The following is a 57,539-nucleotide window of genomic DNA, read 5'->3' as shown; positions in this document are numbered from 1 at the left end:
TGATAAAGCATACAAGTGCTTGCAGTAGGGTTGCCAAGCAAAATCTAAGATGGCCAGTTCAACTGGGTTTGAGAAAAATATTTCAGATAAACAATGACAATGATATATATATATATATACACTGAAATTATTCATTGCTTATCAGAACTCAAATTTAACTTTGTTTTTATTGGCTAAATCTAGCAAACCTAATTTGGTGTCAGGTGTGAGGTTTAAACCCTGTTCCATCACCTGCAGCTATATTAATTACCCTGAGCAAAATTCTTAACCTCTCTTATCTGTAAAATGGGCATAAAGCCATTCATCTCACAGACTGATTGTGAGACTTAGGTAAGATAAGTCCTGCCCATCACCTTGCCCAGTCCCTGATATACAGCAAGATTTCAAGAAAAGCATCTTCCACAACAGCTATTACGTCAACTCCCACTACTAATCTAGGCATTATCTTCCTGCAAAACCTACCTCTGTGTTGTTTTTATGTGGGGTAACAGTCACACCATAGAGTTGTCAGACCATGGATTTTCTGCAATTATTGGTAAGCATCCTTTTCTTCATGGGAACCCAGGATGTCCCGCAAACATAGATCAGAGACCTAAACACTTCGTGAGATGGAGACACAAAGCTTGGGAATTCACATAAAATGTAAGCTCTCCAGCCAAAGCTGATCATAAGAGCTGCTCCTTTCCCAAGCCCTGGTGACATGTGGGTACCACTTTCTTGAGTATCAAGGCTTCCTTGAGTGGCCCAAGGAGGATGTATCAGGAGAGGGACTAAGTGGTCCCCAACACACAAACTGTCCAGAGAGAGGAGGGGAGCCAAGTCATCCTAGGAATGGAAATGGGGGCAACAGCCTATCTTTAAGGGACATGGAAGCTGTTTTGTGAGTGTAGAGGGAAGGTGTTTGAGCAGGTGGAGGAAGAAAATATGCCACACACTGCAGCTTAACTCACCCTGGCAGACAGACTATTTAACAGCACATTCTGGTTAAACTAATGTCCTTGAAATGCTCTGGGCGATTGCAGGAAAGGAGGTGTGCTTCACAAGACTCGGCTGCTTCAGCGATGATTTCCCATGGGCAGGAATTGCAGAAAGACCCCTCAAAGTTCTGCCCTGGGCTCCAAAAGATGTCAACACCCGCCTCCTCCTGTACACTAATGAGAACCCAGATAACTTTCAAGTAAGAGCGACCATCGTTTTTCAGAACTAAGTTCTGTTTTATGTGCTAAAGATCCTGAACTTGAAGTCTTCAAAAGGGAACAAATCAAGCAGTGGCAGTTGTATCTTTGGAAATGTTGAAGCAATGAGCTTAAGTATTATTTAAGATAATTTATTTATAAAAGGTCCATTAACTTGATATTCTTACCTTACCTTTATGGTACCATTCAACAAATATTATGTTGTGTATATAGACATAATGTATACACATATGTATTTATAGTATCTCCTGGTATTATATATAATTTCCCAACATACTGTATATGTATATGTAATATAACATATTTGACACACAGACCTTCAACTGTGTGGATACAAGGCCAATATTATAGTAGTTGTACTATCCGAGATTGAACAAAAACAATGTGATTTCTAGGATGTGGTGACAGTAATGACTGGAATACCTTGGCTGTGATAGAAGAATCTATTCACAAGGACCCTGAGTCACACAGCTTTCCTGGCCTGTCCCCTCTCCACATATAAACTGTTCTATTGGATACTGTAGGAAACTTGTCATGACATACTTCTCTCCCCCAAATAGGAACTCATTGCTGATCCATCAACTATCTCAGCCTCCAACTTCAAAACTGATAGAAAAACCCGCTTCATTATTCATGGATTCATAGACAAGGGAGAAGAAAGCTGGCTGTCTGACATGTGCAAGGTGAGACTTGGTAATCTCTTGGGGAAAGTTGTTCCTGGAAAAGTAATTAACAATGAAGAAGGTACAGGCTCCATTCACACAGGACATGATACTTGGGATCATCTAACTCTGCAGGGCTTGGAGTTCCCAGGGAGGCCAGGAGGTTGCAAGATATGGAAGGGTCCTGAAACAGGTATTTGGTGGCTCTGAGTAGTGATTATTTAATAACCAATGCAGAGATAGCTCAAAAGTTTGACAACAGATGTTGCTATGTTGATGAAATGTTAGTTGCATTTTGGCTCTCATTTTTTCCCTTACCTGGTTATTTCCACATAAAGAGCTAACGCAACTCATTTTGCCCAATCTAAGTATTTTTTTGTGATTTTTTTCACTTGTTATTCTCTGGTGGCCTATGGCAGCATTAGCTAGGAACAACAATGTAGGGTTTCATTTCCAGCTTATGCTGTTTCAACATTAGTGACCTATTTTTTTTTTATTTGCCTTTGGCTTTGTGCCCTGTGATACTCAAGAGTTAAAAGGCATAAAATCAAGCAGAACAAATTTTTCCAGTAACTGGTAGTGCTTGAGGAAACTTATCATGAATTCATTTATCCATTAAGCCTCTAGGGCCAGCTGCGGCACAAGGCGTGGTCATCAGAATTCTCAAGAAAAAAAAAAAAAAGGTTGTCCTAAACCTGTATCATTTCAGACCTGCTTATGTTCAATCCAAGGCTGAACTGACTCTGTATATCATCCACAGATCTTGAAGACAGCTTAAATGAGTTTAGAAGGAATTAGTAAGACCATAACATGTCCTTTAAAAAATCAGTGATGGAGATCAGAATAGTAGTAAATTTTTATATAAAATTTCTAATTAAAGTAAGTTTTTCTTAGTTCAAAAAGAAGGTAGGTTTTAGATATATATACACAATTTAATTCTGGGCCCCCCAAAGCACATGTGTTTTTCTTGCACTGGATTTGGTTTTAACAATACCGTTGGAGAAGTGATTAAACTAGAAAGTTAAAGGTCCTGGATTCTAATTCTGACTCTACACTTAGCGAACCATGACATTAGCAAATTGTTTCCCCTCTCTATGTTTCTCTGTATAAAATGAAAGAGTTAAGATGATTTCTAAGCTTACTTCATTTTCCTTCAATTAAAAAAAAAAAGACACTCAAATGGGCAAAATTCCTGAAAGATTTAATGTTCATGAAGTTACATTCTATACTGATCCTCAATAGATACCTTATAAGATAAACTTTTATGACTTTCGTATGATGTACAATAAAACATGTTCATCAGAAACTTTAATTAGTGTTTCCATCATGGAAAAGCTTCCTCCTTTACCTTCAAAATATTTATTTAAGGGGTGGTGACATAGTTTTACATTTACTCAGTTATGAATCATTCAGTAAACAGGTATTGAACACCAACCACGTGCCAGAAGCTACTGGAGATGCTTCAGGCAGAGTTGTGAACAAGGCTGGTGGGGTGCGGGGACATTCCTGTGAGACAGGACAGTCCTGTGACATTAGCACAATCCTTGGACCACATTATCTACATTTCCCCTGAAACAAGCGTCTAAGCATCTATTATAGTAGAAATCTCAAGTATCCCGTGTTCTCTGCGGTCACGCCTTCATTTTGTATCAACATCAGACTAGAATGATTACTCGTGGCTGCTACTTTGGAGAGATTGTTTGGGTCTAGGAAGACGTGTTTCCTAGTCATCCAGTGTTCGTAATGAGTCAAGACCTGGAATGACCTGCCTGTATTGTTTCTTCCACCAGAACATGTTCCAGGTGGAAAGTGTGAACTGCATCTGCGTGGACTGGAAAAGTGGGTCCCGAACCGCCTACACCCAGGCCTCACAGAACATCCGAGTTGTAGGGGCAGAAGTGGCTTATTTTATTGACACTCTTCAGGTAAAGACTGGGATTTCATAAAGCCTATGCACTCTACTCTCTAAATTCTCTCCCCCACCCATCAAGATAAAACATTGCAGGGCTAATCATTGATAAAGACATTTCTCTGCTGAGATTTGGCTTTCCCCTTGTTTGAAAAGGAAAATTAAAAAAAAAAAAAACAGTTAATATGAAGCTATTATAGACCAATTTTTTTATCAAGAAAGTACTTTTTTTCTTTAAGGTGCCATACCTCAAGCAACTGGGTAGGGTGCTTCCACTGAATTCCCCCAATATTTCTCTTAAGTTTTCCAGTTATTAAACAAAGCTAATATGATAACATCGTTCAATAAACAAATATATTTTTGCTTTTACTTTTAAGAGAAGTACAATGATAATGAGCTAACCTGATTTGGGTAAAAATACAGAAAATATTAAACTTGAATGGACTAGAGTCATTGCTTCCATTATTTCTGGCTCCCCCAAAGATTTGCTTCCTCTTCTCTGATAGCAATTCTTTACATCCTTTGTGGGCTCTCCCAACAAAATAAAACAACAAAAAAGAAACTACCTCCATAGGCTTAAATATAGTGCATTTCTGTTGTCTATTATAATTGTGAAAAAAACCCATCAAAACCAATTGCTTTTAGGAGGGGACTATGTTTTCTTAACACATTTTCAGATGTTCCCCTGTGTGCCCATCTGGAATTTTGCAATGTTGAAAATATTCTGAAGATATCTCTTCTCTAACAGTCATCATTTGGGTACTCACCTTCCAATGTCCACATCATCGGCCATAGCCTGGGCTCCCACGCTGCTGGAGAGGCAGGACGGAGGACCAATGGGACCGTTGGACGGATCACAGGTAGGTTAAAACAGTAAAAGTTGCAAAAATGAACCAACTGTCAGAAACCTGGTATCTAAGGTAGCCTTTACCTGAGGAGACAGGTGTTCACACTTTTCTAATTGGACCACCGGATCTCAAATTAAATCAATGCCTTCTGAGGCCTCATGGAGTATTTTGTCATCACTGATCTTCAACCTACAACATTTTTCTCTCATACAAATGTTGCATGGGACCAAAATGTGAATTCAGGACATCTGGATGCCATCTTATTCATACCTGTTTCCCTTTGTCCATTCACATAGGACAGGCTTCAGAAGTAGATGAAATCATAAAAAATAAGATAAATAAGAAATGGAATTAAATTCAAAGAGGTGTGATTACTTCTATTCTGCTCAATAGCAATCAATAACTAGCAAACCAGAACCCTGGCCTTGGAGGTGTGGACAGCAGGTGGTGACTGTCCTGAACTGGCCACCTGCATGCTGCTGTTTAGATTAGAAACTATTCTTTTACAAGTCTCTGTTGGTTGCATTTAGTCAATGGGATAAATTAGACAGCAAGTCCTGAAATAATCTTGTGACTTTTTTGTTTTTAAAATATATTTATTTATTTATTTATTTTTAAATTATTTTATATATTTTTACGCCATTCTTCATTTTTATGCAAAGGATTAAAAAACTAGACATAAGCCCTGAAACCTTTAAATATATAGAAGAAAATAAAGGTGAAACACTAAATGACCACACCTCAGTAATATCTTCAAAGACACATCCCCAAAAGCAAACAGAGTAAAGGAAAAGATCAACAGTTGGGATGACATCAAGTTAAAGAGCTTCTGTACAGCAAAGAGACACTAACCAAAACAGACACCCTATTGATGAGGAGAAAATTTTAGGGCACAATACTAATGATTATGGACTAATCCCAAAGATCTACCAAGAGCTGATAACACCTAACAAAAACAAACAACCTAGTCAAAAAATGGGCAGAAGAGCTAAAAAGTCAGTTCTCCAAAGAGGAAATGCAAGTCCTGTTGATTTTTAGAAATATTTTTCCATATCTGAGGGGATACTCCCTTTCTCTCCCTGTCTCCAATCTCCTAATTCTTTCCATATTTTGAATAAGTTAGTTACGTTTGGATTGCTTTCAGAAGGCGTACTGTTAATTTTCTAGCAGGAATATACTTTCCCCTCAATTGTTAGTGTTTCAGAGAACCTGTTCAGTCAGCCCTGTGTGGAGTGTGGCCCCAGGACCAGGACCCCTCACCTAAGTTTACAATCTTGTACCTCAACAGCTGTTAGGAGCCCAGCATCTCCCCGAGTCTGGCTCTTTCCTTGTAACTGCTGCTAGTGAGCAGGATTGTTTAGGTAACTAAGCATCCGTTTGGAGCCCAAATCTATAGTGTGAGGAAAATTCATTTTAAAGCAAATAGTAAATTAAACACTGATGTCCCAGAGGTGAGAGGGGCAAGAACAAGCATATCTCCTTGACTCATGCCACGGCTGTCACTCAGTAACTGACAGAGAAGGGGAATGCACAGATGCTTACACGCTGTGTGCCCTTTACTCCAGGCCTGGATCCAGCTGAGCCTTGCTTTGAGGGTACCCCTGAGTTAGTCCGCCTGGACCCCAGCGACGCCCAGTTTGTGGATGTAATTCACACAGACGCTGCCCCCATCATCCCCAACTTGGGTGAGTGCTTCCGTCTTTCTCCTAAAGCGTTTAAGTCCATTCGCTAGTGTTTTCATTCTACACAGGACCCTCACCTCTCTCGTATGTTAACATTTCTCAGGGTTTGGAATGAGCCAGACTGCAGGCCACCTGGATTTCTTTCCAAATGGTGGGTTGGAAATGCCTGGATGTAAGAAGAACATCCTCTCTCAGATTGTGGACATCAATGGGATCTGGGAAGGTAAAGCCATTGTATGCATGAAGAGCTTTTGTGGAGGGACAGTTTGTGCTTTGTTTTGCTAAATTTGCTAAATACGTAGGTATCAGGTATCATCTACATAAAGGACTTTTGATTGAATCCCTGGGAGATAGGGAGAAGTGGGCTCTGAGATGGCAGGGAAACAATGTTTTCTAGTCAGTCAACTTCCCCAGTATCAATTTGGGAAAGCATTGTTCAGTTATACTTACATCCCGACAGACCCACCTCTTCTTTCTGAAGCTACCTTTCCACTTGATTCAGCAATGGTGCCGCTACCATCATCTAAACAGGAGCTAACTTCTGTCTGTATCGTAAATCATAAATATGCTTCCTACCTGATTTTGATTTGGACTGCCATGAGTTAGTAGCACTAATGAGAGAAAACAATTCATTAAGTACATTCGATTATGACATTAATTTGGAAAAATAAAATCACATCATGTGTGATTTCAAAGGGACGCGTGACTTTGTGGCCTGTAATCACTTAAGAAGCTACAAGTATTATGCTGACAGCATCCTCCACCCTGATGGCTTTGCTGGATATGCCTGTGCCTCTTACAGTGTTTTCAATGCAGTAAGTAACTTCCACTTGAACTAAAGATTGCTTTTCATACCTGCTGGGGTTCACTGCACCTGACGTGCGTTCAGTGAGTATCATTCTCTAACTACCACACTGGATGCTTTAGGTCATGTGTGGTTATTTTGATACTGATAAGGCATTGTGGGGGATGCTCAGACATTGCTAGAAGTTAGCTCACATGTGAGTCAGAACTGTGTCAGGGAATGGAAACAAATCTTATTTGAGGTCTTTGGGAAATGTAGGAAGACCTGAGTTGGAAAATATCCAAAAATTGTACAGGCGGGGTTGCCTCATATGAGGTAAATTAGTAACATTCTCTGATGGGGAGGGAAAAGGAGGCTGCCTGCACACTGCACTGGTTAGTGCGGACACAGGACTGACCTCTTCGAAGGTGATACCGGAAGTGCCTATCAGCTTTTCCAGAAGGCTTGTTGCTCTTTCTAGACTCTGCCTCTGGGTGTCAGGACGCTTGTTTGTTGAGTTGCTCTAGGCAATTGTGAATCCAAAACCCCCAGTGGCCAGATGTGGGTGCACTGGGTACACTCCCCACTCCCCACGGCCTCCATTTTGCACATTGCATTTATCGATTGTAATTCCATGATTACACAACCATTTCTACATACTATTACAAGAGTCTCAGCTTTGTAGATTCCTCAGCCTTTGGACTTCTCACCCTCCCTGCCTCTTTCCCCCCTCCCCCTTAGCTTGTCTCCAAGCTGGTATTGGGCAAGGTGAGTGTGGTGATGGTGGTTGATGTGTGTGTGGAGCAGAAGGGGGGATTTGCGGGTTCGCCTCATAGATATCAACCCCACTGGCATCTGCAGTGGGTTCTGAGCGTGTCGGCACTTAGAACTCCAGCAATAAGCGCGTGTGTCTAGGCCACGCTTCCTAACTGGCCTAGGTACCCCTCAGCTTTGGCTGGATGCAGACCCTGAGTCTGCTGGTCCCCATATGGCCCCTGACCCAAGAAGTCCACCTCTGCCTGGACTGTGGGGCAGTCTTGCCCCTGGATGGTAGGAACTGTGGGCTTTGTCCTTCCTGTTCTGCTCCTCCCTCTCCTTCTCTTTCCCACAATCCCTTGACCCAGAGAAAAAGAGGACATTTTTCTCTATCTGTCTTCTTCAAACCCCAACTTCATGGTTGACCCTTAGTGCCAGCTGGGGCATTTTCTCTCCACATGGGCAGAATTCTGAGATCTGAATCCTTCCAGTGGTGATATGCTAAGTGGGAGCTAAAGGGATTAAGAAAAATCTGAACTTTGACCCTTCCTAATGGTTCATGTTTTGCATATCAGAAGCTGATTACCACCTCATCTTTTGTAGTCTTTCTGAAATAAATTTTAACTACCCCTTGACAGATAGGTGTTTGGGGGTAACTATAGCAATTTAGAAAGGTAAAAAAAAAGAGATTAATTAATATATAGAGTGAGATATGGTTATATAAGCACATATCTTATATACATATAAGATATATATATAAATTATATATATAATCTTTTAATTTTTTTTTGTACTGTACTATTTAACAGTGAAATTACTGGTTAATTAATGTAATGATAAAGTACCTTTTTGACCTCTGCTGAGACTCTATCTATTAAAGTACTTTTTGATCATCAGAACAGAATTGGCTTTTGTTAGGCCTATCTGATTCACAGCAACACATACAGAAGTTGCTCCGCAGTCATAAGAACATCCTCCTTCATTATTTTTTTACTTTCTCCAGAACAAGTGCTTCCCCTGTCCAAATGGAGGCTGCCCCCAGATGGGTCATTACGCTGACAGATTCCCTGGGAGAACAAATGAGATTGGCCGGAAATTTTATCTGAACACTGGTGATAGCAAGAGTTTCGCCCGTAAGTCTCTATTTTATTTGCATTAATACTGTTTATTTTATCATGTCCAGTGAAGTGAAAATGTGTTCCGTGTAACTCCTTGCCCTTTAGGAATTTGGCAACTAAACTATTAGTGATACAAGAATGAACCCTTTGCATTCCACACTGGCACTGAGCTCGAAAGCTCCAGGCAGCTTCTGTTTCCGTCTTCTTATTCAGTAAAAATTCTCATTGCTCAAAATTCTGAAATTTTGTCCAAGTAGAAAAGTAATCCAGGATCGAGGTAGCAGAAGTTGTGGGAATGGGAAGGCTCTGACAGATTTAAGAAGCACTACTTAGGATTGTGGACGCTGTGGGCCAGCAGAAGTAGAGGCTGCAGGGAGGGTGAGCTATGAGGTTACACACCCTGTTCCCCTGGGTAACAAAGGAAGAAACTTCTAGGTGGGAGTGAGTAGAGTTAGCTGCCTGCGAGAACTAGAGCCCATTTTTTTCCTCTCCCAAACTCAGCCCAAATTAGCTCTAAAGGGCAAAAACTGGTGGTTCACTATTGACCAGTATCATAAACTGGTTACCATAAACTGGTTAGCACTTTTCCAATGGCCATGGAAATTTGAATTATAGGATTTTAAAAATAAAGAGAGGATTTAGACAAAAGGTGATAGTATTCAAGTAGGGTGACATCAGCAATGTCACACTGTACTATTTTGCTAATTTTTAACATTCAAAAGTAAATTGCTAGGTTAAAATTTCAAACAATAAATGACTTAATCCCTTGGCTCCAAGTCTATTGACTTTGACAGGAGTCTTGCTCTTCTCCTCCCCCAATGTCTGTCCTCTGAGCATTTGGATAAAGGAATATCTCTGACTGTTTGGTTAGAAGAAGCACAAATACCATCTATAAATTATCCAAAATTCAGCAGTAATGGATGCCATGTTAACCTGTTTTCAGTGCCTCGTCTCTGTGAGCTGACATTTTGTAAATACCTCCCCCTTGCAGGCTGGAGATACAAGGTGACTTTCACGCTATCTGGAAAGAAGGTCACTGGGCATGTGCTGGTGTCTTTGTTTGGAAGTGAAGGGAACTCTAAGCAGTATGAAATTTTCAAGTGAGTAAAATATTACCCTAACTTTCTTTTATAAAACTTGTTACTTGGCCACCCTGGAAGACTAGAGGTTAAGTCCCAGTACCCTCATGTCACAGTATGAGTTCACAGGGCGTGACCCACATGGTGCAGCAGACACCTCCTATCTTCTGCTCCTCCCCTCAGCAGGGGATTTCAGTCAGTCGGCCTGTTCTGCAACCCTCTCTGTCTCTGGTGAATCCTCTCATCGCCCATACATGCTTCTGGCCTACACTCCAGTTCTTCTACCCAAAAATTTAAAAAATAAAATCAGAGAATAATAAAATAATAAATTTTAAAAAACTGATTATTTCTAGAATGTATGTTATGATCATAGAGTTTCTTCACCACCACATGGAAGTACAGTACTTTCCTTTTCTCATTAAAAAGGAAAGATTGTTTCACCCTTGTACCCTAATACATTTCAGAATTCAGAATTTTTTCCTATACTATCTTCCAAGAAAGCCACTCTTGTTCACTTTGATGCATACCGTCTGATTTATAATCAGCAAATAATTATCCTGCCCATTAAACAACAGAGGAAGGATGATATAGTAATACCTAATGCTTATTAAATTGTGGTAGGTTTATGACTAAAATAAGTTTGAAGTTTTATTAAAATAAGGATAACATTAAAGTAGTAGGAGTTATTGATGACAAACGAACTACCTACCACTGAGTTAGCAAAGATATTTGTACTTGTTTAGCACAGTAGAATGACAAATGTACTATCAATCAACTTACTTTAGATACAGTAGAAGCTGGATTAGAAGCATGCATGTACATATCTACATGTATATTTCTGTGTGTTCAGGTATGATTCTATCAACTTTTCATCCTCCAGGGGCACTCTCCGTCCAGGCAATACTCATTCCAGTGAATTTGACTCAGACATAGATGTTGGAGATGTGCAAAAAGTTAAATTTATCTGGTACAACAAAGTTATCAACCCAACTCTACCCAGAGTGGGAGCATCCAAGATCACAGTGGAAAGAAATGATGGGAAATTGTAAGTAATAGAAGTCCAGAGAAGTCTGAAGTATTGAGTCACATTTATAATTCTATTCCCAGTGAAAGTCTACTTTAAATTGAATCTCCCACTGTGGTTCTCCTACACCCCAGTCACAGCTGCTTCTAATACTTTGTTTCTTTAGGAGAAAGTATATAGCTTTAGGAAAACAACTTTGATAGATTTGTAGATGAATGTTGTGTTACCTGATACAAGTCAAGATGAAAATCTGACTTCATAACCCTAAATTAAAAAAAAAAAGGATTCTGTTTAGCAGCTATGCTTTGTGCTATGTTTGTGTTTAATATGTCTATTTGCTCTAAATTCTTGGGTTCACCAACTTGTGACTTAAATTGCCAGGAAAACATTTAACTCAAGGAATAGAACTAGTCTCTTCTGTATCATTGACTTTAATGAAGTCAACTTTTCATTCTAGCCAATACTAAAGTACATGTCAGCCAAAGGATATTGATGTTGATGAACTACCAGGAAAAGTAGCTGAGATAATAATCATAACAACACCAATATTAGCTTAAGAGTTTTGTATAAATGCCAAATTCTGTCATCAAGTCATTGAGTCGTCATTAAAGCCCAATGAGGGGACTTTTGATTCTAGAAAAAGTGTAGTAACAGAAGTCATATTTATTTTCCCAGCTGAACAAAATATAGGCAAAATATGTGAGACAACAGTTTTCAAGAACCTGAACACCAGGCGACAAAGGGAAGTGAGCTCTAAGAGAAAAGAGATAAATAAAGTGGAGCCTGGAAGTTGCTCTGGCTTACTGCTTTGAGATTTTCCAAAGTGTCTTAGAAGTAGGAGATATTCAGATAAAGCCCAATGAACTTCTTGAATTAAGAAACCAGTGCTAAGAATCCAGAAAATTCAATTGCTGGATTAAAATAAGAATGCCCAGCCAAAATAGCAGTAGGACCTCAGGGTTTTTACTCTGGCTGATTTTACTTCACTTGGCTGATTCTACTTCCTTGGTATCACTGGTGGACAACATGCCACATTTAGTAAGTGTTCTTATGATGTAACAGACTTGCTCTCCCTGTCCTTTGGGTAGCAAATGACACTTCATCTTTCTGCCATGCATAGCCATGAAATAAAATTGGACAGCGGAATCCAGTATTTTTTAGATAAGAGGTTGTCCCTTAGCCAACTTCTGGGTTGGGGGTTCCAGGTTCGGACTGAAAACTGGGTGCTAGTCCACCTCACCAGCCATGCTCCAGAAGAGCTGACTCTGTGTTGTCTTCTCTCTACAGGTTCAACTTCTGTAGCCTGGAAACTGTGAGGGAGGATGTTCTGCTCACCCTCACCCCATGCTAGGAGCTGTTGATGTGAAGTCATTGATTCTTCAAGCTAATAAACTTAAGCTTTGAAGCAATAGATCCTCTGTTGTCATGTCCAATATTTCCAATAAATCTTTTGAATAAGGTGATCAAAATCCAAAACCTGGAATTGCCTTAAGAACCCCAAATTATTGAAGAATCCACAAATGTTGGATTTTTCTACATATCATGTAGCATTTGAGCAGATGGGTATTATTTATTTGATAGGGGCAGCCTGCCCATTGCAATCATTACTATTACAATTTATTACCATCACAATTTAGTCAGATCACTAAAGCAGACTGAAAGGTCCAAAATGAGGTCCCTCCAGGTGACGAGGCTCTACATTTCTTCAGCTCTACCACCCATCCTCTCTAAGACAAGATTAGAGGCTACTCTTCTACATTGCCACTGCACCCAGGACTTTTACCATCTCAGCACCGACTTGTTATAAGTACTGTTTGCTTGTCTTTAGATAACATTTGTAAACTCTGTCAGGGATTGCATGACTTCTGTTACTGACACAGGCCAGGCTTGGAGTAAAAGACCAAATAAATATTTCCTGAATGACCATCTCACTATTGGGGGAAAAATGAATGAATCCACTAGAGCCAGTATTTAAAAATAGACCATATGAAATCAATAAAATCCTAAAAAATAAAGAAACATCTGTACTATGTCTTAAAAGGTGGAAAGGGATTTGCCAGGAGGACATGGCGAGAGGGCACTCCAGAGAGAGAATAACATAGACAAAGGAGAGAGGTGTGAAACTTTTCATTCCATGGTTCACCAAAGTATATCACATTGTTGTTCCAAGAATCACTCTCATTAATACCTAGTTAATACAGCAATTAAGATGCTTTCACTTGCATCCATGAAAATCCCTAACTCAAACTGGCTTAAACAACAAGGAAATGTACTGGCTCATGTGATTGGAAAGCCCTGAGTGGAGGAGGCTTCAGGTTTATTAGCCCAGCATCCAATAACCTCTTTGGTCTGTCATGTACAGTGATGCCTTTATGCCAAGGCTGGCTCCCTCCTGACTGAAGGATGGCCATTTACGGCCATTGGGAAGTAGGTTTTCAAGACGAAAACACATCTTTGGAATAAATTAAGAACTCACTTGGAAACAACCCTATATTCCCCCTGAAGTCTCAAGATTGTTCTTTGATGAGATGCCAAGCTATCTGTCTACTCTGAACTGGAAATTGGAGGAGGAAAGGAGACTGCTGATTGGCTGGAGGGAAGCAGCTATGAGCTCTTCTACCTGGATCTGTGAACATGGCACACGATAACCGGCAACCTCATTCTTTACCTTTGTGACATTCAGGACAAGAGAACCAGCTGGTGGAAATAAAGTCTTCATTTCAAAAGAGCCCCAGAGTTATTTGCCTTTGAATCTTGTCTTCAGTCCCTTAAGCTGTCAGGATTTAGTTCTTTCAACATATTTCATATTGTACCTACAATATATTGTAGCTGTTGTCTACAAGCCTCATTTAGAAATCCTTCCTCTGGGTATAAAATTAATTCATTGACCTAAGAGGCTTCAAAGGAAAGCAGCTTAGATTCAGGCCTTCCTAGGAGTTTAATCTGATTAATTCCCCCAAGGCATTTTTTAAAAGATTTATTTATTTAGGTACACAAGAACTGGGTATGGGTTAAAGGTGCAGGGATGAGAGGATTCACCAGAGACAGAGTGGGGAGCAGAACAGGCAGACTGAAATACACTGCTGAGGGAAGCAGCAGGGAGACAGGAGAGGTCTGCTGCGCCCTGTGGAGCACCTCCCTGGCCAGGGATCAAACTGCTGTCTGCTGCAGTGTCTGCTGCAGTGTCTGCAGACAGCTTCATAGTTTTGTGACTTACCCCGTTGCACCACCAGGGAGGGCCTCCCCAAGGCATGTAATGGCTATCGAGGATAGTGATACACAAAGGGTTTCCTCACTGTTTTAGGGAAGAATCATGTTGTATGTTCAGGAATGGTGACCTGAGTGCAAAGGTAGCAACTGCCTCTCAATCCCAGTTCAGGCCTGACTGAACTGAATTCCTGTCTCTAGCTACTGCTGTGTAACAAACCATCACCACACTGAGGGCTTTCAACAGAAGGCATAGTCGGTGTTCACACATCTCCAGGTTGGTGGGGTGCTGCTTCTGATCGTAGCACAGACTCTCCTGTGTCTGTGACTGGAACAGGTTGTGCCCATAGAATGACTATTCGTATCTGGGTCTCTCAGATCCTTGGGGTTGGCTGACTCTGAGGTGGTCCAAGGTGTTGCTACCATCACAGGTAATGACCCAACGAAGTCACAGTCCACTTGGTGGGGACACAGTTTTCAGTCGTTGATGAACAATACTGCAAGATCACATTGCCAAGGGTCTGAACTGGGGGTCAGGGTGACCATTGTCACAATCCACGCATCACTAGATGTGTGTGGCATCTGCAGGGAAGCCTGAGGTTCAGGGAAACAGGATGACTGTCAGAGGGTTTTCACAGCCATGGGTCAGCCTCCGGCTCTAGTCACTGGCCTCACAACTGTCATCAGAAACAAGGGCACCTTTGGGTTGATTCATTTTTTACTTTTGTAGAACATCAAGTGCTCCTTGTCAATGCATTTAAACCACCAATGCTGGTGAGCTCCGAGTGGTTTCTTCTTAAGACAGCACCATGGTGCTGATCAGATTCCCCGGTGCCCTCTTTATCCACCCTTAGAGTACCACGAACCTCTTCTGCATCAGCACTGCACTAGCCAAGGACAGCATGGAGGCCTTTGACTCCCTAGCACCAGTCACGCATGCAGACAGCAGAGCCCAACGACTGGCTCAGGTCTGGCAGTTTAGGGGGAAATATATTTTCCATCATCTCATGGTCTGTGTAAGAGTCTCCCTTATTCTGTGTAGTTGCCACTCAATAAACCTCGTTGGAAACCTGCCCGGAGTAACTGAAGATTCAACAACTCCTGTATCCCTCTGTCTAGACGGCACTCAAATCCCAACTCATGGCTCAACAGCTGGGTGACCTAATAGCCAATTTCCTCGCCTCAGTGTCCACACCTGTAGAGGGAAGCAAACCGTGTACCCTCTGCAGATGTCACCAGGCTCCCACCAAGAGACAACTCGCGGCACCTGCCTAGCCGGAAGCCTCCAGCTGCTGTTCATGGTCACTTCGCAGCTGTACTTTCCATTTCTTAACAGGAATGCCCTTCACTTCTACCGAGTGTTTGGTGATTCTCGAGGTGTGTCAACATTGACATTGAGGCATGTTTACCTGGGAGGGGTGGAATGGTGCCCCATGTGAAGGCTTATCTGCCTGTTGTGTGAACTGGCCAGGCTTCTCACAGATGCATGTCCGGGGTGACTTGTGACAGAGTCTTCCAAGACAGGTGTGCACACTGTGGAAGGCACGGGCATCCGGTGACGTGCTTTTCAGGGGTCCCAAACCCAGCTGCTCAAAATTACAGTGTGGTGAGAAAATAACTGCTGTGTTTTAAAATAATTACTTTTGGGGTTGGTTCATTAGATAACAATAGAGAACTGGAACAGGTGGCTAATGGGGGCAGTGATCAGTGGCTATTTGGGGGGCTGCCGAATGTCTCCTCAGCTCATGGTAAGTGTTACCTTGTCATCTAGGTAGATGAGATAGAGATAGAGATGAGGGAGAGAATGAGGAGAAAGAGAGAAGGGGAGAGAGAGACTTCCCGTAACTTTCGGTTATTTGGGGGAGGGCATTTCCTCCTATTATGAGTAAGAAAAATTACCCCCCCCCGTTATTAGAATTTACTGCTGTGTCCTTGTGGAGCTCATAAATTATTTGGCAGTGCAACAGAGAATTGGAAAGTGGGGTTCACCGAGCTCCTAATTACACACACAGGTACATAGGTACAAAGTTAGGGACTTTTTTTTCACCTCCTTTCAATCAAGCATTCTTTCATCTTCACAGACTGTGGGAAGGTTGACCACTATTATTAATCTTCATGTGTGTGTATTTGTATAGATTAAGTCTGAGTGCACACAGCTTGTTCTGTTATCATCTGCTGTTTCCTTGAAGCAGAGTCCAAATGATAAGGTTCAAGTATAAAAAAAAACAGTCTGGGCACTTGGTCCAGAGGGGAGCAATGTCTGGAACATCCCACAGGGTAAGTCACCTTTGCCAGTCCCCACCAGCTAGGAAGGAGGAGCGGGCAGAGAGCCTCAACCTCCTGTGAGACTCGTTGCCTGGGTTATACCAGTGAGGCTGAGAATGTCTGAATTTATCGTAGATGCTGGGCCTCTGGACCGCTGTGCTTTTCCTACTGGGAGCAGCCAAAGGTAAGAAGCACCTTGCCTGAGCCTCAGGTAGGGTCTCCATGTAACATCCTGCAGCCAGAGAAAGCCTCAGCCGGGGCGGGGCTGCCAGCGGCTCCATGCAACTTCCAGGTTCTAGAGAGAGGTGGGAGGGGCCCACAGCCTCCTGGGAGAAGAGGCAATTTGAGGAAGGCCTGCTGCTGGCCAACAGCCTGGCTTCATGCCCGGTGGCCCAGGCCAAACTTTTCTAGGTAAAACATTAAATACCTGTCCAGGTGAACACAGATTTAACTGATTCCACGTCACAGGGTAGATGTTGAGGGTAAGGAGGGTGTGGGTGGGGTAGGGGCAGGATATCCGCAGTCTCCAGAGTGTCCCCAGGCAGGGAATGACCAATCCAGACAGCAGTGACCGCTGTTGTGATTAGAGCCTCCCTTTCTCTCCAGGAAAGGAAGTTTGCTATGACTCCCTTGGTTGCTTTTCTGACACTGAGCCCTGGGCTGGGACAGCAATCAGGCCCCTGAAAGTTCTCCCCTGGAGTCCTGAGAAGATCGGCACCCGCTTTCTGCTCTACACCAACGAGAACCCAAACAGCTTTCAAGTGAGGCCTTCACCGTAAAGTCCCTGTAACTGGGTGAGGGGCTGTGCCCCTCCCCCAAGCACCTGGAGCCCCTTATCTCTACGCCCTGCTCTCCCACCATGTTTGGTCCTTCCCCATCCCTCTAGCTGCCCCCCAAATCTAGTCAGACCTGGATAGAGTTTTTCAGTAAAATGTTGACTTGAATGAATGCATAGCTCACATTTGTCAGAAACTCTTGACTGATTTGGCCCAGGGCAAAGAGCTTGCCATTTCCCATGATCCCTATAGAAGCTAAGACATAAGACAGTGAGCCATGGTCTGGTCCAGCAAAGGTAGTGATTCCTGACTTGGGGAGATGGGGGTGTGAAAGGGAGTTCAGGGTGGGCCTCCTGGAAGAGGTGGGTTTTGTGTTAACCTTTGGAAGATTATGACAGAGATGGGAAGGGAAAGACAGGCCCTTGTGCTGAGCTGTAAAGTCATGTGGGCCTTCTGTGTTTGTTACAGACAATCCAGCCCTCTGACCCATCCACAATTGAGGCTTCCAATTTTCAAACAGACAGAAAGACCCGCTTCATCATCCATGGCTTCATTGACAAGGGAGAAGAGAGCTGGCTGGTGAATATGTGCAAGGTAGGGGTGCCTCTGAGCACGTGACCAGCTCCCCCAGGGGCTGCCACAATTTCCACCGGTATTTCCATCTCTTTATGCAGTCCAAACAGCGGGCTCGAGCTCAGAAACAGCAAGTCTTTCCATATTCGTTACCACTGGGCCATTCATATGCCTTCTTCCCACCATTTTGTTTTTTATTAGATCAAGGCTGTTTTGTCTGCCCCCATTTCCAGTGATAGTATCTTGTATTCCTATAAATGAGAGAGGATGTCATTTCTGTCCAAATCTTCCCCACATCCCTGAGAGCCTGAGATGTGTTGCTGTGACCATTTTTCTGAGATATGGGAACTAAGGTGACCAGGTAAACAAAGTGACAGAGTCCAGAGTGCCTCGATGATATATATTAATAATACAGCTGCTGTTGGTCAGGACAGGAGAGGACACACGTGCGCACACATACACAGTCCATCCCTCCCTCCCACCTAAAAACCTGATAACAGCCCTAGGATGGAGGCAACACCAGCCAAGGGCAGCATTGTCAAGAGTTTGCAAGGACGCATAGCAGTCGAATCCATAAGGACACTTAGACCCTGGTCTTCAGAGATGCAATTCCCACCTCCCCAAGCAACCCTAAAGAATTTGGTCAAAAACAAAAACACAAAAACGATAAAGCAAAACCAGAGTGGCCAGCACTGAACTCACTAGACGCTAAACAATGTTTTGTTTTTCTCACTGCATGTACCTGAGGAGTGACCCCTAATGGACAATACGATTCCTAACAAAGTGGAATTGACCTCAGCCCTAAGCCTCCGGCTTAGGAAAAGCCAGAAGAGCCAGCAGCGACTGTCACAACCATTTCTGAGCTCTGGTGGAATGGGGTTCCCTGGGTCCCCCTTCTAACACGCTGCTATCTCTCCAACACCAGAACATGTTCAAGGTGGAGGAGGTGAACTGCATCTGCGTGGACTGGAAGAAAGGTTCCCAGACCACCTACTCGCAGGCCGCCAACAACGTGCGTGTGGTGGGTGCGCAGGTGGCCCAGTTGCTCAGCGAGCTCTCGGTGAGTGGCGGCAGGAAGGCCCGCAGCGCCCCCTGGCCTCCGCTGCGCAAAGTGCGAGCGGAAGTGACGTACTTACAGCCGTAATGGACAGAATTGGTGGTCTTCTAAGCTCTGAAATTTACCCTCGGTAATGACGTTAGTGAAAGAGAAAGCAGCAATAGCTAATACCTAGGCGGTGGGCGCTGTTCTTATCATCCTCAGCTGATAGGCAAACAGCCCCAGAAAGTTTAACCAGTTTCCATCCTTTGCTAAACGAAATCCATGGAATATAAAAATTGTTAGGATTCAAACGGACTCCAGGTGGGGCAAAATATGGCACTGGCAAGAGCCCTGAATGGAACCAAAGGGCGACATGTGTGGTTGGCATGTACCAGCTCCCCAGGCCCAAGGATGTGATCCTGTTGAAACTGGAGAATTGCTTTTGCCACAGTCAATTGAGCTGTTCCATTCAACCATGTTCTTTCATTCTGATGAATTCTTTAAGTCATTTGTTCTTTCAATTCAAGTAAGTCACTAATTCTTCCTGACTATTTTCTATACTAGCTAAAGGTCCCAGTCCTATCTGTCTACAGTTAAAGAGTCCAACAAAAGAACCACTTGATTCTAGCTACTTCTGCACTAGGGCAGAACTCATAGCCTGTGGTGTTTGTACTAGAGGCGTTGAAGACCAGGTGCATTTGGGTCAACATCCCTGAGATCAGCATGTGCATCGGCAGCGCTATGTCATTTATTTTGGGGAGACAGTGTCAGGAGCTCTGGTAGAATCAGAGGAGGGTTGAGGTCCCAGTGAAGACTTGCAATGACAGTAGAGCATGATCTGGTGGGTTCTGGTGGAGGGGATTACAGCATGTTCTGGGCACACACGGGAAGCAGCTAGTCCAGATTGGGAGGAGGGGTGATGATGAAGGATGTCTCCCAGGGACAGACACTTAAATTGGGGGCTGATCGGTAGGTGAGTTCCTGTGCACTGGGCGGGTGCTTGGGGGTGGAGGAGCATGGGAAGAGGAACCCAAAGCAGACTCAGGTGAGAATAGGACACATTTGAGATGATGAAAGTTAAACAAAAGTTTTGACTAGAGAACAATCTAGAAAAACAGGTGTTGAGTGAGGAAAGCTCTGAACCTCTGAGTTTGGGTTTGAGCATGAGGGCAGTGGGAGCTGTGGAAGGTTTTCAGCAGAGGAGTAACCCTGGATTTGCATGTTACAAACACAACTCAGAAATGTCCTGAAAATGTAATCTTTCCTCTCCAGACAAGCTATAACTACTCCGTTTCCCAAGTCCATATTATTGGCCACAGCCTGGGAGCCCATGTGGCTGGAGAGGCCGGGAGCAGGACTCCAGGCCTGGGCAGAATCACAGGTAAGACCTGACAGACGGGACCCCAGATTTTATCACCAATGTGTGGAAACATACCCCTTCAACCCCAGAATGTGGTGCTGGTATCCTCTTCTAATGCACAACATTGAAAGCCTATCTCCCCTCTTCCCCCAAAATCCAGGGCCATGCCACTTCACAGTGCACAAACTAGACAACTGGACATCTTGGTCCTACTGGAACCTGAAGTTCTATTTTTCTGTAACTCTGATTGTCTCTTTTAGGGTTGGACCCTGTAGAAGCCAGTTTTGAGGGTACCTCTACAGAGGTTCGCCTGGATCCTTCCGATGCTGACTTTGTTGATGTGATTCACACAGACTCTGCTCCTCTGATCCCATTCATGGGTGAGACTTGATGCTCTGTCTACCACCATGTGTGACTGTGTTTAACCAGGAGATCCCTGTTTACACAAAGCTCTTTGCTGTTCTAAACATTTCAGGTTTTGGAACAAAGCAACTCATGGGTCATCTTGACTTCTTTCCCAATGGAGGAGAGGCCATGCCTGGATGCAAAAAGAACATCCTTTCACAAATTGTGGACCTTGATGGCATCTGGGCAGGTAAAAATAGAGCACAGAGGTGAAATGTCGCTGCCCTGGAGGGAACAGCACATTTCCCACAGCAAATCTTAAACATGAAAACACAACACTTTGAAAATATGCATTGCCCTTTCTAGAAACATTTGTAAAGGTCCAGTTCTGTGTCACTCACATTGCTCAGCTTGGTTTCTGCACTTCTCTGGGCATCCTGAAGTGCTGAGCCACCTAGGGTCACAAAACCATTGTTTGAAGCTACAACTCAACAATCCGTTGGAAACTACCTAACAAATGGGAGAAAGTACCATAAAAGTCAACATCTTAGCACTAACTAGGAGAGCTTTTCTGCCAGTTATCCCTTGGGAGTCAATGACACTGTTCAAGCTTCTGTTAACTGGCTTCAATTCTAAGGACAAAATGAGAATGTTCCGGTCACGTCCAGGGCCACATGCACTACGAGAACCACCCTCCTGGGTGGGTTGGGAATGAAGACAATCACGGTGGGGACGGTCAGAGATGCTGTGCTTCCCTGGTGCTTATCATTGACCAGCACACCTGTAAGAAAGGGCTTCCTTCTGAGACAGCGCTGACCTAGCATTTAGTAGGGTCAGAAGGAAATTGGACAGGTGGAATTTTCAACCAGACAGCCTTTGCCCACCAGGGTTAATACCCTTAGGGGTCTCACAAATATAGCAAGTAAAACTTTTGTATTATATTTGACCAAGGTGGATTGGCAGGTAGAAAAACACCTAGTAAAGATGGGGACGTAACAGTATTGGCTTTCATAGGGTTTGCATAGACACAGTAGCTCAAATGCTCCGTGAGGGATCGCCAAACAAGTCCAGGCCAGCCTGCAAGATGTACTGTGGCATCTATCCCTGGGCAGGAGCTGGGCGGGGATGGGGGGTGGACAGAAAGTTGTCAGCGGTTCTTGAGTAGGTGTGTGGGACACAGGATGGAGCAAAATTTAGAGACAAGAACTCTAGTGCCAGGTGGCTTTGGGTCCCGTCCCAATTCTGCCACTTCCTCTGTGTAACCCACAGATTCCGATGGATTGTTGGATGGGATTAGGGATGTTCCGGTACCCACCTGCTAGGGGAGGTGAAGATGTAGAAACACAATAGAGCATTGTCTGGCACACGGAAAGCAGACTCTGTATGGTAACTGTCATTATCGTGGCTGAGTTGAGGCTTACCTTACATTTCTGAAACTATAGTACCACTGTATTTTGGAAACATCCCACTTGGAGAGAGAGGTGAAGTTGCTGGGACCCAGGCCACCTGTGCAAATTCCTCTTTCATTTCCCCAGGAACCCGGGACTTTGTGGCTTGCAATCACCTAAGAAGCTACAAGTACTACTCGGAGAGCATCCTCAACCCCAACGGCTTCACTGCTTACCCCTGCGCTTCCTACAAGGCCTTTGAGTCTGTAAGCTCATGTCCACTACCGGGTTTTGAGTCCCTCGGTGGGTCAGTTGTGTAACCTTTGCAGTTACCCTTTCACCAGTTTCTGACCATTCCTTCCTCAATTTGCATTGTTCCTGAGAGGTCTGGGTCATGTGGAGCAGAGGGGGAAACTCTAGGCTAAAGTTCCAGATGCTGGAGAGGAGGATTCTGGGAAGTAAGAGAGGGGCAGCCTGTTCAACGATCTAGAAAGTCTTCCTGCAGGGGACAGTGTGTCAATTGGGCTGCAAAAATCAGAGTTTAGAAGAATGAAAGGGGTGTATTTTTCTGACCAGGGCAGGGAGAGCAAGACTAGGAGAATCTGGGAGAACATTCCCATGCCAGGGAGGACAGGAGCATGTTCGGGTTCTTGTACATCAGCCTGGGAGGGCAGGCGAACACTGTCTGTGGGTCCCTGCCTATTCTGGCTCATTAGAGCCAGCGGACGTTCTCTCTGCAACCCTATATTCAGCCACATCATGTTGGCAGGCTGAAACTGGCCACCATCGAGCATTTATGCCATGGAGATTGGTAAACACCACCACCGGCGCTTTTAGCTCCAGAGTGGACTGTTAATCTTCACCAGCACATTAGTCCATGGAGTGTGTAACTGATCATAACCCAAGGTCCAGGCGTAAGTCTCTTCTAAAGCTCCCCCATGTAACTCTAACGTGATGTGTGTCAAGCCGGGGAAGACAGTCCTGGGTGAAGATGATGTGACCATTGTCTCTTCCAGCCCCTTTCTTGTCCCATGGAGAAACGTTGCAGGTCACCAAAGACAAATTCACGCCTTACCATCTGATGATCTGTTTTCATTAGGACAAGTGCTTCCCATGTCCAGATGAAGGGTGCCCCCAGATGGGCCACTATGCTGATAAATTTGCCGGCAAGACAAGTGGAGAAGAGCAGAAATTCTTCCTGAACACAGGAGATTCTAGCAAATTCTCTCGTAAGTGACTTTCCCACCCCAGTAAAGAAAATTTAATTTCCGTTACAAATGAGGGCTTGCCTCTAAACTGACATATCTGTGGGCTCAGTTTGATTTTGTTAGTAAAAGGACACATTCATTTGGGACTTAGAAGCATCTGCTCACCTTCCATTTTATTTGTTTGGCATGAAACAAGTGAAAGCAGGTTTCATCGTTAATGGGATAATAGCAATTTGCAAGTTTCTATGACTATCTAACCTGCATATTACCATCTACCATTGCAAGGTTCACTGTTCTTTTCATTTTTAAAATCGTGTCATATGCAACAAACATTTATTTGTGCCAGCGATTTGTTCTAATTCATGCAACAGGCATTTATTTGTGCCAGCGATTTGCTGGCACAACCCTCTTAAGAAGCCCAAATCCAATTTCTCCATCTTGACCCTGATGTTAGGGGGATCCCTAGTGTTAGGGGCAGCATGCCTCTCTGGTGGAGGGTGGGTGGGAATCAGAAAGGGGAGATTTCTTTCAAAAATCTGCTGGCTGACACAGCAGAACAGAGGGTGAGACCCAGTATGTTTAAGTCACTTCATGCCTCCTGACAAATCCCTGAGACTTTGCACTATGAAAGAGCCTGTGTTCATGTAAGTATAAGACACCCCGAGTTAAACATATAACCCAGCAGAGAAGATGGGCACAGAGCGAGCAGCCCCAAGTGTGGGGGCTAGGCACGAGGCTGCTGTGGCCTCAGGGAAAAGGACCTGGCCCTGCCCATGGAAGGGCCGGGAGACATATCTGAGGGCGGGAAAGACAAGTAGGAGTTAGGAAAAGGATGTGTGAAGAGGGGAAAGGGGTTGAAATGTGCATGTGAGTGTGTGTAAATGCACATGTCTGTGTGTGAGTGTGTGCGCGTGCATGCGGGGTGTGGATGTGAGTGTGTGTGCGCATGTGTGTGCTATATGTATATAGGTGTGTGTGTGTGTGTGTGTGTGCTCGTGGTTGCTGGTCTTGAAGGAGTCTAAGTCTCAGTGAACACCGCCCTCAGCTGGACACTGCCTGGAGCCCTGGACATGCAGAAATGTGTCTGCCCTGGTGCTCCTTGGCTGCTCTCCTGAGCTACCTCTCAGATGTGGGGATGAGCTCTTGTTCCTTCTCTCTGCACCTCACCACTGCAGAGCAGAGCGCCGACAGAACTCTAAAGGTGGGAATGTTCTGTGCTGGCCCACACGGTAGCCACTGGACGCTGCACGGACATTTCAGCTCTTGGAAGGCGGCTGGTGAGAAGGGAGCTGCCATTTTAATTGGATTTCATTTAGAATGTGATCAGGGACATCTAGAGGGGGTCTATTTATTTTCCCCTATAGCCTCGATTGAGCTGTAACTCACACAGAGACCCTCACACGCCTCCGTGGACCAAGCTGCCCTCTGAGTCAACGGTCTGGGCCAACTCTCTTGTGCATGAATGAACTGAACTCTTTCCCATCCCCTGTGCAGGCTGGCGATACCGTGTTACTGTCACCCTGTCTGGACGGACAGCCACCGGTCAGGTCAAAGTTGCTTTGTTTGGAAACAAGGGGAACAGTCACCAGTACAATGTCTTCAAGTAAATCTCCCATTTTAGTGCTATGTCTTACTTTAGATATGCAGCCTTCAGGTCCATGCTTTCCAATGCTTGTCATCTCTCTACCAATGGGGTTTAATTTTTTTATTTAATGCTTCTATCAATTCTTATCTCCATTATAAATCCAGATATCTAGTTCTTTCTCAACAGAACCAAGGTTTCCAAAATAAATCTAGATATCATGCTTGCTAATTAGCCTAGTAACATATGTTTGTTGTGTTCAATTAGGGGGATAATTTGTTAGTGCAAATAATTCTTCCAGGGAAAAATAATCTGGGAATATTATATAATTTTCTCTAAGAGAGTTTGGAGGGAGGTTTACTTGTGTTTGTGGGGGAAAAATAAATAGTTTGAGGCTGCTGACATATAGCCAGCTTTTTTCCAATTTTTGATCTTTCATTTGGGAATTGATTTGGAAAAGTAATCTTACTAATTTAGAGTAGAAAAGAGTAGCCTGCCCTTTTGATGGTCATTAGAATGTCTTTCTATGAACACAGTGTTTTTATTTCTCTATTTCAAGGGGGATTATGAAACCCGGCTCCACCCACTCCAAAGAGTTTGATGTGGAGCTGGATGTTGGAACAATTGAGAAAGTCAAGTTCCTCTGGAATAACAACGTGGTAAACCCAACCTTCCCCAAAGTGGGCGCTGCCAGGATCACCGTGCAGAAGGGAGAAGAGCGGACAGAGTAAGTATCTGTGCCTGAGGGAGTTTGTAGAAATCCATGCTGGAAACTCCCCCAGAAAGTTAGTATGGCTCAACCAGAAATGCTACTTAGACCCTAAGGATGTAACCCATGTACAAGTGTTCCTTCTTCTCCACAGGCACAACTTCTGCAGCGAAGAAACTGTGAGAGAAGATGTTCTCCTCACCCTCACACCCTGCTAAGCCACAGGCACCATGTACTACCTGAGTTGACACCAATAAAACCTGCATCTGCACCCATCTCCTCAGTGTCTGTCGCCCATATCAGCTGGCCCCTGAGGGGACATCTGGAGACTGGATGTTTCCAAAACATCCTGCACAGACATTTTTCCAAGGCCAGATTGGAGGGATGGGTGGGGGTATAACCTCTGTGTGAAATTCCTGGTCTACCTCACCGATACACACCCATTTCCCCAGCATCCTTGTCCTCACGCCCACTAGAGTGGGTATCCAGGGGCCTCACAGAGCCTTGAGCCCCTCCCTCGTCTCACAGGGAGAGACAATGAGGTCTAGAGAGGAGGAGAGAGCTGTTCCAAGGCAGGGCCAGCCCCTAACTGATCAGGCTTCTCCCCTGGTAACATCCCCCTGAGAAAGTCTCTATGTGGCCTCCTGGTGGTGATAGGACTATTTCTTGACTCTCATCGAGTTGTCCCCACACACAGAAACTGTGAAGGGCACATTTGCAGAAGGATAGTATGCTACCTGCTCTCCCCATAAAACCCATCCCCCATCCTGGATCTGGGCTGCCTCAAAGTCCTCTGCCTGTGTGTCCAGGGCTGGGCCTGGTGCTGAGGAAGGATGGCTCTGACAAGGGTGCCCAGTGTAGGCTCCTACTGAGGGGGGCATTTTAGTCATTGCATCAACTGGGACACCCAGACAATCCCTCTCCATGGGTCCTTCAGAGTGGCCCGGTCTTCTCCATGATGGTCCTTAGGGGCTTTGCAGAGCCAGAAAGTTCACCCCCTCCCTGAGTGTCCCCATCTTGGCCTCCAGGCCCCACCCCCAACAGCCTCTCCTGTGACCATCAGTGGCATAGTGGGCTATAGTTGAGCCTCAAATTTGAGAGTGAGTGGACACTGTCCCATGAGGTGGTGATGAAGGCCTCGCCTGCAGGCCATAGATGAGCCCTGGGTTACAGTGGTCACAAAGAGGGTAATTCCCATAGAGACCCGGAACAGGAAAGAACAGAGCCCAGGCTGAGGCTCTGCTGTCACAGTTTTGTCCAGCACTGACTGTGAACCCTCACCCTGGGCAACGCGGCATCATGTGGGTAAAAGCTCAATCAAAAAAATAAGGATTTTGCAAACACGACCACACACCAGCTCAGTGCCAGGCACTGGAGGGAGAGGGAAGCCCAGGCTCTAGCTCAGTCTCAGAGGCATGCATAGTAAGGAGCTCAGTGCCTAACTAAGCACAGCTTGCTGGGGCTTAAAAAGCAAAGGCTGCCCCAGGTCAGGATGGCTGAGTGATGGAGGGAGCAGGACCAGAAGGCTCCAGAGCCTTTGGATCTGGGCGCCAGCTCATAGGACAGTGGCCTACTGAAACTGCAGGCTTGGGGGCGAGTTAGAAGGAAGAGTCTCTGCAACGATCCACACAAGAAGGAAGAGAACCAAAGGAAGGCGGTGAGTAGTAGGGAGGTAAAATGGAGGAGCAGTTTGGCCATGGGAGAGCCCTTCTCCCTGGGAGCCTGCCCCCCCTGCTCCCCTGACCAGCATATACGGCAAGTGACTTGGGGGGATGGCTGTAAACCAAGGGAGAAACTGAGAAGATGGTGAAGCTGAGGAAGGAGAAAGTCAGCTGGGGAGGTTCCGCAAGACTGTGAGGAGTCAAAGCTCCCTGAGCCTCCAGGTGACCTGTGATGACCCAGGATTTAACCAAAGGTGCAGGGGTGGGCACAGGCTCCAGAATCGAGGTAGGCAGCCAATGCAGACCCAAGACCCCTGTTCTCCCCACCTGCACCCCTCTACTCAAAGGTATGTCCTTTAATCAGACATGCAGCTGGAGAAAACTCCCAGAAGGCAGAATTCAGCAGGTTCCGAGATCACTGCCTTGAGCCCTGACAACTTATCAGTGGCCACAGAGCATTTACTCCCTGAGTCCACCCACCTGGAGTCCATGCCCAGCGCGCAGATCCACACCCACACACACTGATGCGATGATGGGGATTCGGGACTCTCTGGGGCGTGCTGGGGATACACCTGCATGGCCCCGACCAAATCTAGTCCAATTTCCCGGTTTCCGGGCTATGAGGGGCCAGTTTGACCGGGTTTTGTTTTCATTTTGTTTTGTAAATAACAAAGGTGGTGCCTTGTTAGAAGACATGCGGATATAGTGTGTGGAGGAAAGAAAACAGGCCGTGTTCACGTCAGCTTAGTAAGTGACACTCAGAGGGGCCTTCGGCAGTAGGAAGAGCTAGCACTTGGGGTTCTAGTCAAGCAGGTGACTTTGGGTAAGGAGTTTCCACCTGTTCGACTTTCTCATCTGTAAAACGGAGACAGCAGCCCGCCCTGCCCATCTGGTGCTCTCTTCCGGCCCTGACAAGACTCAGCAGCACCGCGGCAGGGAGGGACCGTCATCTGCCAGACCATGACAGGAGACGGCCTGCTGGTCACTGCTGTGTCCTCCAGGCTGGAAGAGCAGCAGCGCGCCATTTGGCCACAGAAACGACAATGGGAAATGTGTCTGAGGGCCCCAAGGAGGAAAGCTGGGCGGGGGAGTGTGCAGGGGTCCTGGGGTGGGGCGCGCCAGGGCAGGGAAGCCATGGAGGGGACGGACGTAAGGTGAGGCGCAGATTTCAGTGGGTGGTGGGGTTAGAGGAAGAGGACCCAAGCCCATTTCCACCCCGGCAGCCTCTGGGCCATGTGACAGGACTCCCCCGGCCCTGACCCTCTCACTGGCCAACAGGTGGCCAGTGAGTGATTTCCCACAGGTGATAGCTTCCCTTTCCTTCCCAGGCACACAGTTGGCACAATCTCAGGACTTGTCAGGGCCTCGGAGAGGAGAGGGCGCTGAGCCGGCCTGGCCTCACCGCGGGCAGCCTGGTTCTCATTGCCTCACTCTGGGCCTCCCTGACAAAGACCAGTGGGTTTGACCCCAAGCCCTGGTGAGGGTGTCAAGAGTGCTCCGCCTTCCTGATGGCGGGGAGGAGAGGTGCTGTGTTTCTTCGGGTTGATTCTCACTTGAACAAGATGGGGTGTCCTACCTAAAAGATGCAATTTCCAGAATTTCTTGTGGGATCCCAGATTTGAAAAGGATTTTGAAGTAGCTCATCTGGGGCCCACCCTGTGTCTGCTTTCAAGTCAGGGGTGCCCTCCCCACCAGCAAAGCCCTCTTCCATTTTCCAGTGATTCCAAGCTTTGCAAAGTTTGTCCTCAGATTGAGCAGATCAGCCTGGGTGAGTCCCCAGAAGACAGGGTGACTGCCACCTGCCTGAGAGCAGAGCCGCTGACCTGGCAAGACTGGGAGTCACTTCTTACCTAAGGGAGTAGGGAGGCCCCCTTCCTTTTCAGTTTTGCTCTTTGGGGTGACCACTGACCAGAAGAAACACCACTGGCCACTCAGTGAGAAGGTTCCTCTGAGTCCTTGACTAACCGTGGCTGACCCAGCAGACTGTGGGCTTTGGAACCCACGGATTACCTCAAAGGGCCTCCCAGGCCTCAGGCCAAAACTATAAGCAACTATAGCATCAGCTGCTATTAGTCTTCCTGCAAAAACCCATGTGGAAGAACTAGAGGACCCCAAACCCTCTCCTAATAAGGTTGAAATCACCTTTAGGAGGAAGGTAGAAAAGGCAGATGCCAAAGACCTAGCAAATCCCTCCAGGTGGACCACAGGTCTCTGAGCCATTGTGACCATCCTCACTCAGGAAAGTCCAGTGGCCAGCTGTACCCATCAGGGCCCCAGCAGCAAAGACATGGCCACTCAAAGGGCTTATCAAAGAGACTGTTTACAGTGGTGTGAGTAGGGCTGAGGGAACCCACTAGGGATGCCCATGTTTCTAGGGGTTAGCAGCAGCTGAAAGCTCTGACTTCCTGTGGCCTGAAAAGAGAGAGAAGGTTGCCATTAGATGGTTCTGGAAAGATCTGGGGCTGTGGGCAGGGGCTGCTTGAGAGGCGCCCTCTGGAGAGAAGGGTAGACATTGCCCAACCACAACAGAGAAGAGAGCCTGGGAAAAATGCTCCAACCTCCCTTCCCCTCCTCCCACTCTCTGTTCTCCAGAACAGAGGTCAAGGGCAAGAAGTCCAGGGAGGCAGTCCACAGAGGCAGCCTTCAGGGCATAGAGCAGGGAGGAGAAGGCAGGAGAAGTCTGGAAGCCTTCCAGCTCACCAACCCATGAGTCATCAGCCACCAGTTTTCTGTCTTTCATCCAGCAATTGCTTAACAATGAACTGTATCTGCCAGGCACTGCACTAGACTCTGGTGACACAGAGATGACTGTGCAGACCTTAATCCTGCCACCATGGCAGATCTAAACAAACAATTGATGAAATCAATTACCAATCTGGGTAGGTCCCTTGAACAGAAAAATAAGGAACATGTAAAGTTAGAACTGGCTCAGCTCTAGGCATTCAAGAAGGCGCCTTTGAGATGAGATAATTAAGCAGAGCCATGAGGGCTAGAGTCAGGTTAAGCAGGGGAAAAACAAGTAAGGGTTCCACTTCCAGAAAGTGGAAAGACTTTGCAAAGAGGTCATTGTGCCCAGATGGGCATTTCCAAGAGACTACACAGGGACGTCTGGCAGGCGTGCCTGAATTGATCGAGTGAGACTCCAGGGGAGGCAGGAAGCAAGGCCCCAAGAACACTGCACCCCAAAGCCTGTAGTAAGGAGCTTGGATGTTTCCCCAAGAATGACAGGTAGCCACGGCCCCATAGAGTGGGTCTGTGGATCGGACCCCATGGACACTTCCGGGGGCTCCATAAGGCTTTGGAGTTACTGAGGCATAACAACCCCATTCGGTCCCACACCCCTTGACTTTCCTTAAGTCATTTGAGAAAGAGAAGCTCATTCTCTGACTTCTGAACATCTCCAACTTCAGACTTCTCAGAAGGGAGTTTCACCATTAAAAGAAGTCATTTTTCTCATATGCATTATTGGTTCAGATGAAGATTACCAGAAATTCATTGCATGTGTGTGTGGTAATTGTTAGACCCTCCCATAAATATATATGAAATGTGTAACTTTAATTTTCAAACTTCATGGACTGTACTTGGGGAAAAAATGTGCAATAAATTGACAAGTACTTGTTTAAAAAAAAGATATCATTTTTCTCCATTTCTTTTTTTTAAAAGATTTATTTATTTATGCATACAAGAGCTGGAGTGTAGGCCAGAGGTGCAGGGGGTGAGAGGATTCACCAGAGACAGAGTGGGGAGCAGGACAGGCGGATCTACTGAAATACACTGCTGAGGGGAGCAGAGGGGGGGACAGGAGACGTCTGTTGTGCCCTGTGGGTCAGTTCCCAAATTGCTGGCAACTTCGGTGCTTCTGAGTCCCATCAAAAGTAGGAGCAGGGCGTGAAGCAACAGGGACGCTCACCCAGTCGCCAGTGGGGGTTCACATAGGTGCTCCCACCTTGGAAAGGGGCTGGGCAGTGCTCCCTTAGGATCAGATCTCATACCCAGAGCCCACTAACTCGAGTTTGGGCATAAACCTGAGAACCCAGTGCCTGTGTCTACCTAGAGATTTGTGTGCGAGACCAGAAGGTTCCCAGAGCATTGTTCATAATAACCCCAAATGAGAAAGAACCGACAAGTCCCCTGAACTAGAACTGACAAGCCAACTGAACTACATCCCCACAGAATAAACCCTGTGACACCGCCCAGAGAAGGAGCCGACCGCTGATAGTGCGACCACGCAGGCGAGCCCCAAAAACGCGTGTGAAGGAAAGCAGACACCAACCTATCTGCATTTTATATGCAATTCTAGAACAGACCAAACTAAGGCATAGAAACAGGAGCGTTGCTTCTGAGGTGGTGGTCAGATTGTGAAAGCAACTTCTGCTGCTGGGAAAGCTTTTTATCTTGATCTGGGACACAGGTGTATTCATTTGTCTAAACCTTCAGTTTTAGACTTAAAATATATGTTCTTCGGTGTATCTCAATTGTATGTCAATTTAAAAAATGGTAGGGTGGCCCCTGGTTATCACCCAGGCTCTCCTCTCGCTGAGGAGGGAAAGAAAACCCCTCTGTTTTCTTTCTGCCTTATCACGAGGTCAATGTACAGCCCATGCAACTCAAATGCACTATATATTTTTTCTAAGCACGGCATTCCCTTGATTTTTTTTTTCCAGTTTATTCTTTTTGAGCTTCTCTGTCAGTAGGCCTTCTATTCTGTCCAGGTTCATTGAAGGGTGGCGCTTCACCCACCCCACCCCACAGAGAAGGTCCATGTCCTCACAGGCAGGAGCGTCCACTCAAGTGTAGCTCTTTAGACTTCTGACCCCTGCACAGCTCTGGCCAGGCCACAAGACGAGCGTATGGTTAGTCCTTCTGAGGGTTTTGAATGGGAAGCAAAGCACGTTGGTGCTCCCCTGTTTTCAAGAGGGGAGCACAATTTTCTGGCAGCTGCGTCTATAGGTTCGGGGCAATAGAACACTCTCCAACCCAAAGTCAGTTTCCTTCGCTGGAGTCTCACTCTATAAACAGCCCTGCTTGTAAGCTGCCAGGCTCTATGTGTTTATGATAGGCCGGGGTCAAAGCACACATGTGCAGAGCCCTATCTCTCCCATCCCTCCCTGTGGGGAGTCCAGCGATAAAGCCCTGCTATAAAAGGCCACGGCCAAGTGCTTGGTTCCAAGCGGAAACTCTGATGCGGCAGAGTAAGACACAGCCCAAGTGGGCATGGGGTTGGTGGGTCTGGGGCTACCAGGAGGATGTGCCCCAGAATGGGGGATGCCACTGGTTCTGGGGCCCGCGAGTGACATCGCCAATGGGGGAGGCTTCAGCCTCGGGGCCCTCACCTCAAGGGAATACCTGACGGAGCCCAGGTGGCTGAGTTTCTGTTTTGCCCACTGTGTTTTCCACTATAGATGCTGCTCTCTTGGGCCCTGGGCTTTCTCCTGCTGGCCACAGTTGCAGGTAAGGATGCTGTACCAAGTCTTAAGGGAGAGAGGGACTATGCCTCTCCCCCTGGCTGGAGAAGACCTGGATAGTCTCCAGCTGAGGCAAATACAGGCGTCGTCGTTACTAGAAAGTCATCATCATCATCGGTAGCACCTGGCAGTGCTCCCTCCCCAGTGCAAGGTCAGTGGAGACGGCAAGACAAATCAAGTAGCATCTCTGCATGACCAAACTCATGCACAGGCATTTGATAAGTCCTTGATGCTTGATGCATATATGTAACAAGTCATCTGGGAGCTTCCTGGAAGAGGCAGGTTTAAGCAGAAGCTTCCCAGGAATTTTTAGCCACCCCACTTCTGTGTGGCTAAGAGGCGCTGTGTGGCTGAAACGCTGCTCCTCCTCCAGGAACCTCACAGGTGTCTGATCTGTCTCGTTATCTCCCTGCCCCAGGGAAGGAGATCTGCTACCCACCCTTTGGCTGTTTTTCCGATGAAAAGCCATGGACTGGAATCTTGCAGCGGCCTCTGAAGATGTTTCCCTGGTCTCCCAAAGAGATTAACACCCGATTTCTTCTGTACACAAATGAGAATCCAAACAACTTCCAAGTAAGCACGGGCACGGGAAGACCATGGGGAGGGTGGATAAAGACTTGCACGCCGAAGCCTTCACTCTGGTGCTTTACAACTTTGCAGGTGATACTCCTTCACCAGCCTTAGGCCTAGAACCAAACCAACCCTTGGGACCACAGGCCCTGTGTGTATCTGATGAAATCTATAGACGCCCAGCCCAGAAACTTACACAACCCCACAGCTGTGCTAGAACTTTAGGTGCTACTGGGCATCACACCCTGTCCCTGGGAGGAAGGGGTCATGAGCAGCACTGATGGAGGAACCCAAGCCTGGCAGTTCCCCACCTGTGCAGAGCAGCGTGGAGGAGAGAAATCCGGGGAAGTAAAGCCTCACTGGAGAACCAGAAGACGGGATGAGAGGGGACATTTAACCACAAAAGTGAAAAGGGGGGGTCCTGGGTGGAAACGCTGTTCCCAGAACACCTTCCAGGTGGGAGCAGGACGGGCCTCCCCCGGGTGCTTAGAAGCACAGGAAGAATGTTGTCAGACATATTTCCTAGTGTCTATCTTGTAGGTCTTTGGTATTTAGGTAACGAGGTGCTATGCCAGCTTCATGAATGTGTCTCTTCAGTTCTTTTGCCTGGTCTTGAAAGTTCCCAGATTTTCAGAACAGAACAGTAGTAACAGAGGGGATGGTGGGTGAGAGGGCAGGTAAATCAGGATCAATTATTCAGTGCTGGATGGAAACTAGATTTTTGGTAGTGCTTATTATGCAGTAGAGACAGAAGTCCAGACATCTGTATAATATTATACAGATATTACTATTATTATATTATACAGATTGTAGTCTGTATAATACTATAAACCTGTATAATATTATACACCATGTTACTTTGATAAAAATGAAAATAAATAAACAAAAAACTTGCTCAGAATTCAAGCAGCTCAGAGCCCCTGGCCCCCACAGAGGTCAGAGAGCCGGGTATCAGCCTACAGGTGTCTGAGGTCACCGCTGTAGGAGTCTAAGTGACAGACTCTCACTCAGCACCCCCAGCTGGACATCTGCTTTCATGGGGTGGTCTTGTTTTGTTGTGTGGTCTTGCCCTTGGGGGCTGGTGGAGGGTCCTGAGTCGGGGGTGGCACTGAGGACTCTGGTTCTTAAATCCTATGAGTGTGTGAGGCCCTTGCAGCACCACTGAGCTAAATTTACTTGCTGGGTCCCCTCATACCCACTCTGCTGGCACAGGAGTTCATCTTTTCTAGGGTATCTGGGGAACCCTGGGGCCCTTTTCTCAGGAGAATGCTTCTAAATCTGAAAACTATGTTGGATAGCAAAGGAAACCAGTTCTATTGGAAAACGGCAGAACAAGATCTTAAAAAAGACAAATAATGTGAGCGAACACTATGCATGGTGTTGTGTATTAGCTGACCAAATAACACGATTAAGGGGGTGGCTTAGTACGACTGCATTTAAGATAATACTGAGTGTAAATGATATTTTAAACTATCTGCAACCACTGTCAGGTGACATGAAAATCTCTGTGGCTTCTGCTGGTGACAAATCTCGGTGGCTTCTGCTGCTAAGATGACTGTGTGTTGATGCCCATTTTCATAATTAATAGAAAGTTCGAGGACTTAGCCTCATACCCCAGGTCAGGTCCTGTTCCAGTCTGACCCAGCTCCATGGGAATGCACCCCAATCTTGGCTGAACTACTTCGAATGGCTCGGTTACCAGCATGCACATTATCTTTTCTGATTAAATCAGCTGATCAGTGTCACGGACCTAAACACCGTCGAGGCTTCAAACTTCCACATGAGCCGCAAGACACGCTTCATCATCCATGGCTTCATAGACAAGGGGGAGGAGAGCTGGCTGACGGACATGTGCAAGGTAGGGGCCCCTCTCCTGGCCACTCTGCTGAGACCCCACCCAGATCAAACACTGCCCCCCTAATGCCTCAAGACCTAGACAGGAAGTACTCCAGGAAGACATGGGTCCTTCCTGAAACCACCCGGGAAGAACCTGGAGCTTGGTGGTGTCCCGGGCCGCGTTCCGCAGCCTCGTCCCCACCCCGGCTCCTAGCCAGTCCCCCGAGGCAGGAGAGGTACAGTGTCCAATCAGAAATCCCGCGGGAGGACAGTCTGGCAAATGAGCTTCAGCTGGTCGACACCATCCCAGACCTGTGCAGCAATGCTCTGTTCGCGCTTACTGGGCAGGCGAAATGTGACTTATTAGCGTGACTGGAGAACTGAATTTTGAGATTTAGTTTTTTTAGCTGCCTTTTTAAGTAGCGCATGATTAGCGGTGAGGGCATTGGAGTGCATAGCTTAATGTTTTCCCCATGAATGTTATTAGTGAATTATTATTCCTTATATCCCTCTCCCAACATGGTCTTTGTCCCAGTAACACTATGAGGAAGGTAGAGCGGTGGCCCCCATTTTGTAGATGAGGAAGTTAGGACCCTAGAAGTTCAACACTTGTCCAAATCCTTGGAGGTGGAACGCAAAACTGCGTCTTCTATGCAAGACACCACAATGCTAATCCTGCGTGTCCACAGTGGGCCTGTGGGACATGTCCGAGGACATGGTGATGAGGGACTTAGTCTGCACTGGGCTAGAGCTCAACCTACTTCTTCAGAGATCTTCTGTCACTCTTGGGGTTGGGGTGTTCACACATGCCCCTGAGTCCCAGAAGGAGGTGGCGTGGGCTGGAGACGGAGAGTTGGGTAATGAGTTCTACCGTGATGTCCTGGCTCTGGCCAGCTCTTCCCACCTCAAACTAAGATGCAAAGTGAGCCAGGCTACGGAGTGACCCTTTCTGGCATTTGCCCTCCAGTAGGGGACCGTGTGCTTCGTCAGTAGACTGCGGTCACACACATGTCTCACTGGGTCGTACCTACCTCACCCTCCAGATTATCTTATTAAACGTGTCCCTCGACACCTTGTTTCTCTCACAGTGGCACTGCTGGGATGTTAGAAGCAGCACTTACAGCAGCACCAGAGGCTTCAAGTTGTAGTACAGGGATCCGCAACCCCCCTGTAGAGGATGAGGCAGGGATTATTTGGCATCCGAGGGCCACATGGCTTCAGATCAGCTCTGTCGTGGCCCAGAGGCTGACAGTGGGCACACCCTCAAGCTGTGCCAGCGGCACTTGGCACCACCAGCGGGGACCTGGCCCCTGGTAGCAGTTTGTTCGACCCTGACTTACTAAAGAATCATTCCCACCCCGTTAGGTCAGCAAGCATCTGTGAGAATTAAGCAACTCTCGGGCCCCCTTCCAAGCCTCAGCTTCTGCCTCGGTCGAGGTGGTGATTTGCCCCTCACACCTGCATGGTGAGGATAGGACCAGTGTGACAAATGTCAAGACTGGCACAAACCAGAGGCTTCAGGGCTGTGGGTTCTCAGCTCCGGAGGGTGCAGCCCGTGGCTGTCAGTGCACGTTTCTCCCCTTGCTTGTCCTCCCCAGAACATGTTTAAAGTGGAGCAGGTGAACTGCATCTGCGTGGACTGGCGACGAGGGGCGCTGACTGCGTACACCCAAGCGGTGCACAACATCCGGGTGGTGGGCGCCGAGGTCGCCTACCTGATACAAGCGCTGTCGGTAAGCCTCAAGCTGCATCCTTAGCTGGGCCAGGGAGAAAGGGGCAGCGTGGGGGAAGGGGGGCAGGGAGGGGCTCCCAGCAAACCTTGCTCCCAGGTGCAGCCTGGCACCCACCAGCAGGGAAATTCCTAAAGTGAATTTGCACCCTTCCAGACGCTTCCCTCTGCTCCTACAGCTAGATCCCTGGCTGGGGAACCTGGAGCAAAGGAATCTTTTTGAACCTCAGTTTCCCTTTTTGCCGTAAAGCGTTTCTTGCAGGTTGTTCTGGGAATTCTAGAGCTGGCTGGGCTGTCCCCCAGGTCTCAGCCCACAGAGGCAAAGCTCTTCTCTACCCCCTGGAAGGTCTTTCCCCGGGAAGCCCAGAGCTGGCATAGACTCTGTCCCAGACAGCCCCAGCCAGGGAGAGGGAAGGAGCCAGATTCCTCAGAGGCGCCTGCAGCGGCCTGCAGTTGACGCAGCGGCCGCTGGTCAGCACTGTTGCCCTGCGCACGGGCTGGCTGACAGCCGGAGACGTCTCCCGCCGGCTCCTTCCCAGCCCTGACAAACCTTCCCTCCGCAGACAGAGCTGGGCTACCGCCTGGAGGACGTGCACATCATCGGCCACAGCCTGGGCTCGCACGCGGCGGGAGAGGCGGGCAAGCGGCTGGGCGGCAAAGTAGGCAGGATCACAGGTAGGGGAGGGGGGGGGTGCGGGGACCCCGCCCTGGGCGCGGGCTGGGAGCCCCCACACTCGACAGGACACTCGGTGCTTACCACCGAGAAGGACGCCTCTGCTGGTCCCCCAGGAACCGACTGCAGGCAAAAAGAGTCTCTATATTATTTTTTTAATGTATATTAGAAAATGTGGTTGTAAGTAAAAATCCGTTTATAAAGAAATGAAAGATAAGACGACACATTAAGCCCGTGACTTAGTTATTGTTGCTGGCCCGGCAAAGGGGAGAATGAAAGTGAACTGATTTTTTTTTTTTTAAATGAACTCATCAGTTCCACATATATTTCTGTTGTGACAGGCACAGGCAGAAAGTGACCCCTGCCACATAGGAGGTATTCGGTGAATAATGGACGCACGGTGGAGCCGTGGGCAAAATGAAGGCTCCCAAGACAGATACGTTTATTTTGTGCAGCTGAATCAGTCCGTCACTTTGGCAAACAGCTCGAGTCCAAGTTTAGTGAGTGCTAGTCCGGCAAAGGAGAAAAGAAAAGTGAACTGATTTTAAAAAGAAAAAGAATTTATCAGTTCCACATATGTTTGTATTGTGACAAGCACAGGCAGAAAATGGCCAGGCTGTCTCTAGGCATGGGGTGAGGGTGGGGACTAGCCCCTGGGGTTCGCAGGAGGTAGCTGGGTCTCCCTCTTTCTGCACTGGACCAGGAAGCTGGGAGCGCTCAGCAGGAGCCTGGGCAGAGCTCCAGGGCGAGTGCCTGCTCCGCCTGTGCCCTGCTTTTCCTTGCAGACAACTGGACAGTCCACCTGCTTCAGGAAATCCATAGTCTAGTCCAGGAGGCAGACAATTAAGGAAGCAAATTAAATTCAAACCAGGATGGATACGTGCAAAATAACCCGATGCAGTGTGGATGGAGTGGGCTGGGGACAGAGAGGCTAAATTTTCCAGACTGAGGTGGTGTGGGAGCCGGGCCAAGGAGGGGAAAGGCCTAGGAGGACCAGGCTGGGTTGAAGCGAGCAGAGACACAAAGGAACAAAGTTCCCCAGGGACTGGGGAGCTGCCAAGTGAGGCTTACTGTCCTGGAGAGCAATAGCTGAACAGTAACATAGATGAGGGGAAATGGGGGCATCGGACACCAGATTCTGCACGGAGCTGGAGCTGGGGCTTTCTGGGTGCTCTTTGACCGGAAATGGGCTAGTTCCAGCCTGTGCATCCGGGCCTCCCTCTCCCAAGCAGACCTGATTCCCCAAGCCACGGCTGCTGGGTGTGGGGCCCTTTGGCCAAGAATCCTCATGCTCAGTTTGTGGGTTAAGGGCTGAGAGTCTGGTTTGTCTGAGAGTGGGGCCTCCCATGACCCCCCCTCTCCCCCCACCAGGGCTGGACCCCGCAGAGCCATGTTTCCAGGGTGCACCCGAGGAAGTTCGGCTGGACTCCTCCGACGCCATGTTTGTGGATGTGATTCACACGGACGCTGCTCCCATCATCCCTAACCTCGGTGAGTGCCACACTCCACCTCCTGGAGACCCGACAGCGCGTCCTGGTCTCCCCACTCACCCGACACTCACATTCGCTGGGGTGATATTCAGAATGGTCAACCACAGGAAGAGCTTGGGTCAACCCGTCAAAGCAGGTGCCATTCTCAAATGATCAGGCGGCACACTGCCAGTGGCATCAACCTGGGACCCCAGGGAGCACCAAGAGCCCATGGAAGACTGTGGCTCAGGTTTTCAACTCTCGCCGCCAATGTCCAGGGTGGCAGACGAGTCATGACGGATGCTTGACCCATTCCTGCAAAAAGCAAAGTGAATTTTTGAATGATTTTCTGTTTGTGTCAAAGTTCTGATCGTGGTATGTGTTTTTGGTATGGCATCCTTGTAAAGGCAGAGTTTCTTCCCTGATATTTTCTTGTATAACCACATCTGAGACATGCCAGAAAAGAGTATGTTTCTGAGGCTATCACTTAGTGTTTACCATCTGTGGCATGGAACATTCTGTATACCTTAGCTCATGAAGGATTGTAACAACGCTGAAATGTGGTTGTTACTAGTATTACCATTTCACAGCTGAGGAAACTGAGGCTCTATGGAGTGAAGTTATTGGCCAAGATCATAGTCTGGTCGAGCCAGGCTAGATCACAGATCAGTGTGTCTCAAGAGCCAAAGCACCTAGCCATCAAGCCATCGTGCCCTATAAAACAATATGCGTGGGCTCAATCTAAGAACAAGATACGTGGTGTCAATCTAATAACATAAAGTAGACATCAAACTTGAAAAATGATTCATGGAATAAACGTCACGCCAGTCCTGATATGTGTTTGCTGGGGTCTCATGGGAGGGCAGCGTGTCGATTTTGTTCAGGGCCTGGGCAAGATCGACAGACAGGAAAACGCACTACGAATATACGTGTGTGTACCCAGAGCCTACCAGCTCCCTTCCTCTGTTCTCTGTCCCATCCTTGTCTTGCCAAGTGCGCGCCTCTGAGAACTTTCTGCAGAGCCAGAGAGAGCAGTGGCTGTTTCAGGGGGGAGCCCTCGTGTACCCCCTCTATCCTCCCCCGCCTAGCCCAGGGCCAGTTCCCTCCCCGCTCACCTCTGCTTACCATGTGTCAGGGTTTGGAATGAACCAGAAGGCAGGCCACCTGGATTTCTATCCTAATGGAGGAAAGCATATGCCTGGATGTCAGAAAAATGCCCTTTCGTCCATCATCGATATAAATGGACTCTGGGAAGGTAAGTGAGCGGGAAAGCCAGAGGAGCTGCCTCTCCGGGGAGGAGGTGGGTGTTTGGCCCAGCCTTTCTCTGAATCTGCCCCGTGCTGGAGGCTGGTGCCATGTCACAACTGTGACTTCACAGGTCCACTCAGAGACGAGGCATCAAGTTCAGCACAATTATGAAACTTGCCCAAGACCACCCCTAAGTTAGCGTTTCTGGCTGCGAAGCCCTGACCTCACGCCCCGGCCTGTGCCACCATCAGCAGGCTGCTGAGACTGAGCGGGGTGTCACCTTGCAGCTCTGCCTTTGACACCCCCCAGCCCTCACCCCACCCTGCCTTCTGCACTGGCTCCTTGAAAACTAGAGGGCACAGACAATGGTGTGAGAGACACTGATGCACTTGCCTAGGAACAGAAAGTGGGGGGTTGGGAAGTCCACCCTGGGAGCGCAAGGCCCGCAGCTGTGGCACAATGCTTGTGTGTGGAGGTGAACCTCCCGGAGCAGGCTGGGTGTTCCTAGGGTGGGCTGCCCACAAGCACCCCCCCCCCCCCCGCTGGCCCTCTAGCTGAGCTTCGCTCTGCTCATGCTCCGCCCTGAAGTGGAGCCTGAGTCTGAGGTCTTTCACGCTCCTGAGCCAGCCATCCCAGGCCCCGGGCTGGTCCTGGCCACCCAGATGCTGCAGGGCCTGGCCAGCACCACTCAGCGTAGTCCGGTCACTAAAGCAACAGCCAACACGTAGCAACAATGAGTGGCGCCTTCCCCTCCTCTCGCTCCACATCAGCCAACTCCAGGAAGACCTGGCTTTTCTGTCCCTGACAGAACACCAGAGGCCCGGGGGCCCACGGGTGAGGAGCAGGGCACACACAATAGAGAGGAGCCCAGGTTTAATTAAAGAGGCGATTTCCAGGGAACAGGCTGTGAACACGGAACAAGCTTCTACCCTGCGGAGCTCTGAGTCACGCAGGCGCTGGGCACCGGGAACAATTACACCCACCGGCTCCTCTATTATGGGGTCCCTGGGCAGCAATTTCGGATGAAAGAAACAATTAAGTGTGAAGCAGGTTCTGTTGTCTGGTAATGAGCATTGGTGTGGGCAGGGGGACCTGGCTTTGGCTGGAAGCCCTGGCCGGAGGGCACAGTGGAGCTGGGGGTGTGGAGAGCTAATCCCCCCACACAAAGGGGAACTGCCCTTTCTCCCTGGGAGGCGGATAAAGCCCCCCAGACCCCCCAGAAGTGGCCTCCAGGTACATCCTGGGTTACGGAGGATCAGTGGAGAGTTTTGCACCAAGTAGCTGCAAAAAATGAAAACAATTTTCCAAAGGAGGACTTTGGTTTAAAGAAAAAGACAATAAAATGCCATGAGAGTGGCCTGAGGCGGGGGAGCTTGGTCTCTGCTGCTGCTGCCTGGGGCCTGGGGTAGCAGTGGGGGGAATTCCTGGCCTGTGGCCACAAAAACGTTGGTCTTGTGAAGCGAGTGGCTGGCGTGGTCCTGGGTAGAAGGCTGGCGGGTGGCCCAGGGCTGGCCTCCCAGGGCTGTCCTTCAAGTGGGAATGGACCGTTCTCGTTGAGGATGGAAAGAATTCATGTAAAACTAAGATACTTGTGGCTCCCTGTGTGAAAAATCAGAAGACATGGCGATCTGGGTTTAATCTTTTACCACATTACAAGTTAGGGGTTGATGGGCTGGTGTGGGAGCCCTTTTAAGCTATTGGGGAGTATAGGGGAGTGACTTTAGCCAACAACCCCAGAGGTCTTACTTTCCCCAAAGTGGTGGTGGTTTTAAAGGGTCCAAAGGCACCAGGAAGCAGGCGACTCCCTGGGAAGTGCGAAGCTGGGGCCTCTCTGTGTCCTAATGTTCAGGTTTCCAAAGTGAGGAGACTTTTGTGACCTTTGCTTTCCCAGGAACCCGGAACTTTGTGGCTTGCAATCACCTAAGAAGCTACAAGTACTACTCAAGCAGCATCCTGAACCCCGACGGCTTCCTGGGCTACCCGTGTGCCTCCTACAATGAGTTTGAGCAGGTGGGTCACACCGGGGCTCCTGGGCGGGGGAGGACTTGGGGTGTGAACAGAGCAGGATTGTAATTCCAGAGCCAGGTTGGGGAGGCACTGAGAATGTCTGGCCTAGAGAGCCTCCTTCCCCCCTCCACAGAGCTGGGAGGACAGGAGGGGCAGCTCAGACTGGACGGTGCTGGCCTTTCCCTATGTTCCCAGCTTTTCATCTGGAAAATGCTAAATCTACAAGGAAGTTGAAGGAAGAGCACAATGGATGGCTGCCCAGCCATCTCCTAGATACGCCCATTGTTAACATCCCCTGTAGCTGTGTGTGAACAGTTTTCCTAAGTGAAAGTAAAGATATTATGACACTCCACTCTCGAGTGCTTCAGCATTCATCCCCCAAGAGTGAGATCATTCTCCTCTAGAGCCACATTCATGGGACTTAGCAGTGACATGCTATATCCCCTAAGATAGCATCCGTATTCATACTTGTCCAGATAATTTTAGCACTATGCTCCAGACCTGGGGCTCCCTGTCTCCTCGCCCTCCTTTCCTTCCTCCCTCTGCCCCTTGCTTTCTCTTTTTCTCGCCTCTATGTCCTTCCTTCCATTCTTTTTCCCTCTTTCTACCCTTCTTTTCCTTTCATGGTATCTATTGTCTTTTCTCTCTACTCTCCTCTAACCTAGAACCCCTCCCCGTGTTTCCCTTGGTCTTCGAGAACATTGACAGCTATGAGGATTCCAAACCAGGTGTCTGATATGAATATCTCACAGACTGAACTTGCTTGATTATTTCTTTCCGATTCACTGGGTGACCCTGGGTCATTCTCAGTGTGTCACAACCAGAGATGGCCATTCTATGACGGTCCCTGTGATTGATCACATAAAGAACAATGACTTGGTGAAGGTGGTGCCTGCCTGTTTTCTGCATAATCACCACACTCTTTCCCCTACTAATCTATGACATGATACTGTTCCCCAACAACAAACCAACATGAAAGCTATGAGCCTCTTACCTGAATCAATGGTTACATCACTTATAACACACTAACTTTTATCCAGGGCAAAGAACATAAGATGACTGTAAATGTTTGAAGTTTAAAAGTCTATTCTTCTTGTAAGTAAATATCAACGTGCTTTATAAATATAAAATAGATAAATGTTTACACCCACATATGTCCTCTCAAAACTAATTTTGAGATGTTTGGGCTCAAAGGTCATCATATTGCTGCCTGCCTGGGCGTGTTCGTTGTGCGACTTTGACAAGCCCGGCATTGTCAGGGCGAGGGTAACCGCGGACACAGCCTCCTGCATTTGTCCTGTGCATTCAGGACGTGATGGATGTGGGGAGGGCAAAGAGCAAAGGAGCAGCCATGCTGTGGCACAAAGCGTTAGTTTGATCTATAGGGCGCATCACCTAGGTTCAGTCAGTTCTCTACAGACAAATGATTCACATTAGGATGAAGATAGTCACAGATCATCCTTCTCTGCTCTTTTGAAACAACTTGTGATCCATCCCTCCTCCTCCCTAGAGGTCTTGCCTTCAACTTACATCTTCATCTCACTGCTTCCTGGCTATGGTGGTCTCCCCAGGGCCTTCTTTGGGGACCCTGCAGAGCCTAACACAGTTCTGTGCACAGTTTGATGATGGAGGGTGCATTGGTGGGTTGATGGCAGAATGAGTATGGATGATGGGTGGTTGGATGTGTGGGTGGATGGGGGGCTGAATGGAGGGTAAGTGGGTGATGAGAAGAGGAGAGTAAATGGGAAGATGACGGATTGACCAAATGAATGGGTGAGTCAAGGAGCACCATTCACCAACTATTTGTTTTTTCTCCCCAGAATAACTGCTTCCCTTGTCCTGATGGAGGATGCCCCAAAATGGGTCACTTTGCTGACCAATTTCCAGGGAAAACCAGTGCTGTGGGACAAGCCATTTTCCTGAACACAGGAGGGAGTGGTAATTTTACTCGTAAGTTTCCATTTTACTCATTTAAACTTTCCTCCAAGTAATTTTAAGCAGTGTACCAGCCTTGTTGGTCAGGACCCTTGCTCCGCAGCTATAGAAACTCAATTCCTGCCAGCTTAAGTTGTAACAGAAGGACAGAAAAGTATGGCATTTGTCTTGGGTCCCATCTTCTCCCCTTTAACTAAGGATCCTGATCAGTAAGTCAGTGTAAGCCAAGATGTGATGTCACCTCCGTGATTATCATCTTACTATCTCCCTAAACACACATACACACACACACAGTTTGTGTTATTTTTGTCTAACTTGTCATCAAGATTCATTTGTTATAAGTAACGTCTGAATAAAAGAGTAATTCTGTTCTGAAGGAATTTAAAATTTTTTTAAAGTTTTATATAGCTCACAACCAGATTCTTTTCGCATGTAGTACTTCATGCAATCCTCGTGGTATTTATCAAGACAGATCAGGTTGTGGCAGCGTCTGTGACGTCTTATATGCATGTTCCTCTAACTCAGCCTTCCATGTCTCAGAAGGTACCTAGGAGAATGCCCGTGTGCATACATAGGAAGGTATGCCCAAGGATGCCACTGTGTAGTTGAGGGGGTGGGCGAGAAAACCCTTAGATGCCTACCAATTGGCAAACAACCACACTGCACACATTGTACCACTAAAGGAGGGAGTCAGCTCTGGGGACTAGAGAGTCAAAATCTCTAAAACATGTTAAATAACAAGGCATCATCCTGTTACTTGGGAACCATCCTTTCTGGTTCCCAAAAGGAGCCAGAACTCATCGTATGCTTCAAATAAAGACAGTTCACCAGAGCCTACTTTAGAGGTGTGGGTAGACTTAACAAAAAAACAAATCCAGGGTTGCCGAGGCACCCGAATCTAGTAGCTGTGGGCCCCCCAGGATGAAGAGCCATCTTAGTGGAGTCTGGTACCCGTGGGACAGGAGCAAGGGAAGAGCAGAGAGTGAATTTCTCAACCTGTTTCCTCCTGCCTTCAGTTTTCCTATGCAAGCCTATGACTGGCTGAATCCAACCCAATGCTCATGATGAGGATTCCTGGTGGGGGTGACTTTCTGGAACACAGGAGAGGACAGAGACTGGACGGTGTGGGGAGGGTAGAGACCATATCAAACAGCAGTATATGTGATTTATGGAAGAGAGAAAATGCCTATATTTTCTCTCTCTTTTTTTTTAAGATTTATTTATTAATGCATATAGAACTGGGTACAGGCTAGAAGTGCAGGGGCGGTGAGAGGATTCACCAGAGACCAAATGGGGAGCAGAACAGGCTGACTAGCCAAGTACACTGCTGAGGGGAGCAGCGGGCAGGTCAGGAGAGGCCTGTCGCATCATGTGGGTCACCTCTGGGGTGGGGATTGAAGTCATACTGAAGTGGCTTTAGCTTCTTAGTGCTTTAACCCATTGTGCCATGAGGGAGGGCCCACCTATAGTCTCTTTTATGTGTGTGTGTATGTTTATGTTTGTGAGTGTGAGTGAGTGAATTCTCAAAGAAATCTCTAGATCAGGTTTTCTCAACTTCACCAGTGTTGACATTTGGGACCAACTAACTCACTCTGATGGGGGCTATCCTGTGCATGGCAAGATGTTTAACAGGTTCTTGCCCTCTACCCACTAGATGCCAGTAGTACCTTTCACCCCACTCTTGTGGCAACCAATAATTCTCCAGACGTTGCCAAATGTCCCTGGGGAGCAAAGTCACCCCTGACCAAGGACCACTGAACTTAAACTAAGTGTGGAGACCAAACTGGTTATCTTGGGAAAACAGTAGGGATGCAGAGCAGGTAGATGGAGTGTTAACAAAGGATCTTTAAATTTATCTGTGTTGCTTTTCTATTGAAAATATGTCCATTGTATGTGAAAATGGCAATAAGTAAGTAAGTAAGTAAATTAAGTGTTGGCTTCTTTGTCCCGATGTCAAAGCCACAAACCTCTCTCACTGTGCAGATGAAGTTGCTCCGATAATATTTACTCCCAGAATCCCTCACCCTCACCTAGAATCTGAATTCCTGGGACCCCAACTTCATTGAAGGAAACCATGAATTACATTCCCCTTGACATCTCCTCCATGAGGAATTCAGAGCTGGAACAAGAATATTTCCATTGGTCATTTTTCCCAACAAATTCATTGAACCTATGTATTTGTTTGGACAGGTTGGCGATACCGGGTATCAGTCACACTGTCTGGAAAAAAGAAAGTGAGTGGCTACATCAGGATTGCTTTATATGGAAGCAATGGAAACTCAAAACAATATGAAATTTTCAAGTAAGTTCCTTAGTAAAGTGAAATGACCATACTTCCCATACCAGATTATTCCAAAAATGTGGGTCTATACCTAGCCATCTGTTATATCGAACTATGAACTTCTCCAATGTTAGAGCTAAAATGAAGTTCTAGCATTCAGGACAAGCACTTCATTTTACATAGAAAAAGAGTAGAGACCAGAAAGAGAGGGAGCCACTATTTTGAGTGCTGTGCTAACTCCATTTGGAATGTCAGTTGTTGCTTCCTGACGTAGGTGTCGTCAATGTGAGATTATCCTCAGAGAGTGCAAGCAGCTCCCTCCAGCACACACTCCACCCTCCCCACATATACATACATGTGGAACCTGGGCCTCCTCCCCCCAAAACCCCGTTTCCTGTCGTCGTGGTAACCTCAGAGAGCTTTTGCTGGATATAGGACGTGCTTAGTAAATATGACTTGGGTCAATACATAACTGTATCCTAAAATTAGATTCTGCTTTTGCACTCACTGGGACATAATAATTTTCATGGTAAGTTAAAATTCTTTGACAACTTCTTAAGCAGCCTAATGAGTGAGCGCTCACCACTTGCCCCTGTTAAACCATGTACATCTTTAAACAAAAGGCATTGTACTAATTATTCCTGTAGCGAAATTATAGGGTCAACATAGGACATCCTAGATATTTGACTTCCCTCTAAGGTGGGTTCTTCACAAGCACATTTGTGTTTTAACTTCCCCTGGGCGGGTATGATATCATTCAAAGCATTAGCAGAAAACCAGAAAGAGCAACTATTGTGTGGAGAAACAATATATTGCTATCAGCCTATGTCTTCATATTGCCAACTGATGTCACATTTTCTGTCTGCACTTTCAGAGGCTCCCTCAAGCCAGATGCGAGTTATATGAAAGACATTGATGTGGACCTCAATGTTGGCAAAATTGAGAAGGTTAAGTTCCTCTGGAACAACCACATCATAAATCTCTTGCAGCGTAAATTGGGGGCTTCCCAAATCACAGTGCAAAGAGGTGAAGATGGGACTGAGTGAGTATCATTTTCCACCGAAGTCTTACTTTCTCTATTTTACTTTCTCTATTTACCTACCAGCCAGTCGCTATTGCATACACCCAGGCACGCATCTCTGCATCCATTTACTCATCCATTCAGCATTCCTTCCTGCCTACCCACTCAACTGTCCACTTGTCAACCCACTCGTCTGTTTACACCTTTGTCTCTTCAAGCTTTGACCATCTGGCCATCATCCCTTCCACCTACCCAGCTATCCCTCTGATATACTTTGAACAATGAAATAAATGAGCCAAATTCAACTTGGCAGCAGCAACAAGGTGTGAGTTGTTAGGCATAGATGTGAGAAACAGGCAAATATGAGGCTGTTTTATCTCAGACAATAAGTGAAACACTCAGAGGTACTTGTAGGAAATCTCACAGTTCATTTCAGTTGAGTGCAGTTGTTAATGTAAATTGGTTTGTTTGGAGACTATGGCGGGAGAGGGATATTGACTATGTTGGGGTCTAGCTTATTCTTCTCATCCTGAGGAAGTCGAGTCTTCCTTGGTAGGAGTCCAGAGAGGACACAGCTGCATTTAGAATATGGAAAGAAAGGCAGCCTTGAAAGGAATAATCAAAATGTAATGGCACGTTGGAGGCAATTTTGCCATCACCTCTCAACTGTTCTCATTTGAAGATGAGGAAAGGGCGACTTGAAAAGTTGAGTAATTTGTCTGCAGCCATGTAGGGAAGCTAGCAGAAGAATATTGGTCTCCAAAACTACATACCAAGCTCTTGCTCACCTGCTGACTTAAATGCTGAGTGTGAATGGTAACCCTGATGCCTCTGCCCTCTTTGGGGTGGGTCAGACCTCAGGTCACTGTGTGTTACTAGCTATATCCTGGACAGAGCAGGACCTTGCTGTGCATCAAGGACTTCACCCAGGCTCCTGGCATCCAGCCCAGTCCTCTTGCTTGGGGTCTGTCTGACTCACACACAGGGGTGTGGCCTGAGGACTCCTTAAATTCTGAGGGTGGAATGACCTGTGATTTCACAGCAGTTAGGTGGGGATGGGTGTGGGGATTGAAATAAGCACAGTACAGCTCACACACTATGTACTGTATCTTGAACACCAAAGTCCTCACTCCACCCTCTGAAGCTGAGCCTGGAGGCAAAGACACTTGTGAGGGTCACCCCTACAATAGCCCAACCAGTACTTCCTTCCTTTGTTATCAAATAATATTCTGTTATAAAGATATTCACCTGTCTCTCAGTGGATGGATTTATGGGGTTGTTTCCACTTGGGGGTTATTGTGAATGATGCTGCTATCAACATGTTTGAACAGGCTCGTAAGGGACCATAGGTTTCATTTCTTAAGTATGTGCCAAGGAGCAGAATTTAAGGTCATCTGGTAACTCTATGGTTAAACACCTTTCGGGAAACTGCTAGACTTTTCCAAAATGGCTGCCACATGTCACATTCCTAGAAACAGCATGTGGGTAAGCTCCCCCATGATCCTACCCTGTAGGGAACATTGGCTCTGGGCAGCCCCTGAACCTATAACCACGCCCACTGGACACCTGCCATTTTGTAAATGAAGCCTTGCAGGTTCATGCAGCTGATTCACTCTCAGCTCAGTAAAAGAACACAAGAGGGAGGATGTTCTTTGAATGATTTTGCTTAGTAAGATTCACCTGAGCTCTGCCTGTTGTGGCGAAGCGTTTCAGTCAAAGGGATCTGTATGCCTGGAGTTGCCGTAATGCTCTTGACCCACTTGAGGCTGCATTTCCACCAGGCAGCCTGCCTCACGCTGAAAATGTTTTCTTCCACAGGTATAAATTTTGCAGCAGTGACACTGTGAAAGAGGATGTCCTGCAGTCTCTTCAGCCCTGTTAAAAATGTGGTGCTGCTCTCATATCTCTGTGGTAATAAATGTTTAATGCCCTTGGTTTGACAATGAGTGTCCGCTTATATTCTTCACGGGTCACATGTCTAAAGAGCTTTTGGAATTGTAGAATTCGGTCCCAGGGATGCCCGAACCCCCTCACCAGCCCTCCTGGTGTTGGAAGGAAAAACCTCTGTGCCAGGCAGGCAGGGCTGACACGGAGGGAGAGTTGCCTCCACCCCTGCCCTGCCAGGGAGAGGCAAGTGCCTAAGTTTCTCCGGGTGCTGGTTGAGTTCACAGGCCTGCTGGAGTGAGGCTGTGGCCACCCTGAGGGCCTGCCTGAAGTGAACCTGGCCACCTCCAGGCTCTCAGGGCCAAGTTGCTGGCAGCAGCTGTACCCCACCCGACTGGGTCACCAGGCCTCTCTTCCTGGTCCAGAGCCCCCTCCCCAGCCTGCGGCAGGACCCAGCCCACTTTGTTGGAGTCCAGCTTAACGGGAAAGGTGGAGCTTTCTGGTCGACCCCTTGACTTCTTGGCCCGGAGCTGCTGGGATGGAGGAGTACAAGGTAAATGAACTGGTCAGGTTTGTATGCTACTGGCCTCTGTGAATATCACCTGCAGCCTTGATGCAGAAGGCACTTGAGACTGTGGGCACAGGGCATGGTTGCCTGATGGTGGGCACCTGGAGGGTGGTGTGGGCGTGCATGGGTGTACGCTGCTGGGCCTGGGGATCTGGGGGTGGCCTAATATATAATAACTAAAGAGAAAGAGCTCTTCTACAAGAGGAAGAGACCAGGAAAGCAGGCCAGAGACAGCCCAAGGAGAAAGAGATTAAAGAATTGCGCGAGGCTAGGAGACCTGCCAGTCTCCTGCACCTTCCCCACCTCCAGCCTCCCTGCCTTGCCAACCTGCAGGCTTGCCCCACAACAATTGGTGCAGAGAACGCATGAAAGCCTGAAAACGCCACTGAGGGCACCAGGATTCTCTGTCTGCCCAAGTTGCTAGAGAGCCTACCCTGGCACAACAAGGAGCAAAGAGGAGCCGAGGCGTTGCCAGGAAGACTTTAAAATGCCAGATCATGTGCAGGTGGCTCTCTTGAAGGACCAGCAGGTTTGCCCGTGGGCTCCTACTTTCTCATCCCAGCAGGCAGGGCACAAAGACAACCCTGAGTAATAAATATTTGGGATTCACTTTCACTGTAATGGTAGGAATAGGATGGAAAGCAACAGCGAATCTACATCATCGATTTGTCCAAAAGTAACTTTAACAATGAAAACAACTGAACAAGGGTATATGCATATCAAATGGGTGGGTCCCCCAAAAGTCATCTTGAGAAAAGCAAGTGCCAGGAGAACACCATTTTGATATAGAAATGACCATTTGTGGACTTCTCATTCCCCAAATACTACTACTCGCTATGAATGTAGCACAAAACACCAGAATCCAGACATTTAGAATCCTTTGTCAGTAACATCATATTTATTGTTCGGTACAAAAGGATTCAAAGTAAATATGAAAAGAGACTCATCTTTGCTAATTCCAGGGGGCAGGTTATAAAGGTTTTATTAATGTTATTTTGAGGGTAGCTTTAGATGGAGAGAGATTAACTAATTGACTGATTAACTCTGGGGAAGCGGAGAGGCTTGCTCAGAAGGATGAGGTTTCCAGTATTTGGAAGTTCAGGATCTGGCGGGAAGTTGGGGTCTCAGGTGAAAGGAGACAGAGTGAGTTTCTATGAGGGCACCTGATTAAATCCTGAGTTATCTGCTGTTGGTCTCTCTGAGCTGCAGAGCAAAATCCTCTCCGCTCCCTCTCTGGCACCTGTGTCTGTCACCTCAGATCCCCCATCTTCGGCCTTTGACAGTCTTGACACTTCCCGAGGACCAAGCTGTCCTCCCTGCAGTACTAGGGAGGTCACAGCCGGCCGCAGGGCACAAGGAGCCAGCCGAGGTGATGGTGGAGTAGACAGCTTCGTTTTTTTTTTTTTTTTGACTGAATATTTATTTGAGTTGTTCCTGGAAATGGCACTCAACATAATATACATGATTAACATGAGGCGTTTTATAGCATGCAAACCTACCTGAATGCCATTTTATAGCATGCAAACCTACCTGAATGCCACTCTGAATATGGAAGAACTATTTGGGTTTAAACCACACTGGACAACCAAATGTTCTGTATAAAAAGGAGCTTAAAATAAAAGGAACTTGCTGGTAAACTCAATGTACTTTCACACCTGGGATCTCTTTTTAATCCCCACCCACCCACATACCTAAGGAGATTTAAGTAGAAACGTTCCATCAGGGCTCATTTCTGTCCAACCTGGAAACCAGCTACAGAGTCAGTGTTAACTTCCTAACGTGATTCTTTTGAGCTTCATTTCTTAGCGTTTACTGGCCAACCACAAGCCAGGTAATTTCACAACCATCTCACTGAATCAAGATGTTATCAGTAACAAAGATGCAGTAAAAGCCCTCCCCTAGGGCCAGCTTCGTCCTGTCTTCTCTGCCTGCAGAAGGAGGGAAAAAAGAACACTTTACAAAACCATTTTGCAAAATGTTCTGTTAAATGAACAACGAATTACTTTTTCTTTTACTAGCTTTTAATGCTAATAGTGCCATTTATTCCTGACCTTCGGAAATATGAGATATTTTAAATGACAACATAAAGAGAGTTCTTGTTTGAAAACGCAAGCTACTTTAGACTGCATATTATTACTTATAAGTATAGCATCTGCCAGCATCATTCACTCTGCATCCCATTTATATCTAACTGATATATATTTCAGTTGACATTTATTGTTCTCCTTCATATGTGTCAAATTCCTTAATGATGTCTCCGACAAAGGCGCAGAGCTCAGTATATATAAATGATGTTTGCTACCATATAATCAGTGTTATCTATTAGAATGCTATTTGTGACAAATCATGTTCAAAATAAAAATTGAATTGATTTTTCTGTTATTTTAATATTGTGCCGCTCACAGCAAGCCTTTGATTGAATCTTAAACACTTTAATGCTCTATTTTTGTTTTGAGGCCAATCAGAAATGGAGTTTGCACTATTCACAAAGCTAAAACAATTTGTGAAACAACAAAATCAAATTTCAAAAAGCATCTTTATTTGCAAGCCAAGGGAATAAATTTGGTAAAGCTATCGTTACGGGGTACACAACTTAATGACAAAAGCCTCGCATGCACGTTTAATTTCTATACATCCATTTTCACCTAAATTAGATTTTAACTTTAATGCAGGGTATGCAAAGCCTCTACAGGCCTTTGTTTCTACCTTTTCTTTGGAGCACTTGTAGGCTTTCTTCCAGCCAATATGAGCTCCCCATCACCCTGTCTCCCACCCTCTTGGAGTAGGGTTTGAGCTATAGTCTCTGAGTGCTGACCCTAGGGCGTTCTGCTGCCCAGACCCTCAAAGAAAGCAGCTGCTTGACCCATATTTGCTTATAAAATCAATCACTTTGGGCCCTCCCTGGTGGCGCAGTGGGTTAAAGCAGAGCACTGAGAAGCTAAAGCCACTTCCGCATGAGTTAGATTCCCGCCTGCCCCAGAGGTGACCACATGGCGCAGCAGACCTCTCCTGACCCGCCCACTGCTCCCCTCAGCAGTGGACTTCGTCGAACTGCCTATTCTGCTCCCCTCTGTGTCTCTGGTGAAGCCTCTCGCCGCCCCTGAGCCTCTGGCCTGTCCCTCAGTTCTGTATGCACAAATAAATTTTTAAAAAATCAATCACTTTTGGCCCTCCCTGGTGGCGCAGCGGGTTAAAGCACAGCACTGAGAATCTAAAGCCGCTTCCGCATGAGTTCGATTCCCGCCTGCCCCGGAGGTGACCACATGGCGCGGCAGACCTCTCCTGACCCGCCCGCTGCTCCCCTCAGCAGTGTACTTCGTCGATCTGCCTGTTCTGCTCCCCACTCTGTCTCTGGTGAATCCTCTCACCCTCTGCATCTCTGGCCTGTACCCCAGTTCTGTATGCACAAATAAATAAATCTTTAAAAAAAAAATCACTTTTGACTAGATCCTGGCTAGTGTCACCCTTGGGTTCATTTGGGGTTCAGAACAAGGTTCAGCACAGTAAAGCTTGTGAGCCCTGTTTGTGTAGTTCTCCAACTAAAAATAGTTTGCCTGTTTAAAAAAAATTTTTTTAATCAAAAGTAATATTTTGGGCATGGGAACATCACACAAAATTAAAATGTCAGTGCCTGTTAATAAAGTTTTGTGGGAACACCTCCAGTCACCTCCATTCATATGATGTTGTCTATCGTGGCTTTTCTGCTACCATGGCAGAAATTGAGTAGTTGAAACAGTAGCCAGATGTCCTGTGAAGCCTAAAATATTAGCCATCTGGTCCTTTACAGTGAAAGCTTCCCACCCCTGGTTTAGAAGGGCAGCCCTCTGTGGTTTCTGTCCTGCTGAAAGCATCTTCAGGCCAAGGGACGCAGGTAGAACTCCAATGAAATGCTGCATCACAGTCAATCTAATTGCCAACCTTTTAGACGCTCTAGCAAAGGATCCTCAGAATGTTCCTAAGTAGATAAAATGAGGATAAAAGGACAACCAAGCGAAACAAACCACCTTCCTTCACAAAGCTGCAGGTGTAATAGAGGTGTACACCAATTACAGAGGAAATCAGAAAGACCTGTGGATGGAGCGGTCAGAAGACGCTTCAAGCACTCACCCAAAGCAGCTTGAGATTAAGCAAATGAAAGTGGTTTTAAGTAAATTGGCCCAAGCCAATTTGGCATTTGGCCAATTTACCCAATTCAAATTGGAGACTGACCGTACCCACCCCCTGGGGCTCAGTTCTGAGAAGGGCTACCACAAAGGGGATTGGCCTTTGGTGTGACCTCTGTGGGATCACACATCAGAAATGACGACGCAAGTCAGAGAAGAACCTCTGGACCATGGAGAGTCTGGTGTCCCTTCCTGATGATCCTCTAGGCTAGTCAGGAAAGGTGAGGTCCATACTCCCTCTCAACCATTGGAAAAGCCAGTTTGAATCCAAATATGGGCTTGGGACTTTTGCAGGGGATGCCCCAGGCACCTGTGTGGGGCTCATGTATTTGGAGGGGAGGGAGTTTGTGTTTATTGAAAACTCATGGAGGCTTCTGTTCCCCATTCTTCCCGCCAGCTCACCGCCATCAACTGAATTAGAGAGGCTGTCAAGAAGATGGGAAGCTCCGCCTGGCTATCTCACCTAGGGACAGTTCACCCTGGAGAAGTGACCTCAAGGCCAGGCAGTGGGCAAGCTTTGGATACCTGTCAGGAGAGAACAAGTAATTTGCATAAGGAACCCAGAGACCTTTCTGGAAAGGAGCAAGACGCCAACTCATCAGACAAGTGGAAGACACGGGGCTGATGAACAGGGCCGAAGAGACTTTGGAGCATCAAATCTTGCACCTAATTGAAACTTTTAACTTTCACCTTTCAAGGGCTTTGAGCTGTGGTCACAGGAAGAGATGGTCCGCCTGAGTGTTATGCCTACAAAACTCACGCCAAGTCACCGTGTGGGTGATCGCATATAATTGTCCCAAATAGTCTTATGCAGGTGGATTATGAATGTGTCTGAGAGCCAGGACAAGCGAGTTTGTCAAAATCAGTTGTCGGTGGCACACACCTGAGGGTCCTAAAGACCAACTCAACATCCTCAGTCCCATCCACTGGCTAGCAACTAATTATGCCTCTGTGCTTCATCATTTATCCTCACATCTGCTTTCTGGATTGATTGGGTGTTAAAACCATGACTCAGCTCATGTGGAGGGTGCTGGTGTTGCTGTGACAATGGTCCCAGAGGCGTCCCCAGGCAGTGGCAGTGTGGCCCCAAGTCAAGCGCTTGGGCTCCGATGCCTGGCTTCAGAATCCTGCCTCTGCCTGTTCCTGTCCCTGTGACCCTGGGCAACTGCTTAACCTGTGTGTCTCAGTTTCCGCATCTGTAGAATGAAAATATTGATGCATGTTAAAGAAGCCTGCAGGTCAAGCACATAGGCGAGATCCTTACACAAGCGAGCACTCTGTGTGCACTAGCACCTGAACGTGCGTTCCTGACCCGTCACGCGACTCTGCTGCCTCCAGGCGCCGTCCCTGGGAGAAGAGCACAGTGGTGTGAGACACTTCAATGGGGGCCGGAGTCGGGACTCCTCTGCTGGTAAGGCCGTCTCTGAGCACTTGAAGACCTGTGCCCCCCTGACCGTTGGCTACAGCAGTTCCCGGCCCCTATACCTGCGTGTAAAAGATGCGTGTGTTCGGCCCTCCCTGGTGGCGCAGCGGGTTAAAGCACTGCACTGAGAAGCTAAAGCCGCTTCCGCATGAGTTCGATCCCCGCCTGCCCTGGAGGTGACCACAGGGCGCGGCAGACCTCTCCTGACCCGCCCGCTGCCCCCCTCAGCAGTGTACTTCGTCGGTCTGCCTGTTCTGCTCCCCGCTCTGTCCCTGGTGAATCCTCTCACTGCCCCTGAGCCTCTGGCCTGTACCCCAGTTCTGTATGCACAAATAAATAAATCTTTAAAAAAAAAAGGATGTGTGTGTTCAATGCATGGTCACATGCACTGAACTCAAGTAGCCACACTTACCTGCTGGAACTCTTGATCTTTATGCTCAGGCTACTGGGTAGTCTTTTTTGTTATCTTCATTTTACAAAATAGGAATTTGAAGCTCAGAGAGGAAGGAAAGGATCACACAGCCAGAAAAAAAAAAAAAAAAAGAGTTGAGATCTGAACCAAGGGAGTAGACTTCTGGCCATGACCTTCACAGCTTTGCTAAGCAAAGTTAAATCCGTGATTGAGGTCCACTAGACTTGTGGTCACCTCACTGTGGGGTGGGAGCGAGTGAGGAGCCGGGAAACCCCTCCCAGCATCCTGTCTCATGGAACTATCATTTGTCCCACAGAGAAAGAAGTGACCCTCAAGGAGAGCTTTAATTGCCACCGAAGTCAAACTATCCCGACAAAAGGCCTGGTTGGCATAAGAAAACATACAAATCTTACCCTCGGGTCCTTAGGCATTTCCAGACCCAAGGAATTTTGTCTTATCAGGTAATGGAATTGTTTTTAGTGGCAAGAATGAGCTCATTACGGATGCAGCTTGTGCTAATAATGATAATTTGCTGTGTAGTAAAATCACCTCTCTGCCTCCCCCCGACAGACGAGGCTTTAGAAATTACAGGCTACAGAGAAACAGAAAAGATAAAGATTAAGGAAAAGAATTACCATGCGGAACTGCTTTAACAAAAGGGCTACAGATTTGCACATTGAACTTGGTGATCTTAATCATGAAGTTGTAGAAGAATTAGATACTATTAAACAATTTTCTTAATTGCCTTTATTCAATTTTGTTACCTCTGTCATGGGGTCGCTGTTGTTTTTGTTTGTGATTCAGAGTTCCAGCCATTTTATAAAGGTTGATGCCAAATGAATTAGTCAGTGATAAATATTGATGCAGGATGAGATCCTATTGATAGGATCAAGATGAGGCCGTTGCAATGTGCCATTCACTCTGGCCCCCCTTCAGTTCACCGGCAAAGACCTCAATAACCTTGAGCCGGAGCAGACGACTGCAAACTCTATGGGTCTGGGAAGGAGAACAGGTTTATAGTTTCCATGTCGCTCATTTGCATGGGTCCAGCAGAAATGCAGCGGGCAACCACCCCACTGGGCAGCTGACGAGGCTGCCCCCTCCTGGTATCCCTTCTAGGGCCTTGGGGGTCTCTCCCAGGGTTTAAGAGAGCTGGAAAGTTATTCTGACTATCCTCTGCGCTCTGTCCCAGTCCTTTGAAGAGAAAGCCAGCTACCTTCTGTTGAGACGTGGTTATGTTTTGTTGTCGGGAGTTTTTTGTTTGTTTGCTTTTTGGTAAGCAAACAAACTTTAAGAGCATAAGACATTTTAGGGTGCTCCCTGGTGGTGCAGCAGGTTAAAGCACAGCAATAAGAAGCTAAAGCCACTTCTACACGAGTTCATCCCCGCCTGCCCCAGAGGTGACCCACACGCGCGGCAGAGCTCTCCTGACCTGCCTGCTGCTCCCCTCAGCGGTGTACTTCCTCAGTCGGCCTGTTCTGCTCCCCACTCTGACTTTGGTGAATCCTCTCACCACCCCTGCACCTCTCGCCTGTACCCCAGTTTTGTATGCACAAATAAATCTTTTTTTTTTTAAAAAAAGAGTATAAGACAGGGCCCTCCCTGGTGACGCAGCAGGTTAAAGCACAGCACTGAAAATCTGAAGCCGCTTCCACATGAGTTCGATTCCCGCCTGCCCTGGAGG

At 47.1% G+C, this 57,539-nt stretch overlaps 3 protein-coding genes across 4 annotated transcripts; all 3 read left to right on the top strand.

Annotated features, from left to right (window-relative positions):
- The first annotated feature begins 1,003 nt into the window (after positions 1–1,003).
- On the top strand, positions 1,004–12,409 carry PNLIP (pancreatic lipase). The gene is made up of 11 exons (XM_004680985.2): positions 1,004–1,177; positions 1,757–1,879; positions 3,649–3,783; positions 4,516–4,627; positions 6,181–6,300; positions 6,401–6,520; positions 6,994–7,112; positions 8,841–8,970; positions 9,947–10,055; positions 10,915–11,079; positions 12,346–12,409. Exons 1-11 carry the CDS (start codon positions 1,004–1,006, stop codon positions 12,407–12,409), a joined length of 1,371 nt encoding a protein of 456 aa, XP_004681042.2.
- A 4,256-nt stretch (positions 12,410–16,665) lies between these two features.
- PNLIPRP1 (pancreatic lipase-related protein 1) lies at positions 16,666–25,728 on the top strand. Of its 2 annotated transcripts, none has more exons than XM_004680410.1 (12): positions 16,666–16,714; positions 17,137–17,291; positions 17,775–17,900; positions 18,805–18,939; positions 20,191–20,299; positions 20,539–20,658; positions 20,754–20,873; positions 22,159–22,277; positions 23,111–23,240; positions 24,714–24,822; positions 25,361–25,519; positions 25,665–25,728. In XM_004680410.1, exons 1-12 carry the CDS (start codon positions 16,666–16,668, stop codon positions 25,726–25,728), a joined length of 1,395 nt encoding a protein of 464 aa, XP_004680467.1. The 2 variants fall into 2 exon arrangements, with proteins under 2 accessions (XP_004680467.1, XP_004680466.1); XM_004680409.1 differs by having other exon boundaries at positions 25,361–25,528.
- A 6,845-nt stretch (positions 25,729–32,573) lies between these two features.
- On the top strand, positions 32,574–49,345 carry PNLIPRP2 (pancreatic lipase-related protein 2). The gene is made up of 12 exons (XM_004680408.2): positions 32,574–32,622; positions 33,055–33,209; positions 34,939–35,064; positions 36,641–36,775; positions 37,335–37,446; positions 38,816–38,935; positions 40,049–40,168; positions 42,053–42,171; positions 43,989–44,118; positions 46,294–46,405; positions 47,259–47,426; positions 49,224–49,345. The coding sequence occupies exons 1-12, from the start codon at positions 32,574–32,576 to the stop codon at positions 49,285–49,287; spliced, it is 1,410 nt and encodes a 469-aa protein (XP_004680465.1). The 3' UTR covers positions 49,288–49,345.
- The last annotated feature ends 8,194 nt before the right edge of the window (positions 49,346–57,539 follow it).

This window comes from Condylura cristata, unplaced genomic scaffold (assembly GCF_000260355.1).
Source record: "Condylura cristata isolate star-nosed mole 26May11 unplaced genomic scaffold, ConCri1.0 scaffold00011, whole genome shotgun sequence".
NCBI classification, from domain to species: Eukaryota; Metazoa; Chordata; class Mammalia; order Eulipotyphla; family Talpidae; genus Condylura; species Condylura cristata.
The sequence above is the reverse complement of the archived record's forward strand: the minus strand, read 5'-3'. Positions and strand labels throughout refer to the sequence as shown.

Excerpts from the sequence above, each read along its gene's own strand:
- PNLIPRP1 (XM_004680409.1), top strand. The coding sequence starts at position 16,666 with ATGCTGGGCCTCTGGACCGCTGTGCTTTTCCTACTGGGAGCAGCCAAA. Across the intron at positions 17,292-17,774 it reads AGAACCCAAACAGCTTTCAA|ACAATCCAGCCCTCTGACCC; the intron begins GTGAGGCCTTCA and ends TGTTTGTTACAG. Across the intron at positions 20,659-20,753 it reads TCCTCTGATCCCATTCATGG|GTTTTGGAACAAAGCAACTC; the intron begins GTGAGACTTGAT and ends TAAACATTTCAG.
- PNLIP (XM_004680985.2), top strand. The coding sequence starts at position 1,004 with ATGCTCTGGGCGATTGCAGGAAAGGAGGTGTGCTTCACAAGACTCGGC. Across the intron at positions 1,880-3,648 it reads GGCTGTCTGACATGTGCAAG|AACATGTTCCAGGTGGAAAG; the intron begins GTGAGACTTGGT and ends TTCTTCCACCAG. Across the intron at positions 6,521-6,993 it reads CATCAATGGGATCTGGGAAG|GGACGCGTGACTTTGTGGCC; the intron begins GTAAAGCCATTG and ends GTGATTTCAAAG.
- PNLIPRP2 (XM_004680408.2), top strand. The coding sequence starts at position 32,574 with ATGCTGCTCTCTTGGGCCCTGGGCTTTCTCCTGCTGGCCACAGTTGCA. Across the intron at positions 38,936-40,048 it reads TCCCATCATCCCTAACCTCG|GGTTTGGAATGAACCAGAAG; the intron begins GTGAGTGCCACA and ends ACCATGTGTCAG. Across the intron at positions 40,169-42,052 it reads TATAAATGGACTCTGGGAAG|GAACCCGGAACTTTGTGGCT; the intron begins GTAAGTGAGCGG and ends TTGCTTTCCCAG.